Genomic DNA, 70,029 nt, shown 5'->3' on the forward strand with positions numbered 1-70,029 from the left:
CATGTAAATGCATCATTTAGTTGATGTCCACATATTGATCCAGTTTAAATAATTTTTTGCTATATAGTGATGTAACATTATAATATGTTTATTTGACTCTTTTATGTAGATAGCACAATTAGAGTGACACCTATATAAATCATAGCAGGTAATGAAATGAAAATATTACTGTAATTGTAACATTTAAATTATTTTTCTAGTTAAAAAACAAGTATGGATAAATTTTAAAATTCAAAATGAAGACATGTTACAGATGCAGAATTGCATAGAGGTGTAGAAGCTAGTACTATGATAGGAACTGAAAAAAAAGAGAGAAAGAGAGGACACTGGAAAAAGGACATTGCAAATTTCACAATGAATAGCATTGCAATTTGCTAATGTGCAAAATGAGAAAGCTGCTGTATAAAATTTATTTAAGTATAATAAAGTACAAAAATATTGAGATGTTTTTGGCAACTATATAGTAAATTTGATAAATTTTCTCTCAACATTCAAAAAGAACCAATGGAATTTATTACCTGAAATTAGAATTAAATATCCAAGAAAAAATTAAGACATTTTACAGATCCCAGCTTGTCACTTTGGCCAAATATATTTTTGCTCTGGTTCTTATATATACATATACGCACACACACACTGTTTTAGATGGAAGAATAATAAAAGAAACTATTTCAGTTATACAATTTTTTAAGAAAATTATGAGATACAGACAAAAAAAGATATTTCACAAAAGTAAGAAATTCAACTAAGCCACCAAAAAATTGCTTATAAAATACAAGATCTCTTTAACTACGACAGAGATCAGCTGATTCAAAATCTAAAAAACTGCAACTTTTGTGGTTGTTGTTTTTAGCTTTTGATAAATCATGAGATACAAAATACACTGCCCAATTAGTGCTTTGGGTATATTTTGCCCCTAACAACTTATTAAATTACTAATAATTGTTGTCTATTCGTGGCCTAAAATATCAAACTCATGGCATGAGTATTTTTCAATATTTTACATCTGTTGAAGAATTTCAGCTAGTTATTAAAAAATTAGCTTCTAACACAACAAACAGTTTTCCATCTATGTTATGCTAAAAATCAGACTTACTGGAAGTTTTTTTTAAAAGGGACTGATGTTTTCTTTATTTCTTTGTTTCACTGTATGATACATCTTAAAAATATTTCTGCTCATTTTCTGAAGCAAACTCCATGAAATGTGTCCTGGATACATTGTTAAAATCATTCAGCGCATACATGCAAGTGCAATGAATCATCACAAGTTTATAGAACTGTTGAAAGAAATAGAAGACAAAGAGTTCAATGACCTCATGCCTTCTTTGACAGTGCTCTTTGGTTGAGTCGTGAAAGAATTTTACGAAGATTTACTGTACTGTTCATTCCAATTCAATATTTTTTGAAAATAAAGAAAAATTGCCAAATATTCAAAAATCAAAGACAAAAGATGGCAATGTGATTTAAGTTTTCACATTGATATCACACTGCATATAAATGAGCTAAACTTGAAACCCCAAGGAAAGGTAATGCTTATCTGTGGCCTCTCTGGACAGACACAAGATTTTAAAATGAAATAAAAACTTTTCATAATTTAATCAATAATAACGATCTTTATCATTTTCTTATATGAGTCAATATGCAGAAGACTGTAATTGTAATGGATAGCATTACTTAAATTGGCTACCAAAACTGCAAGAAAAAGTGTGAAGAACTCATTGTGGATACTTACAGAGTTGCTTTTCAATCTATCAATATCATTTTGAAGTCAATATTAATAATGCCGAGTTCGCACAATTAGGCCGGGCGCGATGGCTCAAGCCTGTAATCCTAGCACTTTGGGAGGCCGAGACGGGCAGATCACGAGGTCAGGAGATCGAGACCATCCTGGCTAACACGGTGAATCCCCGTCTCTACTAAAAAAAAAAAATACAAAAAACTAGCCGGGCGAGGTGGCGGGCGCCTGTAGTCCCAGCTACTCAGGAGGCTGAGGCAGGAGAATGGCGTGAACCCGGGAGGCGGAGCTTGCAGTGAGCTGAGATCTGGCCACTGCACTCCAACCTGGGTGACGGAGTGAGACTCCGTCTCAAAAAAAAAAAAAAAAAAAGAGTTAATAAATTAACTTTGATAGTTTTGAAACTGATAGCTTTTGCTTTAAATTGAGTTTAAAGTAATTATGGTTAAAAGAAAAAAAGCTGGACCAGTTTTGTACATACGGACGCAAATATTAAAGGAGAATGATTTTTCAGTTAACGGAAAACATTTTAAGTATATTTGGAACACCTTATGTATGCGAATATAGTTTTCCAACTGTAAATTTTATAAAATCATACACTTCAACTCAATTATTTCCCGTAAAAATTGAGCATCTGCATTTGGTGAGCTGTGTCAAGTACATTTAGTAAGGAGAAATAAATCTAAAATATCTCAACATTTTTTAGATTGATTACACATTGAAATACAATATTTTGAGTGTATTAAGTTATATAAAGTTATATTATTAAAACTAATTTGTCTTTTTTTAACTTTTTTTTTTTTTTTTTTTTTTTTAGAGAGGGTTTAACTCTGAGACTCTGAGACAGAGTCACCCAGGCTGGAGTGCAGTGGCAGTGATTTCGGCTCACTGCAACTTCCACCTCCCAGGTTCAAGTGATTCTTTCACCTCAGACTTCTGTATCTCAGTAGCTGGGATTACAGGTGCACGCCACCAGCCAGGAGAATTTTTGTATTTTTAGTAGAGATAGGGTTTTGCTGTGTTAGCCAGGCTGGTCTCAAACTCCTGACCTCAAGTGATCCACCTGCCTCGGCTTCCCAAAGTTCAGGGATTACAGGCGTGAGCCACCTCGCCCAGTCTCCACCATCCCTCCTCCCACCCTTTTTTGATAACTTTTTTTTTTTTTTTTTTTTTTTGAGAGGGAGTCTCACTCTGTCCCCAGGCTGGAGTGCAGTGGCCGGATCTCAGCTCACTGCAAGCTCCGCCTCCCGGGTTTACGCCATTCTCCTGCCTCAGCCTCCTGAGTAGCTGGGACTACAGGCGCCCGCCACCTCGCCCGGCTAGTTTTTTGTATTTTTTTAGTAGAGACGGGGTTTCACCATATTCGCCAGGATGGTCTCGATCTCCTGACCTCGTGATCCGTCCGTCTCGGCCTCCCAAAGTGCTGGGATTCCAGGCTTGAGCCACCGCACCGGGACTTTGATAACTTTTTAAAATGTGGCTACTATTAAGTTTTAAATGACAAATGTGACATGGTATATTTCTAGGGAGCACTGGTCTGGGGAATATATATATATATATACAAATTGCCTCCTCAATAAATACTGCACTTAAGGGCTGTGAAAGACAAGGAGGGGTGGGGCACGGTGGCTCACGCCTGTAATCCCAACACTTTGGGAGGCCGAGGCGGGCTGGATCCGCTTGAGCTCAGGAGTTCCAGATCTGCCTGTGCAACATGGCAAAACGCGACCTCTACTAAAAATACAAAAATTAGCCGGGCATGGTGGCACACGTCTGTAATCCCAGCTACTTGGGCGGCTGAGGCACAAGAATCTCTTGAACCCGGGAGGCGGAGGTTGCAGTGAGCTGAGATCGCTCCACTGCACTCCAGCCTAGGTGACTGTCTCAAGGGCAAGGAGGGGAAGAAGCCAGTCTGACCCTGACTACTGCAAGAAATCTTTGCCCTGACTGTGTATGTAAGTGCTTGTCAGTGCTTGCCATTGTCTTCCTGCTCTTTCCCTTTTTTTTTTTTTTTTTCTTTTTGAGACGGAATCTCACTCTGTCACCCAGGTTGGAGTGCAGTGGCACGATCTCGGCTCACTGCAAGCTCCGCCTCCCAGGTTCAAGCGATTCTCCTGCCTCAGCCTCCTGAGTAGCTGGGACTACAGGCGCCCACCAGCACGCCCGGCTAATTTTTTATATTTTTAGTAGAGACGGGGTTTCACTGTGTTAGCCAGGATGGTCTCGAGCTCCTGACCTCGTGATCCGTCCGCCTCGGCCTCCCAAAGTGCTGGGATTACAAGCAGGAGCCACCGTGCCCGGCCTCCTCTTCTAACTATGAAAGAAAAAGAAAGAGGAAGGTCACTTCTGAGAGCTTAAAGCCAGATTTCCTCTGAAAGTCTAGCCGGCCAGTTAAAATGCGTCAGAGTCTATTCATGGCAGCAAAGAGTAAAGCAAAATGCCCTTTCTCTAGTAAGTGTACGTAAATAACTACCGGCTTCTGACCCGAGAACTATCAGAAGTCCTGAAGCAGAGAAAGAAAGAGACTCTAGTTTCTGCAACTCTGAAAACCTAGGACTTCGTGGCACTGGACACTTAAAAGATTGTTTTTACAAAATAAGAAAAACAGAGTTAGGTAAAGAAATGGTTAGAACTAAAGTTGAAGTTTAATGGGAGGTAGATACAGGAAGTTTGCACTTCCCTGTTTTTATTTCTTTATATTTCGCTCTAAAATATATAAGCATTATAAACAATGAAAAGTAACTAATGGCGACCTAAAAATTGATATTCTTATTTTAATGACCACGTTTTGGGAGAATATCAACTAAATGACCAGATTCCTATTTTGTCTTGCTGGTTATGGTTGGGGAAAGCTTTTGTTTGGAGAGGGGAGTGCTGTGGAGAAATAACCCAGTTACCTAGTGGCAGATACAAGGCATCCAGACATGGAAACTGGGAGGAAACAAACACTTTCCGGAGCGAGCTTACAAGCTCAGCCTTGGTGCTCCGTCTGCGTCATAAGTGGCTCCCTGCCTCCAGTGCCTGGAGCCGTGCCTGGCACCACGTGGGCGGCCAGCATCATTTGTTGGACTGAATTGTAAAATGAGGTCATTTCCACAAAGGGATTTGTTGTCTGATCAGAAGCAGAATGCAAACCATAAGAAAATAAATATAATAATTTGTCTTCCTTTTTGTGTTTTTGTATTTTGTTGGTATACATTTTGTTAATTAAAATTTTTTTCACCTAGTATGTTTTAGACAAGACAGTAGATGCACAGAACACAATATAGATAACCCTCACTGCCTGAATTCTCACTTTACAAATATTCCCTGTAATGGCTTGCGTCCATTTTTATCCCACATGCAGTACCCTAATTGAAAACCTATAAAATATCTGCATGCTGGGGCCAGTGAAAACTTATAATTTGAACACAAGTTTGGGCAGGAGGGCATAGGGTGCCCTCCAGTTGGATCTAGCTGCTTTGCCTGCAAGATGGCTTCTATCTTGCTTGCATTGCTTGTTGTGCTGTTTAAACCTGTGTGTTATCATCGTCATCTTCTCCACATTGTTAAGTGAAAACACTTTTTAAAAAAGTGGAAAAGTCTGTGAAGAAAGTATAGGAACCAAAAAACCTACTCACTAAAAAGAAGATGGAGAGTGAAAAAGCGTTTTGAGAAAGGATAATAAATGTTAAAAAAGTATAAGCAGGTAAAAGGACAACCTAATTTGTAATGGATATTAAAAAATGGTATTTTTGAACGTAGTATTTGTCTATACTCACTAATTAGAACTAATGAGAATTAAATGTAATTGACATTTTAAATACTTTATACCTTTCAGAAGTCTTTATGGATTAATACACAGATTTATGACGGTGTTTTAGTGAAATTTGGGGAAATTTCTTGGGGTTTTAAAAAATGCATTTTTATTTTTTATTTACAGTAATTATGGCTTCTTTGATTTTCTTATGTTAAAATTAAAAAGAGTACTAAAATTTAAAAACATAATGAAATATAGGCTCTAGTTATCTAAAATTTCAAAATCTAAAACATTTTCCAGAATAAATTGGATTTGGATGTCTCAGGATGCCTGAGGTCACAGACTGAAAGCAGAATGAAATGGTGTTATGAGCAAATGTTCTTTTTCACATCTAGAAAGGCCTTTTAACTACAAAGAATTTAATTTTTCTGTTGTTGCTACTTAGAAATATTTGGCAAGCAAATGACTCTAGATAATGTTTCTAAGAGAACTTCAAAGAGTCCTCTGATATTGAAGTAAAGTTTGAATCCTAAATCAAATTTTAAAAAAACAACGCACACATTTGAAATAGCTGAGACCTTTACAAATTACCTTTCTCCAAAAAGAAAAAAAAAAAAAAAAAATGAGTGTGAAAGCCACAGTTGGTCCATGGACTATTACCGTTGTTCCTAGCTGGTTTCTCTATCTCTGGTCGTCCCTGTCCCTCCTTGTCTCCATGGTCAATATATAAAGCTCTCAGAATTCTCTGGTGAAACACTATTTGATCGTAACAGCTTCAGGTTCAGGAAATACTAACTCTCCATTTTGTGTGTGTGTCAAATTAAAATGTCTCCTTCCAATGATCCAATTCCTGCCGTGTTTCCAAGCCTCCTTTGTCTATAACCTGTAGGCGTGCCCTTCCTTATATGTTACTTCGTGGTTCTCTCCAAAATCTTGCGTTGGCAGACCCTCTTGTGCTCAATTAGGGACACTGCTCAAATCTGCTTTATTCTGTTCAATTATCTAGTCCTCTTCGACACATGTACAATAGGGACATATCCCTCTATACCTTCAAGCACAGGGTATACATAGGGTTAAATACTGCTTGTAAAATGAATGGATAAGTATAACATTATCTGCCTAAGTAACCATTGCCAGTCCTGAGAGACATCCATCCTTTTAAATACAAAGTTGAGCTCTCAAAATGTAAAAGAAATCCCTAAAGGAATAAGAAATCAGATTTATAAATCAGTGCTCCATGCCAAGCTGTCCAGAGGAATTTTTTCAGTTGGTCAAATAGAAGTTTTGATTTAAACCATAAAAAAGAGGAAAAGAAATAAGGCCTTTTTTCTGTGAGACCTGAACCAAGACCTCTGGAGAGCACTGTTGGTGGAACCATAGGGCCACACTTATTGAAGAACCGTGCTTACTCACTGAAGGAGAATCAGAAAAAATGCATGCTACTTCTGGATGCATACAAGGATTATTTTATCATTTACTGTTATCCCTTTCTGAAACCCCACTAAAATGGGAGCAAAGAAAATTTTTAATTCACAGGAATAAAGAGGTGCAGGAGAGAATCAGTAATGGTAAAACATTGGAAGCTTAAAAACATATCAAAGAGCAGCAACTGACTTAGAAGAACTCTAGAAGGCTGAATCCTAATCCTATACTGGGGAAATTAAAAAAAAAAAAAAAAAAACAGACTTTTAATTTTAAAATCTCCCAAAAGCTTAGAACTGGCAGGAGAAACCTCTAGGAAATGAAGGTAAAGTTAAAAATGAGATAATTGATTGCAGGTCATTTTAAGAAGCAGTTAATCTCCACATTTCCACCTCCCTCCTACTTGTTCCTCCTCCCATACCATAGGTAACGGTCCCTTCCCAAATGCAGAAAAGTGACCAGATATTTAGTCACTGAAGGACGTAAGACAATCACTAGACTGCCAAACATCAGGCCCTGCTTAGGACAGGTGCATAATTCTGAAAACAGAGCATCAATTGAATGCTGACATCCTTAGCCTGTTCTCTCACTAGTTCCCAGGACATATGCAGCTAGCACTAAACATCCCAGACAGGAGAATGGAAAACTTCCTGGAGCCTCTGACAAACACAAGAGGAAGATCCAAAGCTACTGATGCCAAGGAGTTCCCCAAAGATATGTCTCAGCCGCAACCCAAACTCTCACTCTCAGAGCTTCCAATCAGGTCACTGGTGCTCCCATAGCCTGTAAATATGAACAGACACCCAAGGGCCATTAGCTATCAAAGAAAGTCTCTATCATGATGCATATAAACCAGATCAAACAAACAAAAACCATGTAAACAGTGTGGTAAAGCAACTTAGAAAAAATGGAGACTATGCAGGAAGAAAAAAACATTTTTTAAAAGAACTATCATTAATATTCTCACAGAGATGTGGAAAGATACTAATATATTTTCTTTTCTCAAAGGGATGAGAGAAGAAAAGATATTACCAAAAACAACGCAGAATGCCAAAAACAAAATACAAAAAAGAAAAGAAACAACATTCAGAAAACAAAATGTAATAAAAGAGTTGAAAATCACCCAGGATAGAGTAAAACACAAGATGGAAAATATTATTGAAAAGAAAAGAAAGCCAGAGGGCTAGTTCAGAAAGTTTCAATACCAGACAACAAAATAGTTCAAGATATTTTCCCCTATTAAATTCCATTAAATTTGGCCTAAGCTGCCTCTGTATTCTGAATTCTTACATAGCAAACTGCAACCTCAGCATGTACACAAATGGCAACCCACCTTAAGAATATTCTTGCAACAATTAATAGTCACAGGCTGCCAGCTAATCAGACCATGTTCAAATAAGGCAAATGCAGTGCTGTATCCAAGCAAACTATCTCTGTGTGTCACTTCCTCCTGCCTATAAAGAGCTCCACTTTCAGAGAGCTCCACTTTGCTCTCTGTGCTACCTCTATTGATTCTAGTTACTGCCTGACTCATGAATCACTCTTGCTTAAATAAACTCTGCTGGCCAGGTGCAGTGGCTCATGCCTGTAATCCCAACACACTGGGAGACAGAAGCGGGTGGATCACGAGGTCAGGAGTTCGAGACCAGCCTGACCAACACGGTGAGACCACCCCCCCGTCTCTACTAAAAATACAAAAAAAAAAAAAAAAAAATTGCCAGGTGTTGTGGCACACGCCTGTAATCCCAGCTACTCAGGAGGCTGAGGCAGGAGAATAACTTGAACCCCGGAGGTGGAGGTTGCAGTGAGCCGAGATCACGTCACTACACTCTAGCCTGGGTGACAGAGTGAGACTCCGTCTCATATTAAATAAATAAATAAATAAATAAATAAATAAATAAATAAATAAATAAATTCTGCTAAATTGAATTTGTCTGAAGTTTTTCTTTTAACACCCCTGAATGGCCAGATATGTGTTTCCAGAGATAAAAGACTTATCAAGCACTCAGCTATATAGATGAACAAAACCCACACCAAGTAAAAACTCAAGACTATGTTTATTAGCAGGGAAAATAAAAAGTAGTTCAGAAAAGGCAGAAAATATTTAAGTTACTTTATTCACCTATAAATAGAGTTTGTATAATTTAAAATAGTAAATGCAAAATAAAGATTGTCCACATCAGTATTAGGATATAACTGTGCAAAATGAACCACCTATTGTCATTTCTGGAATTAACTTTGTGGGGCAGGAGAGTGAATGGTATAATGGAGGAGGTAAAGCAAAACAGCTAAACCTGGTCTGCCAACCTCGGGAATTTACTTGTAATGACTGAAATAAAAAATCAGGAAGTGGTAATGTAAGCATGTTTTTAAAACAAATATGGAGGTAAATGCCAAAAGAGTTTGTAAAAAGAGAGGAATGTGGCTGATGCAGACAGGGGTAATTAGAAGGTATGCTTTTTTTTCTTTTTCTGCTTTTTTCCCTTTTATTTTTGATAATCAACTCTGTGAAAAATAGGAGTCTTTAAACTACATAGGGATATATTTTGATGAAATCTGTGTCTGTTTATATGCACGCATGGATATGCACACATATACATATATGTATATATATTTTACAAATGTGTGTGTATGTGCAATTTAATTATTTCCACTTTTATTTCTGTCAGCTTATATAAAGATAAATCACAAGGAAATTTTTCTTTTTGCATCTGGACTTCGGGGGTGTAATGGAGTAGGGACAAAAAAAAGTACCCCTAGAACGCTTAACTGTAGGCTGACCTCATAAGGGTGGGCGTTAAGAATTCTTATTTTGGAAGATTTTGTTTACTGATGTATTGTGTGCTACTATGACAGTGTTGGCATATAGTAAGCACTCAATAAATATTTGCTGATGAAAAATGAATGAAAATAGATCTCAATTAACAGAATACAATATCATGTAAGACAAAAGGGAAAATCCTTGAATGTTTGAAAAAAAATGGAGGTATTAATTTTGGACTTTGTTAAGATTAATATACTGCTAAAAGTTTAAGTCTAACGTCTCAAATAATTGAACTAGAACACTGAACTTCCAAATTACTGTAAGAGGAAAAAAATTGAATTAAGAAAAATGACCTATCTAAAAAAATGAAAATAAAGAAAGAAGAGTGTTCAAAAGTAGGACAAATAGGAAACATGAAATACAATGGTAGAAATAAATCTAAATGAATAAATAATTATAATAATTGCAAGTAGACTAAAAACTTACCAATTGAAGGACAGAGATGATTAAAACAAAAAGTCAGCTTTATACTGTTCACAAAAGACACATCTTAAATGTAAAGACACAAGATGCAGAAATGTCAAAAGTAAGAGGCAAGTTAGTAATTCAGGCAAATATTAATAGAAAAAAACTCATGTATTTATATTAATATCAAACAAGATAGACTTTAATGCAAAAAGCTTACTGAAGATTAAGATAATTAAATATTGTTTTAATTCTATCCTATTCTATACCTAATAATATAGTTTCAAACATATAAAGCAAAAATCGACAGAACTATGAAAAGAAAACATCAAAAATCTCCATACTTAGTGAAATATTTTAATGCAATCATCACAACAATATTAAATTAATAGATTAAGCAGTCAATCAGCTACCAGTAGATTTAAATGATATTATCAACATTTATTCCAGTAGTCATATATATACTCTGAATCTACCAATTGGCAAATGTACACCTGCTCAAGTAAAGCAACACTTATGAACATGTATTATTAGGTCATTAAACAAGTCTCTGTAAGTAGGAAAGTTGTCATATCATAGACACCATCTATTCTGACCAAAATGGAACTAAGTGGTTTTTTTAAAAAAGATAACAAACCCAAGATTTTTGAAAATTTAAAAATGCTTCTAAAAAATCCATGTACTGAAGAATAAATCAAGGTGGAAATTGGAAAAAACATAAGCTTAAATGATAGTAAAATACTACATATCCAATTATGTGTAACACAGAAAAGGTGATATCAGTGGTGATTTTGCAGACTTAAATATTTATATTAGAAAACACAAAAGAATGGAAATGAATATGTTAAATGTCTTAAAAAATTGCAAAAAGAGCAACAGAATGCACACAGAGAACAAAGCCAAAAGTTGATGTTTTGAGATTTTAAAGACTGACACTTTGTAACTAGATTGATTTTGTAGCAGGACGAGCCTTGGACAAAACCCCTCAGACACTGGGTTGAAGAAGGAAGTGACTTTATTCGGCCGGGACCTTTGGCAGACTTGCATCCCAAAAACCAAGCTCCCCGAGAGAGAAATACCTGCCCCTTACAGCTCTAAGGCGGTCCATGTGAAAGGGTCGTGATCTATTGAGCAAGCATGGGGTACGTGGCTGCGGCTGCATGCATCAGTAATCAAGATAGAACAGAACAGAAAGTTTCACAATGCTTTCTCATGCTTTCACAATGCTTTCACAATGCCTGGAATCTATAGATAATACAAGCAGTTACGTCAGGGGTTGATTTTTTAACTACTAGACCAGGCCTGGGTTGCAGCACCGGGCTGTCTGACTATTGATCTCATTTTTGCCTTTCTTTAACTTTTACTTCCTCTTTCTTTTTCTGAGGTATGAGGCAATAAGAGAGGTGGTCTCCTTCCTTTAATTTTTTTAAAAAAGAAAGAAGGAAAATAATGAATATTGGAATTTTAACATCACTCATAATTATAGACATAGAAGATAGTTTTAAATATCGAGATTATTGAACAATTACATATGTTAAAGTTTGAAAACTTTGGTCAAAGAGAAAATATTGCACATCAAACTGACTAAAAAATAAATACAAAATCTGCATATTGCTATAATTGTTAAATAAGTTGAATAAGGATAAAAATTTACCCACACAGATACATTCTCACCCAAGACTCAGACATTTTAGTGGTAAGTTCTGTAAAGCAGTCAAGAAACAAGTAATTCCAATATATATAAATACTTACAGATAATAGACAAAGAAGAAATACTAACCACTTATTTTACCAGGCTGATAGAACTTTGAAGCAAAAGCATACTAGGACAGTAAGAAAGAAAAATCACATATCAACCCATTAATAAGCAGAGATACAGAATTCAAGACAACATACTAGAAAATCGGCCAGGCGTGGTGGCTCACGTCTGTAATCCCAGCACTCTGGAAGGCCAAAGTGGGTCGATCACCTGAGGCCTTGTTTCTACTAAAAATGCAAAAATTAGCCAGGCATGGTGGTGCACACCTGTAGTCCCAGCTTCTCAGGAGGCTGAGGCAGGAGAATACCTTGAACCCAGGAGGTGGAGATTGCAGTGAGCTGAGATGGTGCCACTGCACTCCAGCTTGGGTGACAGAGCGAGATTCTGTCTCAAAAAAAAAAAAAAGCCTAGAAAATCAAAGCCAGCAATGTATTAAATCTGTCTCCCTCCTCCCTCTCTCATACATACACAAAATTGAAAAAATGTACTACCATCATTTTCTATACTAACCAATTAAAGAAAAAACTATGATTACCACTATAGATTCTGGAAAAAATTTAACAAAGGTTAACACTGGTTTATGTTAAAAAGAGTATTGTATTAATTAGGATTACAATAATCTGTACATAACAGAAATTTCCTTCAAATATCAAGAGAAAAAAATCATTTCTTTCTCATGCATGTGGCATTCAAAGACTAACAACAGTGATGGTATAGTGATTCTATGGTATCATCAGGGACCTAGGCTTCTCTCTAGTTGGCCATCACAATGCTTGGCTTCAATTTCATGGTCCAAGACAGCCATCATACATCTGCTTTCCATCCCTCCTGTGGCAGTTCCTGTTTTCCAAATATGGCCACAGCAATATCTCTCATCCCAAATGTTCTTCTGCAATGTGACCTTTCCATTCTCCCACCAAAGAATGGAGTTATTTCTCTACTCCCATGAATATTGAAAGATTTTCTGCCTTGACCAATAAAGTGTACAGAAATGACACTGTGCCAATTCCAGGCATATCCCTTAACTGGACTCATGGCTCCTGCTTCCTTCCTCCTAGCAGCCAGGCTCAAGGTGACTATTCTGAGACCACCATGCTGTGGGAAAAGCCCAACCTCCATAGAAAGGCCCTGGAGGAAGAGAAGTCATGTGAAAAGAGATCAAGGAGCACAGAGGTGCCAGACATAAGAGTGAAGAAGTCATCCTGGAAGTGGATGCCCCAGCCCTCGCTATCTCAGTTGACACCATGTGGATCAGAGATAAACCACCCAGCCAGACCCTTTCTGAATTCCTGATCTGTGAAACTGTGAGCAAAGTTAAATGTTTGTTTTGAGCCTCTGAGGTTATGCAGTTTCCTTCATAGCAATGTATAACCTGAACATCTCTCTTTTAAGGAGTCTTCCCAGACATCTCACACAAAACTTGGCTTTAATTTTCTTGGCCCAAACTTAGTTACATGGCCACACTTAACAATAAGTAAGTCTGGGAGTTGCAGTCTTTTCCCTGGGCTGCAATGTTCTCAACCAAAACTCAGGGTTCTATTACCAAGGCGGAAGGGAAGAATAGGTAAGAGAATTGAAAACAGCAGTCAGTTTCCAACAAAATTGATGTCTAATCCAGTGAGTCTCAAAACGTGGTCCCTGGGCCAGCAGTATCAGTAGCACCTGGAAATTTGTTAGAAATGAAAATTCTCTGATCCCACCTGAGACCTACTGAATCAGGAATCATGGGGCTGGGATCTAGCAATCTGTGATTGTTGTGATTCACTGGTCAAGGAAATTCTGATACACACAGAAGTTTGAGAACCATTGGTCTAAACTTAAAGGAAATGATTCTTCCTGGTAAAATGTCGGAAATATTTCCTTTAAGATCAAGAACAGACCAAAGATGTCCAGATTCATTGCTTCTATTTAACATCATGCTTTCTGTTCTGGCCAGTGCAGCAAGAAAACAAAAAGAAATAAATAAATGTAAAAGAAAAGACAAAACTGTCATATTCACTGTTGATTTGATTGTGTATATTTAAAATAAATTCAAGTTCCAAGTTACTGATTGTATGAATGTACAAAAATTGGTTTCTTCCTATACGATACAACAAATTTTTTAGATACCACTGGTAATGGCAAGCAGTAGTTACCCAGGAATGAATCTAACAGCAAAACTGCATTCATTTGGGGTAGAAAATGATAAAATGTTTTGAGACATTAAAAAAGACTTAAACAGGCCAAGCGCGGTGGTTCATGCCTGTAATCCCAGCACTTTGGGAGGCCAAGGCAGGTGGGTCACCTGAGGTCAGGAGTTTGAGACCAGCCTGGCCAACATGATGAAACCTCATGTCTACTAAAAATACAAAAATTAGCTGGGCATGGTGGCCCACACCTGTTGTCCCAGCTACTGGGAAGGCTGAGGCAGGAGAAAAGCTTGAACTGGGGAGATGGAGGTTGCAGTGAGCCAAGATGGCACCACTGCACTCCAGCCAGGGCAACAGAGCAAGACTTCATTTCAATAAAAAAAAGAAAAAAAAAGACTTAAACAATTAGCTTTATGATGTTCATATACAGATAGACTTAATATCATAAACTCTCCTGTATCTCCAATTTAATCTTTTTATTTGCCATAATTATAATTTTTTAAAGCCAGCATGGTTTTTCCGGGTAAGCTCATTCTAAAATTTATATGTAAAAGTGAAAGTTCAATGATAGTCCAGATATTTTTGAAGAAAAAGGATGAAGTGGAGGGGATTGCCCCTGCCATCTATATATCAAGATTTATTTTGAAGCTATGGCAATTGAGATAGTGAGGTATTGACACAGGATGGAAATATAAATGAATGGAATAGACTAGAGCATCCATAAATAGACATACATGGAACATTTATCTAAGATTGGAATGACATTTATGATTGATAAAGAAAAGACTGACTCTGACAGGCACCCCTCACTTTATTGTGTCTCTCCATATTGATACTGAGTTTTTTACAATTTGGTTTGTGGCAACCCTGCATCCAGCAATTTCATTGGCACCATTGTTGAGCAGTATGCGCTCACTCTTTGCTTCTGTGTCACATTTTGAAAATTCTTGCAATATTTCAACCTTTTTCATTATTATTATATCTGTTGTAGTGATCTGTGATAAGTCATATTTGACATTACTAATGTCATTTTTGGAGCATGTCATGAACTGTGCCCGTAAAAGACAGAGAACTTAATGGATACATCTTGTGTGTTCTCTGACTGCTCCACAGACTGGCCATTCTCCCTTCTCTCTCCCTCTCCCCAAGCCTCTCTATTTCCTGAGATATGACAATATTGAAATTAGGCCAATTAATTACCCTATAATGGCCTCTACATGTTTAAGTACAAAGGAAGAGTCACACATGTCTCACATTAAATCAAATCTAGAAATAATTAAGCTTAGAGAGGAAGGGATGTTGAAAGCTGAGAAAGGCCAAAAGCTAGGCCTTTTGCATGAAACAGCCAAGTTGTAAATGCAAAGGAAAAGTTCTTGAAGGAAATAAAATTGTTATGCCAATGAACACACAGATCATAAAAAAGCAAAACAGCCTTATTGCTGATACAAAGTTTTAGTGGTTTGAATAGAAGATCAAACCAGCCACAACATTCCCTGAAGCCAAACCCTTGTCCAGAACAAGGCTATAACTTTCTTCAATCCTGTGAAGGCTGAGAAAGGTGAGGAAGCGGTAGAAGAAAAGCTGGAAGCCAGCAGAGGCTGGTTAGTGAGGTTTAAGGAAAGAAGCCATCTCCATAACATATATACAAGGTGAAGCGACAAGTACTGATGTGGAAGCTGAAGCAAGTTATCCAGAAGATCTAGGTGAGATCACTGATGAAGGTGGCCACACCCAACAACATATTTTCAATGTAGATGAAACAGCCATGCATTGAAAGAAAATGCCATCTAGGGTTTTTATAGCTAAGTAGAAGTCAGTGCCTGACATCAGAGTTTCAAAGGATAGGCTGACTCTTGTTAGGGGCTAATGCAGCTGATGATTTTAAGCTGAAGTCAATGCTTCTTTACCATTTTTGAAAATCCTAGGGCCCTTAAGAATTATGGTAAATCTGTTCTGCCTGTACTCTATAAATGGGAAAACAAAGCCCAGATATGACAGCAGATCTATTTACATGATGCTTTACTGAATATTTTAAGCCCACTGTTGAGACCTACCATTCTGGAAAAAAAGATTACTTTTGAAATATTACTGCTTATTGACAATGTACCTAGTCACCCAAGACCTCTGATGGAGATGTACAAGGAGATGAATGTTTTCATGCCTATTAAAAACACCTATTCTGCCGCCTGTGAATTGAGCAGTAATTTTGACTTTCAAGTCATTATTTAAGAAATACAGTTTGTAACCCTATAGCTGCCATAAATAGTGAGTCCCCCGATGGATCTTGTCAAAGTGAATCGAAAACCTTCTGGAAAGGATTCACCATTCTAGATGCCATTAAGGACATTCATGATTCATGGGAGGAGGTCAAAATATCAACATTACCAGGAGTTTGGAAGAAGTTGATTCTAATCCTCATGGATAACTTTGAAGGGTTCAAGACTTTAGTGGAGGAAGTAACTGCACATGTGATGGAAATAACAAGAGAACTAGGATTAAAAGTGAAGACTAAAGATGGGATTGAATTTCTGTGATCTCATGATCAAACTTTAACAGACGAGGAGTTGAGTTGCTTCTTGTGGATGAGCAACAAGAGTGATTCCTTGAGATGGAATCTACTCCTTGTGAACATGCTCTGAACACTGTTGAAATACAGCAAAGGATTTAGAATATTATATAAACTTAGCTGACAGAGCAGCGGCAGGGTTTGAGTATTAACCCCAATTTTGAAAGAAGTTCTACTGTGGGTAAAATGTTGTCAAACAGCATCTTATGCTCCAGAGAAATCTTTCGTGAAAGCAAGATTAAATCAATGCAGTGAACTTCATTGTTGTCTTATTTTAAGAAATTGCCAGAGCCACCCCAACCTTCAGCAACCACTGCCCTGATAAGTCAGCAGCCATCAACATCAAGGGAAGACCTTCCACCAGCAAAAAGATTACTACTCACTGAAGGCTCAGATGATCATTAGCATTTTTTAGCAATAAAGTATTTTTAAATAAGGTAGGTACATTGTTTTTATAGACGTTATGCTATTTCATATTTAATAGACTATAGTATATGGTAAACATAACTTTTATATGCACTGGGAAACCAAAAAAATAAATGTGTGACTTGATTTATTGAGCTATGTGCTTCACTGCAGTGGTCTGGAACTAAATCTGAAATATCTCTGAGGTATGCCTATCACTAATTAATGCTGGACCAATGAGCCTCATGTAAAGTAGTAATACTGGATACCAACATCATTACAAAATCAATATTAATTCCAATAGAATTAAAGACAAAAATGTAAAAAACTTAAGACTTCTGGATAAAATTCTAAGATCATATTTTTAAGATTACAATGTAGGAAAAAACTTATACGAGATACCAAAGGCACAAATCATAAAGGAAAAGTCTGATGAATTAGACTACATTAAAGTTGAAAACTTCTATGGAGCAAAAGAAATCGTGTTTAAAAAAGACATATGACAGACTGGGAGAAGATATTACAATATATATCTGATAAATAATCTGTACCCTAAAAATATAAACATCTCTTGAAGCAATCCAATTTTGGAATCCTGTACCTGTGTGATGTATTTTGTAACATAAAAATCAAAGATTAGAATTAAAATATACGATTTAAAATAAAGTACAACTGAAGAAATAATTAGTTGAATGAGTAAATGATAAAACAGATAATATACTTGCTCTTAACCAAAAGGCGAAGAAGTGATAAAACATTAAAACAAAAATGAAGGCCAGGCGCAGTGGCTCATGCCTGTAATCCCAGCACTTTGGGAGGCTGAGGTGGGTGGATCACATGAGGGCAGGAGTTTGAGACCAGCCTGGCCAATGTGACAAAACCTGTCTCTACTAAAAATACAAAAATTAGCCGGGCATGGTGGTGCAAGTAAACCCAGCTACTTGGGAGGCTGAGGCATGAGAATCACTTGAACCCGGTAGGCAGACATTGCAGTGAGCCGGACTGTGCCACTGTACTCCAGCCGGGGACAGAATAAGACTCTGAATCAAAAACAAAAAATTGAAATGAAAAAATTGCTAAAATGCAGCTCAGATATTCAAAGAGGTAGAAAATATGAAAGAGAAGTTAAGAGATATAGAGGATATATTGAGAAGTTCTGATCAGTATTCAATTAGAACTCCAGAAAGAAAGGATGGAGGATATGGGGCAAAGGAAATATTTGCAGAGATAATTGCTGAGACTTTTCCAGACCTGATCAATAGGAACAACCACACCAAAGAACAATTTGTGAATTTAGCTTTACTGAAACTGAGCATATTCACTTGTCAACAACTCAGCAATCTTACCTCTAGGTATGTATATACCATAAATAATTTCTTGCATATATGTATGTGGTAACATGTACAAGAATGTTCATTATGTCAGTGTTTGTAATTGAAAAATACTGCAAATATCAATAGGTGAGAAATAAATAAATTATGTTGTATCCACATAATGGAATGCCACACATCAGTAAAAATTAATAAACTAGAGTTACATGTGTCAGCAAAAATCAATTTCACAAAAACATTGAGGAATAAAACCAAGTTGCAGAATATACAGTATGATGTCATTTATTTAAAATATACAAAAGTGTAAGACAATGTATATATCCCTTAGAGATAAGTGCAAATATACGTTTTGTATAAAGAAATGCTCAGGAATAATAAACAGCAAACTCTGGATGAGGATTCCCTTTGAAGATATTGGGGAGAGGAGAAGTCATGATCAGAAATGAGAGCCAAAGGATTCTTCACTTCTTTTGGTAATGTTGCATTTCTTAAGGTGAATGGAGGATTCATAAGTACTTTACATTGCTCTTTATAGCCTTTTTTATGCCCAAATATTTCAAAATACATTTTTTAAGCAGCTAAAAGACCTCTGAGACATAACTGAGAATGTCCAAGCATTGAGGCAATTTTAACTGAAATGTTATTATTATAATAGTTTCTGGAGACATTCAAAGATACATAAAATTCAGTTTATCCACCTGGTTGTTCTTGACTCTTAATCTTCCTCTCTCTCCTGGAATACACTGAATTTCCTCTAGACTAGCAATATAATACATCTTCAATGACACGTATTTTCTTTTTCCTCTCAACTTTCACCTTCTCAGCTTAGAAACATACTTAAGTCTCCGCTAGCCTTAACAAATAAATAAGCAACACCTGTTGCTTATACACTTGTGAATTTTTTGCTTCTCTTCTCACCCAGGTTCTTGGAGGAATAGCCCAGGCTTTCTATGTCTAACCCATCACTTCTACTCACTCTGCAGAACACTGTAATCTGACTCCTATCCACTTGACTGGAAGGGCCCATTTTAAGGTGTTAACATCGCATTGCAAGTGAAATTCAAAGTAATTTTTCAGCTTCATAGACACCTACTGTATTTGACACTGTTGATCTCTCCTTTCTTCTTGAAGTTCCTTCATCCCTTGGGTTCTGTGATACTCTTTTCTTCTTCTCTGCACACCTGTCTATTGCTCTTCTGTATTGTCATCATCTCTGAGTTGTCACCTTTGACATAAATCATGTGACCAAACACAGATAAGTGTGTTTCTGACTCTGTTCTGTTCCATTCATCAGTTTGTCTATCCTCATTCCAAAACCACATTACCTTAGTTACTACCTCTATGATAGATCTTGATTTATAAAAATATAAGACCTCCAGCTTTGTTCTCTTCAAGATTGGCTTGGCTATTATTGGCTCTTTGAATTTACATAAAATTTTAGAAAACTTCTTTCTTTTTATTTTTCTAAGAGACAGAGAGAATGTCTCACTATATTGCCCAGGCTGGTCTAGAGCTCCTGGCCTCAAGCATTTCTACTGCCTTGGCCTCCCAGTGCTGGGATTACAGGTGTGAGCCACTGCAACCATCCTAGAAAATTGATTTTTTAAAAGTATTTTTTCCTAGATTTGTCCCCAACATTTTTTTGGAAATTTAAAAAATTCCAAAGTCTGAGAATATCTAACCTAGTTATTCTTACTCATTTTGAGACTCAATTAGGGGCGGCTTCCTCAGAAACCTCTCTGTCTGCCTCACAACAGGTTGTTTAGGTTCCCATCTTACAATTACCACTTATTGCCCTTGTAACTACCTTGTAATTACCACTGCACATTTTCCTTGAGAGATCTTTCTGGAAATAATAACAACAATAATTATTATTACTTATGTGCTATAATTACTTCTATTCAATATCTTCCACAGCCCCTATGCAGTAGATATTAATAAACTAATAGATTAGAATACTGAGATATAGAAAGATAAACCACTTGAGATCACACAACTGAGTAAGTTTTAAAGTTAGAATTCAAACCCAGTTCTGTCTGATTCCAAAGACTGATTTTTTTCCCACTATGTACTCTCCCTCTGCTAATGATGTAATACTTAATCGCGGAATTTAAATTTAATTTGTTAGAGATTTGATGCTTACTTTTTCTTTTTGAGATAGTGTCTTGCTCTGTCACTCAGGCTGAAGTGCAGTGGCCTGATCATAGCTCAACGTAACCTCAAAATCTCAGCTAATTTTATTTTTGTAGAGACAGGGTCTCACTATGTTGCCCAGGCTATGTTGCCCAGGCTGGTCTTGAACTCCTGGCCTCAAGCAATCCTCCTGCCTTGGCCTCCCAAGTTGCTGAAATTACAGACAGGAGCCACTAGGCCCAGCTGTTGATACTTACTTTTAAAAACCTAATGGACTAATAACTGTATAACAGATAAATAATATTTAATAATATGCATAATATTTAATATATGTAATAAGATATATTTATCAAGATAAATGTTAACATTAATTTTTATTTTTTAAAATTTATTTATTTTTTGGGATGGATTTTCACTCTTCTCGCCCAGGCTGGAGTGCAGTGGTGCCATCTCAGCTCCCTGCAACCCCCACCTTCCAGGTTCAAGCAATTCTCCTGCCTCAGCTTCCTAGTAGCTGTGATTATAGGCATGTGCCACTATGCTCAGCTAATTTCATATAAACTTTAATTTTTAAATACGACATTTAAAAATTTTTTTCCATACGTATTCTGCTTAAGTACCATATTTATTTTTTAAACTAAATAAAAAAATAATGTTTATGTTTGAATTATTTGTTGCTGAGGAACAAATTGCTTGCTCTATGCCAGAACTTACTGGCATACAGCAACAAGCATTTTATTCTCTTCATGAAGTGTGTGGGTCAGAGCACAGCAGGAAGGGCTTGTCCCTGCTCCACCATGCCTGGGGCCTCAGCTGGGAAAGCTGGAATGGCTGGGGGTAACTTGAACAACTGGGAGGTGGAAGCATCTGGAAGCTCCGTCGTTTACATGCCCGGTGCCTGCGCTGGGATTACTGAAAGGCTGGGCTCAGCTGAGGCTGTCAACCAGAGCGCCTAGGCAGGGCCTCTCCTGTGGCATGCTGCAGCTGGGATCCAAGACAGGGAGTGTGTCAGGAGAGCAAGCATTCCAAAGGAAACAGGAGGAAGCTGCAGGGCACTTTCTGCTCTGGTCTCAGAAGTCACACAGCAGCATTGCTGTGTTACTCAGTTGAAGCAGTCACACACTAGCTCAGATTTAAGGGGTGGGGGCCCTAGAGCCTGCCTCTCAATACTAAGGGCATCAACAAATTTGGGGCCATATCTTAAAACCACCAAAGCTTACAAAAATATGTGGCCTTTAGTCATGTTTTGGATATCTGCACTTTACCATTAGTATTTGCTGTTCAGATTGTGTCTGAGAGTGTTGCTTTCACAGGATCCACATTCGGCAGGAGAGATGTCACAGTTCAACAAGAGTTCCCACCACTCCTCACATCAGGAGGACTTGGGGGCCATAAAATTACCACGGAACTATATGCTATGAGAAATACATTCTGAATCTTCCATTCCTCTCTTCTTCCTAATGTCATGGACGATGAAAAGAACTGGCCTCATATGGTACCCTAGAGATGTGGCAGGGAGTGCTTCCCTGACTTAAGACATTTTCTTTTAACTTATGATAATGTGGGGAGATATTTGAATGAAGATAAATGACCATTTTTCACATTACAGTTCAGTAGTAATAGGGTACATTTATTGAGCACTAAACTTATTTGCTAGATGTGTGCTCAGCACTTAGTTGATCTTTCAACATCCTGCGACCTTGCTGCTCAAAGTGTGGTCCTCAGATCAGAAGCAGCAGCACCACCTGGGAGCTTGTGAAAAATGCAGAACCCCAGGCCCTAGGCCAGACCTGCTGAATCAGAATCTGCATTTCCGCAAGATTCCCAGGTGATTTGTTCATAAGTTAAAATGTAGAAGTACTGCTTTATGAAGTGGGTGCTATTACTATCTACCTTTTACAGAGTAGGCAACTCTGAAGGGTTAAGAAACTTGCTGATCACATTCAGAGAGAAAAGAAAAAAGAAACTTGATGAAGAGTACACAATTTGTCAGTTAGAAGAGCTAAAATTCAAATTCAGGTCTGACTGACTCCAAAACCTATATTCCTCACAATATTCTATCGTGCCTCTCAGTAAATTTCACTGCATTAGCAAATGTGTTCCTTTACAGACAGTTATCATCTGTTTAAAGGGCGGTTGTGAAAGTCTCCAATGATCTGAAAAAGAGGCTCTGGAACAGGTATTGCCACCAAAACAGCATTGTTCCATCACTTCACAAATCATTTAGCCCTCTGCCTCCACTTGCTCAACTGTGAGTTCCTTAAAAGACAGGACTGTTGTCCTGTTTGTTGTTAAATCTGCAGAAATTAACCCAGAATCTGACACATAACAGAGTATCTGCCCCTTACAAACTCCTTAATTAATATACATTAGGCCTGTTTTTTCAAGTGAGTTGTATAGATTGTGGACAGTTAACTAGGTACTAAGATTATTCTGCTATAAAAGAGGATGCAGGGGTCCTCCCTGGGGTTTCCTGCAGACCAGGACTTCGGCGGCAGAAAACCACCAAGGCTGCTGCTCCCGACCCATCAGCACAGCTTATCTCTCCGTCCAGGCAGCCCCCAGCCCAGCCCAGCAATGGGACTTCCTGAGAAAGGTTCTCCTTTCTTTCCTAGCCCTGGAGCACAGCTCCTCTGCGGCTATAATTAACTTCCTTCCACATGATTTATGCAGAAGGGACAGGACATGTGAAATGCAGGGAAGCTTGGTTATAATCCCTGTATTTCTGTGGTGCCACAATTTCTAAAGCGCTTTTTTAATTGATTGCATCTCATGTGTTCTTATTGAGAAATCTATGGAGAGAGGAACACAGACACTCAGCAATGTATAGTGGTTAGAGCAAGAAGTCCTGGCTTTCCCTGGACAATCCCCACCTGTGCACACCATCCTGGTGTGATTGTTAACAAAAGGCCTTTGTTCATGGTCAAATGTGCCCCTGTTTGGGTGATAAATTATATAGTCACCTTAGTCACTGGGGCTAAGTAGTGGTCCTGATGTCACCTCAGGAGTCAGAACGGGGCCAGTCCCTGATGCAGAGATTTGCTTTCTGGACCAGTGAACCATCTGTCATTAGGGCGTTTCTCCTAATGTAGTCTTCAGGCTGCCTGCTTCAGAACCAGCTGTGAACTGGGTGTCCACGCAGGTGCCCAGACCCACCTTGGTCCTACTCAGAACCAGAAGCTCCTTTTCACTCTGAGCCTCAGTCTGATGCTGCCTCCTCTGACCTCAGCTTACCTTGAAGTCCCTGATGACTTTCTCTTCCCTAGGCACTCTTCCTCTTAGCACTGCGAACCGTTTGATTTCAGTTTGAAGGCCTCCATCTTGCTAACCCTTAGAGGGTGGCCTGAATACCACCCTGCCCTGTATCCCACAGCACTATTATTAGATGGGAACGTCAGAGGCTAGAGCTGAAATCCCTGGCAGCCCTTTGTCCCCAGAGCGGAGGAGAGAATCGCCGGAAGGGACAGCCTAGCCTGAGGTTAGGCAGTCCAGTTCTCTTTCCTCTGGGCTCCGGAGGACTGCAGGCCAGCAGGAAAGAGCTGAGCTATTCTTAGCCGAGGTGTGGGAGCCTGGCAGGAGCTGCAGGCGCTGCCCCGAGGGTCAGAGACAGGAACTGGCCACCCACTCTGGCTGCTTCCCCTCTCTCCTTTGGCTGCCCCTCACACAAAGAAATGACCACCCTACTCCCTGCAACCAGCAGCAGTGCATGGCTCAGACATGGGTCACCCGTAGTCCCCTCAGTAGAAAGCACAGCTCTGCCTCCCTTTTATATTACAGTTTGTGTGTATATTTAGAGCTGAGCGGGGCCTCAGCCACCACCTCACTTTCTTCTTAGAAACCTAGCATCCTGATAGGTCAGGACTGAGCCCCATAGAGGGAAAATGATTTGTCCAGGGCCACACAGACATTCAGAGTCATGAAGAACTCTACTAAGAACTCTACCAGGGCCAGGTGGGGTCATAGTGTGTACAAGCTGTAAGTTTGGGCTAAGGTTTCCAAATGTCAATCAGCAGACAGGCACTATTTGTGCCAACATCTTTGCAGGTCCTCATAAAACGAAGACCACTTGTGTCATATTACCAACTGTGCTTTCATGGAAAGGATTTTACTTTTTCTGCATTTTTGCTCCTCTTATCTTGAGGTTGCAAAAAAGACCTTGCTTTATGAAATGACTCTAATAGTATATGACAATCCTAGATCAGTCCCTAACATTAAAACTTTTTTTTGCTGATGTGTGAAGTAAAATACGTATTTAGGAAGCAATAGAGTGGAGAATACTCAAAAGAAAATAAAGATACACTTTATTCATTCATTTAATAAATGTTGAAAGTCTATTTTTGGTGTACACTGCACCAGAGCACAAAATACACCTGATTTCTACCTTCATGTTGCCTACAATCAAATGGGGAAGACAAGCAATAAACAAGTGAATGTCACTGTAAAATGTGATAAGGACGATGATGAGTTTCTAAAAGAAAATACTATGAGAGGGAATAAAGGGAATGGTGAAGTGCTTATTTTCAATTGGGTGGTTAGGGAAGACCAGAAGAGGAAGGGGAGCCACTTTGCAGAAAGTGAGCAGGGGAGAGAAGCAATTTGGCAAAGGAACAGCTTGAGTAAATAAAGTCTTGAGGTTGGAAAAGAGCTTGGGGAGTTTTAGGAGCTGGAGCAAGGGGGAGGGTCTACCAGATGAGGTGGGAGAAGCAGGTTGGAGTCCAGCCCCCTTAGGTCTTATGGAGGCTGAGAAGAGAAAAGTTTTCAATTTTATTTTCAAAGAAAAGGAAGTTACTGAAGGGCTTTCAGCAGGTGAATGAGATGGTCCAGTTTTCATTTTAAATACAAGGGATTGGCTCCAAGATTCCCTCCCCCAACTGTGGGTAACAAAATCTGCAAAGGCTCAAGTCCCTGATATAAAATGGCATAGTGTTTGTATATAACCTATGCATCTCCTCCTGGATACTTTAAATCATTGGGCCGGGCGCGGTGGCTCAAGCCTGTAATCCCAGCACTTTGGGAGGCCAAGACGGGCAGATCACGAGGTCAGGAGATCGAGACCATCCTGGCTAACACAGTGAAACCCCGTCTCTACTAAAAAAAAATACAAAAAACTAGCTGGGCGAGGTGGCGGGCGCCTGTAGTCCCAGCTACTCGGAGGCTGAGGCAGGAGAATGGCATAAACCCGGGAGGCGGAGCTTGCAGTGAGCTGAGATCCGGCCACTGCACTCCAGCCCGGGCGACAGAGCGAGACTCCGTATCAAAAAATAAATAAATAAATAAATAAAAATAAATCATCTCTAGATTACTTATAATACCTAATGCAATACAAATGCTATGTAAATAGATATGATATATTTTTTTGGGAATAATAACAAGAAAAAAGTATGCACATCTTCAATACAGATGCAATATTGGGGGGAATATTTTTGAATCCACAAATGCAGAACCCAGAGAAACGGAGGGCCAACTGTACTTTTCTCTACCTGCTGTGTGAAGAATGGACAGGAGCAACTCAAGAATGGTGCTAGGGAGACCAGAGTAGATACCAGTGACATTCCAGGTGAGAAGTGGTAGGTTCAAGACCTTCCTAGAGAAGATAATTTTCTATTTGTTGAGAAAATACACACACACACGCTAAATGAGTCAGGTCATCTGGCAAATGTAGTAAAGTCATATGTTTGGACACAGAGTTTTGGAAAGGAGAGCTGAGAACATTCCAGGACCTTCCCAATCCCTCTCTAGCCCCAATCCTTTACCCTGGGGTCTTCAGCTGGTTGCGGGGCCTGTTCTCCATAGGTTAATACATCCTCAGAGGAACCTCGGAGGCCCTGTCCCAAATGTCCCCAACCAATCCTCCCAAAGCTCTCCAGTTTGGATATGACCATTTCTACAGAATGCACACATCTGGGAAGCAGCTGCCTGGCCACTCTCACAAAATCATCTCCCTGTAATCCAGTTAAAGCTGGAGTAGAGAGGAGGCATGGGGGACTAAGGAAAAATGTGAAGTCTGCCCAAGATGGGATCTGGGTAGATGTCAGGGGTACCACCCCTGATCTTTGTAGACAGGCCTCCAGGGTAACCACTGGGATTTCAACTGGCCTCTGTGTCTTCCTCTGATCCCCTCAAGACCAGATGTGTCCCACAGCTGTACACCATCTGCTACCCTCTACCCTAGAGGAAGCTACAGTTTAGAGCTTAAAGAAGTGATGGGGAAGACAGTGAGCTCTCCCTTGTCTATAGGGAGTTAATTGTGGGAATACAGAGTCTAGACTTCCCATGAAGTGGGCAAATGGTTTGGCATTCATCTGCACAGTGGCTCCCCAAAAATGTCCTGGCATGGGAAAAAATTTCAAAGAAAACTTAATGTCCCAGGGTTTCTAACTCCCTTCCTACTCAATGTTTCACAGACTCTAGCTTACAAACTTCATCTTTCCTATTTGCTCTGCTCTATGCTCCTCTTCTTTCCTCCCTACCCCAAACACTGGCACCCCGAATTCCCAATCTGGGTCATCAAAAGCCTAACAGCATCTATTCAAGCTGACATCTAATCCTCCCCAGAGGAAGGGAACTGCACTCCCATCCAGCAGATGATGTTATTGGCCCCCTCCCTGAGCTCAGAGGCTTGGTGCAGCCCAGACATATGGATCTTTTTAGAGACTTATGCAATTTGGCAACCCTGTTTCTCACCCTCCAAGCCCTGCTGCTCAGACACTGCTCTGCAGAGAGCACCCGGAGAGGGAGGGAGTGGATCCCTGCATGCTCTTTTACTCTTATTCTTTCGTTGTCATTTCTCCTGGCAACTCTCTACTCAATTTGGAAAACAAAAAGTAAAGTGTTCTTCTCCTGGCCCAATCTTTGACTGAAAACAGGAAAGAGAAAAAAAATCAAATAAAAAGAAAAAGAGGAAGAGAAAATGAGAAAAAGAACACAGAACTACACCATGAATATTCTGATCAATTCTCCAAGACAAAGACTGAGAACCCCTGAGCCAACAACACACTGTCTTGCTTCTCCTCTTTTCCATCTCCTGTGTATGTGAATAGACATAGATTCCGTTCCATATGGAGCTCCTGGATTTGTGCAGTGCACAACTTGAGCACCATCTGCTGCAACTCTACCTCCTTCAACACTTAATTCATCCTGAGGCTCTGATGGGTGAACTTGACCTTGCTCTGTGTGCCCAGGAATGATGTATAATGCTTCTACTGAGGCAAAACATCTCTGACACTTGGCAGGCTCACCCTTGCCCCTTTGTCCCCTCAGCCAGACACACAGGAGACTGGCGTGTCTTTGAAAAATAAGGAACTTTCTTGCTGCCCATGGAAGAAAGAATGGCTTCTCTGCTTAAGGACCAACAGACAGAACCGCTAAGGAAATTTTGTAGACTCCCCAGTCAGGACTCACCAAAGGTCTGGTGCTAGGAGTGTAAGACCTTCTAAGGTCCCAAGACCTTATTTCCAAATTGAGACCTTAGCACTAAGACCTTAGAAGGTCTTACTCTCCTAGTACTAGACCTCTGGTGACTCCTGGCTGGGGATTCTGCAAAATCTGAACCTTAAAGGGTGGGGCCATTTTGGTTGAAGATGTTAAACTAGGAGGGGTCCACAAAATTCACAGGAATTAGGTTGTCCTTGAGCCATCCCCCCATGCACTGCCTCTGAGGTGGTCTCTTCCAGGCCATAGGCCCAACTTAAAAGGCAAGAAGCAGGAGAAATGTGAAGTAAGGAAGCTTTCCCTTTTCTTTCAGAGCCAGGCCAGGACCAAACACCTTATTTTATTTTTGATGGTTTCATGATAGATGGGACCTCTATATAAAGCTCAAGAGAATAGTTTGGGACAGATGTTTCCTTTCCAGTCACATTTTCCTGCCTCAAGTTAAAAATAGCCATCCTCTTTGCTTTGGCTTCCATAAGATGTATGCCATTAAAGCTCTCTATTTGGGTTTACAGAGACAAAGGCTGTTAAGTCCCCGGCTTTCACAGCCTGTTGGGCCATGAACTGATGCAATATTGGGTTCAGGAAGAACCAGCCCCTTGAGGCAGATTTCTGGACACTTTAGTGAGAAAAATTGTTTTCCTATACCTACCTTTAGGTAGCACCAGAAAGAGAATTTCCAAGTGGGGAAGGACATTTTGCAAAGTAGTTCTATTTTTGTTTTCCTGAATAAATCCTTCATTACGGAGTTTTCTTGAATCAATGACACCCTCACCCCCAGGGTAACCTGAACCCCCTTTGATATCTGGCTTTAATGGAAGCATAAATGCTGTCGGTCATATTCATGAGCAATGTTGAGTTAGGCTTCACCATCAGGAAGATTGATTGAAAGCCTAGACACTGCAGAGGGAAATGAGCAGAGACAATACCAGAATTATAGACACAAATCCACAAACAATGGGTTTCTGACCTGTTCTCAGAGAGCTGCTTCCCAGGGTGTAAGGAATCTTTACTCAAGTCGCCCTTATCACTGACATATTAGCCCTTTGGCCAAGCTGTTTCCACTGTCACCTGACAGCTCCTGTGGACAACCCAGGACCTGACAAATCCAAAGAAATGAACTACAGTCATGCATAATTGCCACATCTTTTCCTTTTCACAGTACAATAGCTTTATGTATTTTTGTTTATAAAAGTAGCACGTTTATTGTGAAAAATAAAAGTGTTGCATACTGGAATGAGAACGAAAGTGAAAATTGCCCACAATTCCAACACTGAGACAAATCATTATGTGTGTATATGAGACATGTATTGCCACCGACACTGAATTTTTACCTCTGCTACAACAAAATAGCATCATACTGTGACATGGTTTTTCTCCCCACTTATATGTCAGATCACCAGGTTTTTTTTTTTTGTTTGTTTGTTTGTTTGTTTGTTTTTGAGACAGTCTCACTTTGTCACCCAGGCTGGAGTGGAGAGGCGTGACCTCAGCTCACTGCAACCTCCACCTCCTGGGTTCAAGCGATTCTCCTGCCTCAGCCTCCCAAGTAGCTGGAACTACAGGCACGTACCACCACACCCAGCTAAGTTTTGTAATTTTTACCAGAGACGAGGTTTTGCCATGTTGGCCAGGCTGGTTTTGAATTCCTGACCTCGGGTAATCCAGCCATCTTGGCCTCCCAGCGTGCTGGGATTATAGGTGTGAGCCACTGCTCTCGGCTTCAGGTCACTAGGTCTCCATAGCTGTAGCAATGACAGAAAAGCTGTGAATTCTGTAGTAGTCGTAGTCTAGCTGACACAACACATCTTTCTCACTCACTCACAAGCTTGTCCCTTAGGGGGCAAAACTGGGCCGGCAGCCCTCGAATGATGCTTGGAGGGGAGGGGGACACAAGGCATTGCATTTTACAGCTCTGTTCTAAACATCGTTCCATTTCTGCTTTTGCTGACATGCCAAGGGGCCTATGAAACACACCAATGTATTATCTTGGGTGCCGTGCACTGGTTGATCAGTCCAAGTTCACTCCCTTCTAAGAAACAGCCCCACCTGCTCAAGGGCAAGAGAAGAGCACCTGCTCACAATGTAAGAATCACCTCCGACCCATTGGAAGTAACATAGAAGTATATTTAACATATGTATACATACGTGTAAGTAATTTGAAAACTTTTGTAATTTAAATATCTGTAACAAATTAAGACAAATTATTCACAAACAAGTAACAGTACAAATTAAAAAGGAAACACACTCTAGGTAAAGTACAGATTAACAAGCAAATAGGAATTTTATCAACAACAATTTGAAAGGTTTGATAAATACTCAGTTTCCTAGGAAAATAACAAAACTTAAGAAGAAATTTTTTAAAATCTGAGAATTCAACAATTACAAAAATACAAGCAGTATTGTTAAATAATCCCACATTAAATACCAGGCCCAAATGATTTTACAGGCAAGTTCCCACAAATTTTAAAAGGAAGTGATCACCCTAATCTTATAAAAAACTTTTCCTGAGAATAGAAAAACAGGGAAATACTCTCCAACTCATTTTATATAGATTCCGTAACCCCAATACCAAAACCAAACAATGATGAAAAGAAAAGGAAAAATTATAGGGCTGTTTCATTTATGACTATATAAGCAAAAATCATAAATAGAAGATTGTATTAGCAAATTAAATTCTACAGTGTATAAAAAAGATAATAAACTGACAAAGTTGGGTGTAACTCAAGTATGCAAAGTTGATTTAATGTTAGAAAATCTTTAAATGTAATTTATCATACTACCATATTAAAAGAGAAAAACCATATGTAATTTTAATAGGTATAGATAAGGCATTTGAAAAAAATCATTAGTTCATTACTAAAGAAAAAATCTTTTAGTAAATTAGGAATAGAAGAGAATAAACTTAACATGACAAAAGGCACATATAGGCCGATTGCAGCAACTCATTCCTGTAATACCAGCACTTTGGGAAGCCAAGGTGGGAGGATCACATGAGGCCAGGAGTTCGAGACCAACCCGGATAATATAGCGAGACCCGGTCTCTAAGATAAAATAATAATTTTAAAATGATAGGTAAATAAATAAAAAGTACATTTAAAAATTAAGCAAATGTGGAAATATTAGAAGTTTATGTTTCAAAATCTGGAATGAGGCGAGAATGTGCATGATCACCACTCCTTTTTAGCCTTAGATGTTCTTGCCAGTATATTAACTTAAGTAAAACAAATCGATCGCAGAAGCATTGGGAAGGAAACATAAAATCATCACTATTTGTTTATGATATGATCATTTACATATAAAACCCAAAAGAATCTATAAATACTTCAATATAATAAGAGAATTTAATAAGGTAGCTCAATAAAAGATTAATATAAACAATAAATTATAATTTCATACACCAGAAACAAAAATAATTAAAAAGAAGATAGTATTTGCCATAGTCTTAGAGGACATAAATTACCTAGGAATAAATCTAACAATGAATTAAATGAATTTATCATTTAACAACAATAAATGAATTAAAACCATCACAAGGAAAATTATAAACTTTAATGAAGACTCAAACAATGGAGATATACACCAAGTTCTCTGAAGGAAAGACTCTGTTCTCCACAGGTTAATCTATGGAGCAATTTTGATCAAAATCTGTATTGCTGCTTTGGAAGAAATCTGATAAGCATTTATAAAATTATATATTATTATTATTTGGAAGAACAAAGAGCCAAGAATAGTCAGGGCATTTCTGAAGACAATTTGGGAGAGGAAAACTTGCATTACAGATATCTGAACTTATTCAATGCTACAGTAAATAAGGCAATGGAGAAGGCACTGGGGTGTCCATAGTGACCAATGCTAGAAAGCCTAGAGCCAGACCCACACATGTATGAAATGTGGACACATGACAGAAATAGCATGTCAGATCAGCAGGGAAGGAAGAGACTACTCAGTAAATGCAACTAGGAAAATGGTTATCTGTATGAAAACTACATAAAACTGGATTTCTGCTAGTTATTTATTTTGTCTCCCTCAACCCCAACCTCACTCCTCTGTACTTTTCTCTATGATACTGGCTATAATGTGTGTTTACTCTATTATGTGAGAATATTCAGTTTCATACAGAGGACAAGAAAAGCAGGTGGGTGAAACTCATCAGATGCTTTAACTACAGATACAAAGTAAGCAAGTCATTTGTGAGACATAGGCAGAATTCAGAAGATGTGCTAAAAATACAGGATGAGTATTCCTTATCTGGGATGCTTTTTGGATTTTGGAATACTTGCGTTACATTTATATGTTGAACCCCATTCCAGAAATCTGGAATCCAAAATGCCTCAATGAGCATTTCCTTTGAGTGTCATGTCAGTGCTGAAAAAGTTTCAGAATTTGGAGTATTTCAAATCTCAGACTTGGGATTCTCAATCTATAGTAAGTTAGCAACCTGCAAGACATGTAAAACAGAATAAATGGGATAGACTACAAAAGGATGGAACAAACAAGAGTGCTACTTACAGGCAGAAAAGGATAGAAAAAAACAAATCATAAGCCATGAGGCATAGATTATGCCACCTTGGGGTTTGTGTCCATATCATCCCTAAATTGACTACCTACTGGTGGCACCTTCTGGCCCCCCATAAGCTCTACCCAAGAAATGCTGGCAAAAAGGATAGATTCCCAGAACACTGACAAAGACCTGTGGCCAAGCCTACTTGCCCTTAAACATCTCTCAATAGAATGGGTATACCTTGGTTCCAAGCATCTTCCTCACGCTGATCCCCTTACTCGATCTCATTCTGGTCCTCATAACTATACCACTGCAGAGCGAAACACATGATTGAGGCTGTGAGACTGCGCAGGACTTTTGCCCTGCTTGCATTCCCAAGTGTATCAACCTCCCGTAAATCTGTCCCCTTGGTTCTGGCTCAATGCTTCAAATATATTCCATAACCCTTGTGGTTTGATCATCATAATTTGGTCTGAGCTTTCCTGATCTGTGGCCTCTGGAATAGGCTGCCTATCATGGAGGCAAACATTGCATCATAGTGACTTACCACAGGACAATGGTTCCCAGACTCCCTTGTCGGCTGATTTCTGGTTAGGTTCTGCCAAGAGAAGGCGCTGGAGGGAGACTAGAAGGTGGAAAGAGGGAAAAAGGGACTCGCAGGTTGTCACTGCATCAGTCCAACATCTGAACATTTCTACAGCCAAGGATCTCTCCCTGCCAAACTGGGAAAAAAAAAAAGTTTGCAATGTGGGAAAAAAGTTTTGGTTCCAAAATATAAAATTGGAAAATCAAAGTTCACAAATTTTTCATTAAATGCCTACAAAACGTCAACTCAGCCAACTTGTAAGCTGCAATTCAACTCTTTAATAGTTTCATGTAAATGTAATAAAGTTTGAATTATAAGAACAAAATGAATATATTTTAAAATTCAGAATTATAACAACCATTTTCCTTACTTTTTTAACATCAAAGACATTATATTTGACATAGGATGAGGGCCTCTTTTAGGTTGATTGACATGATACATGTGTATTTTGGAGAGGGGTGAGGTAGGGGATGTTTAATAGTAAAAGTGGTCATGACCTCCAAGGGTCTATAAAGGGCCTGAGACAGTCTCTCACTCAGTGTATTTCTGTTGTATCCTCCACTTTGTGCAGTGTAGCTAACATCTTTTAGCAACAGCTTATGAAGCAGGAGAGCAGAGAATTGAGGAGCAGCCCAGAAAGGCTAGAACTTTGAAGGGACTACACAGCTCAACTCTATCTGGCCTGTGAGGAAATGTAAGGCTGGGGTCCCTTGGTGCCCTTGTGTCCAGTGGCCAGAACCTGTGTTTGGGGGTGGCTGGGGCAAGGGTGTGTGTGCTTGGGGTGATGAGTCTCAGTGACCCTGGAAAATATGAAGAGTGGCCAATCATTGCCCAGCTTTGTGGTTCTGGGGCTATCCATAGCCTTGCAAGCCAGAGAAGAAACAGCCCTGGTCTCTCAGAGGAAGGGATTTACCAGCCTCCCATATCCCCTACTTCTAATTTTCCTCCCTGAAGCCTGACATCCACTTCACCCTTGCTCCTTGTACCCAGCCTGGGTTCTTTCTATACCAGGGCTTCTTGAACCTCAGTGTGCATGAGTCATGGAGAATACTTATTCAAAGTACAGATTCTGACCCTCACCCTTGATTCTGTGTAGACCATGCTTTGAGAAAACTCTGCTCCATAGAATTGTTCTCTCTCTCTTTGCTCCCAAAGCTAGTTAAGAAGGTCAGATACTAAAGAAAGACACGTTACTTCCCCTGTTTCCCGTGGTCCAGCTATGGGAGACAAATGGTATTTAAAGTAACCAGAAAAAAAAATCTGGAAATGGAAGTTAAAGTGGACCAAATTAGCTTTCATATCTAGCAGGGATTACAACTCCGCATTTGTTCACAACCACACACTGGGTGCCTGAAGTAGACCCAGCGGCCCCTGGAGCTGAGGAAGTTGAGGGGAGTGGGGGGCCTGGCAGTGTTGGAGCTAACTCCTTTTCCCTGTTAATTGGGAGTCCCAAGGACCGATACCTGATTTTAAAATGCGTGTATGCCACTCTTTCTGTCCCCGGGCCCTTGACATCACTATGTGATCAGTTCTGAATCACCATTTGCACTTTGAAACAGATTCATACCATTCTGTTATATTCAATCAAATTAGCATATCAGGCCTTTGCTCTGATTGTGTGATGAAAGACTTTGTTCCCTGTTTAAAGGAATGCTAGGCAACAAGGCCAGAATAAGGAGATTTTGGTTTTGTTTTTAGACCTGGATCCTTCTCCGGTGCAACCCAAGTGCATAGTAGGTTTGAGATGGACAATAAAGGTAAACCTACTTTTATAATGCTAGAGTGTCTGCAGAGAAATCACAAATGATCACAGAGTGCTGGTCTGGCTTCTCTTTTTTCCCTTTAGACTATGTGGCACAGACTTCATGGAAGAGGCTGAACTGAGTATAATTTCATGATTCCACTCTGGATATCAGAGCAGCCTCTCCCAGGTTATGCCTTATCTGATCCCCCACCTGGTGCCATCATCTGCCCAGGCTGGCTTCTCTCTTCTCTGATCTCTACGTCCCTAATTCAAGACTAGGCTGCCTACCCCGCTCAGTTTCTTCTATTCAGTTCACCAACACCCAGAAGAACTGGTGAGGAACAGGAAGCTCAAGGTCTATCAAGTGGTGGAGGATGGAGTCACAGAAAGTCCTTTTTCTGATGGGACAGCAAGGTGAAATCCCTAGTGGCTTAGGCCCGGGGCTGGAGAGGGGATAACTGGGGAGAAGGCAACCAGGGAAGTCCTTTTTCTTTAGGATGATGGTGGTGGGGAACTATGGAAGGTCACAGGAAAAGTTAACACAAGTTAACAAAAAGTTAACACAAAAAGGTTTGCAGGAAAAGAAAGAAAGAAAGAAAGAAAGAAAGAAAGAAAGAAAGAAAGAAAGAAAGAAAGAAAGAAAGAAAGAAAGAAAGAAAGAAAGAAAGAAAGAAAGAAAGAAAGAAAGAAAGAAAGGAAGGAAGGAAGGAAGGAAGGAAGGAAGGAAGGAAGGAAGGAAGGAAGGAAGGAAGGAAGGAAGGAAGGAAGGAAGGAAGGAGGGAAGAAAGGATCTCCAAGAATGGTTTGGACAGCTAAAATGAATACTTATAGTCACGTATACCCGCTCACTCCTGATGCTTCACTCACAACACAGCACAGGATCTTGTGAGGCTATCACTAAATGTATCACATTGTGGTTAAGTTTTACCCGATTAACGAAATGCTCACACTTCTAAACTGAGGTCCTTACAGTAGATTCCTTTTGCAAGATTGTTACTAGCTTACAACTTAAAAATAAAGGAAAGAAAAGGGGGGAAAAAATCGGAGGAAACTTGCCCCTGCCCTGGCCACCACCAAGACTGCCACAAAGGGGTTAAAAGTTAAGTGGAAGCGGAGCTTGAAGAAGTGGGATGGGGCCTCTCCAGAAAGCTAAACGAGGCGTCTGGAGCCCGAACAAACCTCCACCTTTTTTGGCCTCGAAGGCGGCAACCCAGCCTCCCTCCTAACGCCCTCCGCCTTTGGGACCAACCAGGGGAGCTCAAGTTAGTAGCAGCCAAGGAGAGGCGCTGCCTTGCCAAGACTAAAGAGGGAGGGGAGAAGAGAGGGAAAAAGCAAGAATCCCCCACCCCTCTCCCGGGCGGAGGGGGCGGGAAGAGCGCGTCCTGGCCAAGCCGAGTAGTGTCTTCCACTCCGTGCGTCTCTCTAGGAGCGGCGCGGGAAGGATGCTGGTCCGCAGGGGAGCGCGTGCGGGGCCCGGGATGCCGCGGGGCTGGACCGCGCTTTGCTTGCTGAGTTTGCTGCGTGAGTACCGCCCGCGCGCCGCGGCCGCTTGGCTTCGCCGCGGGGAGGGTTGAGTCTCTCTGGGAAGCTGAACCACAGAGCAGAGTCTCACCAAGAAAAGGGACCCCTGCCCAATCCCTGCACTGCCGCCCACTGCGGCTTCCCCTGGGGCCAGCGCCTCAACTGGGAGCCGACGGGGGTGGGAGGGGAAGGGAAGGCCACCACCCCGCGGGTGTGCGTTAGCCGAGGTGCGAATCGGACTGAGATAAAGTGCTTTGGAGATGCCAGGGTCTCTTCTGGTTGCCAGAGGTGCGGAGTGCGAAGTTGCAGCCAGAACTGGGAGACTGGGGAGGAGAGAAGCAGGAAAAGTTTTGTGGCTCTTGGTTGATTAGGAAAGTATAGATTCGGAACTGATAGATGGGAAGGGGCCGGGGTGCCCACCTTGCACCGGGACTGGGAGAGCCAGAAGTGGACATTAAGGAATTCGAGGGAAGCGAATCAGGGATGAGGCTCCAGGTCCCAAGCCAGGAGAGTTCGGAATGAACAGTCCGTGAAAAGGAAAAACAAAACCAACCAACCAAACCAAAACCTTGCATTTAAGATTAGGAAGCTGAGTTTCAATTCCCACTTCAGCAACCCCACCGCGGAGGTAGAGATAGACAGAATTTGCTCTGCACCCAGCCTCGCTCGCCTTACCAAAAACCGTCACCCTTGCACAAACCCAAAACTTGTTACCTTTTGGAGTTTTCTTCCTCTGCCCCTGCTCCATGTTCTAAAGCTAGTAGATGGGTTAGAGCACTCCCCCCACTCACCTACACATACCCTTACTCTTAAGGTCTTGCTCTCACTTTGGGGGGGGGGGGAAGGCTTTGAGTATAAATATTTATACTCGATTAATTTCCTTGGGGAATGACATTCTCCACCTCATCTCTTTGCACTTGGAAGGTTTGAACTTGAAGCTTTGTACATTGCTCTCCCTTTTGCTTACAGCACTCTAGGGCTCCCAATTCTGCACTCTCACTACATCCTAAAGGCCACCCACTATGGCCCTGCAGAGTGACCTGGACTAGACCTCATTGCTTCCAGTCTCCTCTGTTGTCCCCCTTTGGGTCCGCCCAGCTGGGGAGAGCTGCCCCTGGGCTGGAGGAAGCTCTGAGTGAAGTTTTGGGTTGCCCTGTTTGGCAGTCCTGGACATGTGCTTCGGAGCAAGGAAAAGCTATCACTGAGGTTTCAAAACCCTAGAGTGGGTGCTAGACTAGGCCCTCATAACAGGGGTGAGTTGGCTGGGCACAGTGGCTCATACCTGTAATCCCAACACTTGGGGATGCCGAGGCGGGTGGATCATGAGGTCAAGAGATTGAGACCATCCTGGCCAACATGGTGAAACCCCATCTCTACTAAAAATACAAAAATTAGCTGGGCATGGTGGCGCACACCTATAGTCCCAGCTACTCAGGAGGCTGAGGCAGGAGAATCCCTTGAACCCAGGAGGTGGAGTTTGCAGCCAGCCAAGATCCTGGCACTGCACTCCAGCCTGGGAGACAGAGCGAGACTCCATCTCAAAACAAAAACAAAAAAATAGGGGTGAGTTGGCCAGTGGTGCAGATTCCAATCAGATGCTCCATCCTCCTTTGGCTACACAGCTCATGATGACCTGGTCCTCAGCCGAATGAGGTCCACCCTTTTCTTATTTCCTCAGCTGGGTGTCAGCCTCGCCTTGGCCTGCCGAGCTTGGGGTTCGGGGAGCAACACAACCCCTGCAACACTTTGGACTGATATGCTGAGAATTCTATATCCCAGCTTTGGGTGGGGAGGGATGGGGCACAAGGCCCCATTCCCAGCCTTGCCAGACTATTTGAGCCAATTGTAGTTTTATGCCCTTCCCAAGAGTTTTCTAGGGTTTTTGCTTGGATTTGTTTTGTTTTGTTAATACTAGGAGTCATTTTCTGTCCTGGGATACATTGTGGGATAAATGAGATAACTGAGTGTACCTTGAAGTGCTACCATAGGGCTGTTGCAGAAATGCTATTATTATTGTAAAATTTAGGGTGGAGGGGATTTCTGTGGTTTGTTTTCTTATCATTTACCCCAACAAATAGCTTGTTGTGGAAAGTTCTTTTTTCTGTCCCTTTGAGAAGGTGGCATGACACAGGCACTGCAACTAACCAGAAGTGGGCTGTCTTTGTTGGAAGTGGGGTAGATCACAGAGCAGAATCAGGGTGGGGGACTCAGGGGCCACCAGGCAGCACTGACAGAGTACTGGCTGGAACAGGAAGCCTTTCAGGTAATTAGGGAACCCCTTTGTCAGGCTCAGGGTATCTATTTCCTCCAAGCTTTCCAAGGCCTGTCTCTATCCTCACTCTGACAACACCCCCAGCCCCTCCCCATCGCATTCCTCTTCTTCCTTTGGGTCCTTCGTGCCTGCTGACCCCCACACCCATATCCTGTCTAGGGCTGCATGTAAGAGGGGAAAAATAAAAGGGAAAAGAATTTTATCAGCTATTTTCCAGAGGGGAGAGGACTCCACCCTTTGAATCTCTGCCATATGGCGACCGAGGAGGAGCAGCCTTGGGGACCTCTGACTAATTCAGTGGTCCCCAGTGCTCCCCACTTGTAGACCCAACCCAAGCTGGCACCACCTTTGCAGATGCATGTCTTCAGCAGCATTCCTGTTTGGCTGATAAAACATGCAGGGGCCTGGGGCCTCTTTTTCTTATCCCTTTGGCTCCACCTCCTGGACCTCCTCATTCCCTTGTCCTCGTCTCCTTCCTTTGCAATCTTTGTCTCAAAAAGCTCAGGGCAAGAAGGGCCAAACTGCAGCAGATAAACTCAGCTGCAGAGTCCTACAAAAACAAATAAAAATGAGGAACAAATTCCACTTCTTACGGTTGGTCTCATTGCCTGATTTCCTTTAGACCCTGAACTGGAGGGCCTGGGTTTACTTTCTGGGCTGGATGGTTACCCAACTCCACCCTCAGGGTACTTGGGCCTCCCTCTCTCATTGACTTTGGTTGATCTAACTAAATGGCTTGCAGTGTGGAGAACTAAAAATGAGAAGGTATGGAAAAAGAACACAACACCACCCTCCAAAAGAAAATTCTCACAGTCGCCAGGGCTGCGAGAATTCCATATTTTTCTGGGCTTTGACTTCTCTAATGAGAACATTCACTTCCCTCCTTAGCTAATAAATGAAAACATATTATTTATGAATTTTAGTCCCAGAGCCGGACTTTGTGCTAAGGAGAAAGATGCATGCATGTTGGAAAGAAGGAGAGACAAACAAATAGGGATGCATACAAAGATGTACTTCCTAGTACCTGTGCTCTTGGAGCCCATCAGGGAATGAGTCACTTCCTTCAGATGCAATGGAAAAGGCTTTTGGGCTTAATTGGGAAGTAGGCTTCTTCCTGATTTGGAAAAATGAAATCAAAACTGATACTTCTTAGACAGGAGTAGCATCTCTCGGCAGCTGATTTAAGAAAATGTCTTCAGGGGTCTTTGGGTGACAAAGCCTAGAACCCCAGATAATCCTGGATGAGCAAAGGCAGGCAGGAGGCTGAACTGCTTAGCATGATAAAATAAAGTGAAGCCTTGTGTTTGGGTGGGCCCAAGAGACACAAAACTGAAAGGACTCCAGAGCCCAGGAAGAGCATATAAAGGGCGGAGAGGAGCAGGATATTGATGGTTGGAGGATGGAAAAGACCTGGGAGGAAAAAAATTTTTTTTTAATATATGGCTTCATTAGCACAGTAATGTCTAATGTTTCAAGGTTATGCCATTGTCTCCCCTGGGCTGCCCTGTAATCTCGTTCCATGCCCTCAACCATTCAGTAAATATTGGCTACACACACTAGCCTTGAGTTAGTGACTCTCTGGGGAGAGTAAAGTAGAGTGCTTGGCTAGCTTATGATGAAGTGGTATACTAGTCCAGACAGGGAGCCATTGAGCCATGGAGCCACAACCCAGGAGTCTGTGGTGCTGGTAAAATGGAGGAAGAGGTGACAGGGAGAAATGTAGGTGCCCAGAGAATCTTCAAAATAATCAGGGTTCCACAGTAAGTGGATGGGGTCCAAGACATGCTATTTAATTTATTTATTTGAGACGGAGTTTCTCTTTTGTTGCTCAGACTGGAGTACAATGGTGTGATCTCGGATCACCACAGCCTCTGCCTCCCAGGTTCAAGCCATTCTCCTTCCTTAGCCTCCTGAGTAGCTGGGATTACAGGCAGCACCACCATGCCCAGCTAATTTTGTATTTTTAGTAGAGATGGGCTTTTTCCATGTTGGTCAGGCTGGTCTCGAACTCCCGACTTCAAGTGATCCATCCACCTCGGCCTCCCAAAATGTTGGGATTACAGGCATGAGGCACGGCACCCGGCCAAGACATGCTATTTGAATATAAAACAGAAATCTCGGTACACTGGGAACCCTCAGGCCACAGACCCTTGGTTTATATATACTCACACCTCAGCTTAGCCTTTGAAGCTTAAGAAGGCATCTGCTCAGTCCTTTGTTCTAGTCTAGGATGACTCAAATTCATGGTAGGCCTCAGAGTTGGACAGTCCCCTAACATGGATGCCTCCTGAGTGTTTGCAAGAAGCATGAATGGATCACTTATCTCCCAATGTGGCTTATTTCATTCTTATAAATAGCTACATCATTTTAAGCTTTTTCCTTGGATTGCAGTGAAATTGGCCTTCCCATAACTTCTAATCATTACTTCTAATTCTATTCTTTGGGCTGGCAAAGATTTAATCTGGTCCTTCATGACAATACCTGAAGACGTTTCTAGTGGGCCCCACTAGATTATAAACTCCTTGAGGGATTGTTTTAAATGATAATGACACTAACACCTAATGGAGGAAAGAGATCCAGCTCTCATTTTGTACTCTCCACAGCACTGAACAAGATCCTTTGCCCATCACTGGCACTGCAGAAAAAGGAGAATGAATATACAGAATGAATATATCCCTTCTCCAAAATGCTTACAACCAGAAGTGTTTCAAATTTCAGATTTTTTCAGATTTTGGAATATCTGTGTAAACATAATGAGATGTCTTAGGAATGTGACCCAAGTCTAAACATGAAATTTGTGTTTCCTATATACCTTATATACATAGCCTGAAGATAATTTTAGACAATATTTTTAATACACTTGTGCATGAAACGAAGTTTTGACTGTGTTTTGACTGTGACCTGTCACATGAGGTCAGGTGTGGAATTTTCCACTTGTGGCATCATGTTGGCACTCAAAAAGTTTCGTATTTTGGAATATTTTAGAATTTCTGATTTTCACATTAGGGGTGCTCAACCAGTATAAATAACATGAATCTTAAAGAAAGTTATTTATTCTTCCTCTCCAAATTCTTCTTTTCCATATCAGGGGTCAGTAAACTTTTTCTATAAAGGGCCAGAGAGTAAATATTGTAGGCTTTAGTGGCCATATGTGGTTTCCGATGGATGTCCTACTTTGTCTTATCTTATGACACTTTTAGAAATGTAAAAGCCGGCCATGCATGGTGGCTCACACCTGTAATCCCAGCACTTTGGGAGGCCGAGGCAGGCAGATCACCTGAGGTCAGGAGTTTGAGACCAGCCTGGCCAACATGGCTAAACCCCGTCTCTACTAAAAATACAAAAATTAGCTGGGCATGGTGGTGCACCCCTGTAATCCCAGCTACTTGGGAGGCTGAGGCAGGAGAATGTCTTGAACCTGGGAGGCAGTGGTTGCAGCCAGCCAAGATCACGCCACTGCACTCCAGCCTGGGTGACAGAGTGAGACTGTCTCAAGAAAAAAAGAACGAAAGAAAGAAATGTAAAAGCCATTCTTTACTGACTGACCATACAAACACAGCCCGTGGGTCAGGTTAGGTTCACTGGCTATAGTTTGCCAACCCCTCATCTAGAGGAAATAACACTAGACCCTCAACAACATGATTTGGTTTCTAGACCTCTCCTAATCCTGGTTATCTTCACATGAACAGTCCCCAATTTAATTAATTCCTCCTTAAAATATAACATGAGAACAAGACTGCTATGGCTAGAGGTAGCTGGTAGGAACACACCTGCCACAGTTGTCCTTCAATCCTATTGCTTTTCCTAAACTCCAAGGATTGTGCTAAGCACCAAGAGTAAAACACGTAAGAATAAGAATGGTTCCGGCACTTTAGAAATTTATATTCTGACTGAGGTGACAGTTAGACCTATTCTGAGGAAGCAACATATATGATTTTGTGGCAGATGAGTCACAGAAATAAGTATCTCATGCCCTGTGAGAAGCAGAAGGAAGAGGCCTGAAACAAAAGATATCCACTATTTCTTAAGCTTTTACCGGACAGGATAACTGCTTCCACTTCTTAGCTCCTTTGTTCCTCTAACAGCTAAGACAGAGGAACTACTTTTATCTCTGTTTTACAGGTGAGGTTTACAGAGTTGAAGCAACTTCCCGAACCACAGTTAAAACATGGTAAAGAAGCCTTTCAATGTGACCTGTCTGGCTGCAGAGCCTGAGCTCTTTGTCTCTGGGCTATACTGCCTTCCTGGCAATACAGTCTGTGGCTCCCAATGGCCTACTTCCCGGCAGAGGCTGGCATGTCCCTTCATCCTGGTTCTGTAACTCTATGGATTAAGATTCTCAGGAACTCCTTCAAGATACTCCTCTTGATCCAGGTGCTAGAATATGAAAGCCTGGGCAAAATAAGACTGGCAGGCTAGGAGATCAGGAAACAGCACCAGGAAAAAACTAAGGAGGACTGTGAAAAGCAAGACCAAGTATAGGAAAATTCAGTCTCTTAAAGTATGGGGATTTAGTTATTTAGGTAGCAGAGCTTTCTGGATCGCTGAGGATTTGCAAACTCACTTTAAACAGCAAAAGAATCTTCCATTTACAAGTGGCAGGTAGAAATATTTTCAAAATGTATTGCACATGTCTTTGCTTTCTTAGAATACCCCCCGAAAAGGACTATATGACTCAGATGTATCATGAAAATGTCATGGCTATGTTGCAACTCAGTGACATCATCAATGCTTATTAAGGTATAGATATCTAACCTATTCACTCCTACCATAAATGACTCTGGAAAACTGGTGTGAGTTTTCATACTTATGTCTGCTTTTCACTTATTTCTGTTTCTTAGTTTTTAGCTGTTGCTTCTAATAGGCTCTTCCTACGTTCCAACTTTAGCTAGGATATCAGATAACCAGGGTTATTAGAATTATGTGTAAAACAAGAGTAATTGCCTCTGAAGAAGTACCTGAAAGTTCAGTGCATGACTTTTACTACATGAATTTTGTGACATCTATTTGGCTTCTTAGAATCCTCATTTTACTAATTTCTTGAGACCTTGTCTCCTCCCTTGCTCCAAGTTCACCAGTTGAGATCAAATAGGGTAACTAAGGGTCAAATGGAGTCCCTAGGGAGGCACAGTTAATCAGGATGGACTGAGAAGTAAACAACAGAAGAGAGCTTTTTATTCAACTTTAAATTGTACTATAATTCTTATAAGCTTGTGGACAGGGGCTGTTCCTCCCATCTAGAATGAAAAGGCGTGGAGGTTTCATCAATTGTCTCTTAGGATCTGACAAGCTCTCACTGACTGGTAGACTCCTGCTACTCCCCTACAGAGTTGAAAGTCAGAAGGTCAGATAAAGAAAGGTCAGTATTTGATGGTTTAATGCCATGGATGTGTGTGGGAAGACAGGATAAAAAGAGATCTGTGGTCAGTCTTGACTCTCATAAATGTCGTTCCTCCAGGGCTCTAGAGACTGTAAACCTAAAGGATGTACTCACCCTACTGTGCTGCAGTGTTTATGCCAGGATTGGCTCCAGGCCCCTGGCTAAGGCATCCCCTTGCTCCGCACCAGCTCAGGCATTTCCAATCACTCCGTTTTGACTTTCTGCTCTCCCACTTGTCCTGTCCCCCTGGTGTCTCAGAGGGTGCTCTGCTCACCCTGGGCTCAGAGCCCTGACTCTGAAGTTGGGGTCCCTTTCTCATTTGCAGGTGGATCCCGCTACTCATTCCATAGTGCTCGGCCTGATGGTGGGTGGAGGGGCTGCTGCAGCTGGGAGCCCAGCCTCAGTGGATCAGTAGCTGGCTTGGGTCCAGAGTTGCTTTGCTCTTCTGGAACAGGCACCTCTGTCCTCAGAACTAGCAGCAGGTCTTGCTCCACATCTGGAAAAGTTCAAAAGTGTTTGTCTGGGTGAATGAGGCCCTTCGGGGGAGGGGGTTCAAGAGCATGACATCATCTCAGTCAGGTCCAGCTTCCTCTGGAGACAGAAAAGGTCTGGGCCAGGGAGGACCAGATGGGGTTCCCAGGAATCAGTATGCTGGGGGAGAAGAGGTAGAAAGCAGGCAAGAAGAGGAGTCTTGGAATGGTGCCTTGAGAGGGTGATCCTTTAATTCAGTGTCTGAATATTGCCCCCTTGGATGAATTCAGATGAATCTGACCTTAAAGTCAGAGTGGTGAGAGGGTCCCATCTAAACAGGAAAGAAACATGGATTGGCTTCTGAATCAATTTTATTTTGATCAACCCACCTCCTGTTTAAGCCAGATGGGAGCTCATCCTTTTCTCTCCAGAGATGTGGGGGACGAATTCCAATTTTTTGACAGTTTAGACCCAGCCTAACCTCCTTGCTGCATCTACTCAAGAGTTAGCCAAACCTCAGTGTTCCATTGCTGCTTCCCTTCATGAACTATGGCCTTCCCTTTGGGAGACACCTTGGTCATTCAGGCTCTTCATCTCTAAGACAGAGATAGTGATACTCCTTCTTCCCACTGCTTACCTGACACATAATAGTAAGACATGATTGCCGCACTCACCATTAATAGCAATCTACTTGCAGCAGGTTGCAGAAGGAAGCAGATATGAAAGAGTGAAACCCTTGTCATCACTTTTAGGAAACGCATTCTTGGCCCCAGGTTGATGGCTGTGAAACCAAAAGTCTAACTTCTTTCTTGATCCTAAGGGAAACAAGAGATGTCATTCTACCTTGCTGTTTACCTGGAAATTGCTGAAAAGTACAGATCTAGATCCCAATCAGGAAAATTTAGAGACAAGCTTTAGGGTGGCCTGGGACCCTCCGGGGCTTTTCGTTGAAGATGGAACTGCCTTTGTGAACTCCGGTTAACAAGTTCACCCTTAACATTTACAAGGCCCAAGGCAAGAGTATAACAGAGGCCTACATACTGTATTTCTAAACATTTCAAGGTTGTAAGTCAGGCCAACTAAGTGATAAAATATCTTCTCTCCTCTTCCCTTGACAAACATATCTTCATGACCACTTGGAAGGCCAGGTTTGAATTTGGGATGCTCAGATTCTTGGAATTCAGTGCCACAGTGCAGCTGAGCAGGAAAAGATGGCTCCTGACTCCAGCCCACTTCCCTTCTCTACTTTCTACCCATGACTCTGGCTCACATTGCAGGGCAATTGCATGTGTGCCTGGGACACTCCACCCACAGGCTTAAGCACTAAGCACTAACTCTTCTCCCTGCAAGCAGTCATCATTTGGCCACCACTGGGCCTTGGAGGTACACACCCTTGTGCTGCAGTTCCCCTTAGCAGGATGGACTGGGAGAAGAGGACCATCGTGGATGTCAGCAAAGTGCCATTTGAGCAAGAAACGCTAGGACTTCTGGTTCCCACAGTATGATCTAGAAGAGAGGGGACATCCTGATTGGTCCTCACAGGAAGCAGGACAGAGTGTGGGCTCTTTGAGGCATAGGGTTCAGGCAAGAAACTTCTCCTTCCTGTGTCTAATGATACTGACTGGGAATGGTGAGTCACATCTGTAATCCCAGAGCTTTGGGAGGCCAAGGCAGGAGGATCACTTGGGCCCAGGAGCTTAATGTTACAGTGAACTGTGATCTCACCACTGCATTCCAGCCTGGGTGCAGTGGTGACAGAGCAAGACCCTGTCTTTTTTTTTTTTTTTTTTTTTTTAAAGGATGTATCCCAAGATATATGGAAGAGATGTGCAAGAACACTCATGAAGATCTTCAGAGAAAAATGAGATCCAAAACATTATACTATAATACTATAATAACTTAGCATTTGGTATCTCATTGATTCTCCCAACAATCCATGTAAGGTAGCCAGAAAAGACCCTTATTTAAGAGGTAAGAGAGCTGAGATACCTGCATGCACTAAATTACATGGTTAGTTATTGGCAGAGCCAGAACGAAGCTTGTCTACCTTCCCACTACATTGATGAGAAACCAGACCTTGTGTTCTCTGGTTCATTAGCTGAATTCCTAGGTCAGAGCATCCTAAAAGCTGAATTCCTCAAGAAAAAGAAAGGCAAATGGGTTTGAATACCATGAGCAAAAGGATGAGGGGAGTTTGGGAATGGGGAAGCCTGAGAAGGATAGATTTTTAAGGGGATCGCATAGAGACAGTGTAAGTCTAGTGATTATTCCAAGAGTTAGTATACCGGATGGAGAGTGACCAAAAAAGAGGATACAGTGAAAAGGAAAAAGAAGCATGACCTCTTGCACACTTTAGATCTTCGCAATATTTACGCAGGTGTAATTTTATACTTTAGTATATAACTAAACATACTATGAACACCACCTCATATTTCCACGTTGCTACAGTTTTTATAATTTTTTCTTTCTAATGATTGTTTATATGATTATGTAATGATTGTGGTACATTAAGTGCATGTATCACTTATCCTATTGTAATTCATTTAGTTGCTCACGTTTCCCTCCTATAAATAATACTGTATGAGGCATTTTTATGCATATAAATCTTTCCTTCCCTATGTCCTCAGGGCAAATCCAGTAGTGGGGAATTAGTCCACTGTCCAGGAGTATGTTCTTGTTGCTGCCCCATTGTCAGGGACAGCAGGGAATGTTCTAGACACATTCTGCCTGAAGTCAGGAAATTGCGTCAGGTGATATCACAAGGCTGATATCTTTAGGTTCTGATTCTTCTTCCTTGTTTCCCTATAGCCTCTGGGTTCATGAGTGCCAACACCACCAGTACTGTTACCCCAAAGTCACCTACCCAGGGAACATTTTCAACTGTTTCTACAAATGTATTGTACCAAGAAACTGCAATACCTAGTACCCTCGGAAGTACCAGCCCACACCCTGTGTCTCAACATGGCAATGAGGCCACAAGAAACATCACAGGTAAAAAGAGCATTTGTGTCAGATCCCTGAGAGGTGCTGGTGATGCTTGGGTAAAGCATTTAGGATGTTTTCAGAATGCTCCCTTCACCACAGAGGAAATTATACAAGTTCCTAGTATTAACGGCTTGAGTATCATGCGTAGGGCACCCTGAAGTAAATTCTAGATAATTCTTCCTTCAGTGACAGTTTTCTCAGGCCCATGTCTTGGGAGCTGATCCTGATCAGTAATGCCTCCATACCCCTTCTCTCATGCTGAGTTCAGCTTAGTGATAAAATAAGGATCAGATGACTCCATAGAGATCTCCGATCTCTTCTAAAGGAAAGAAGGTGGGTACAGGTCCCAACTGGGGGTCTTTGGCTTCTCTAAGGTAGACCAGCATCTATTTCAGTTTCAGGGCACCTCTAATACATTCTGGATTCTAGCTCTGGTTCCAACAGCTTGAAATGAGTTTGGTCAGGGATGGGACACGAAGTAACTGTTAACTCTCCAAACTCCCTTTTCTGTGTTGAAATGCATGCCCATATCATGAACTAAGATTGTGTGTATGTATGAGCACGTGCACACATACACACCCATGTTTTGTTCTCTTCCAGAAACTACAGTCAAATTCACATCTACCTCTGTGATCACCTCAGTTTATGGAACCACAAACTCTTCTGTCCAGTCACAGACCTCCGTAATCACCACAGTGTTCACCACCCCAGCCAACATTTCAACTCCAGAAACAACCTTAAAGTCTAGCCTGTCACCTGGAAATGTTTCAGACCTTTCAACCACAAGCACTAGCCTTGCAACATCTCCCACTGAACTGTATACATCGTCTTTTCCTATCCCAAGTATCATCAAGGTGGGTGAATAGGGCCAAAAATGGCAGATTGCCCCTCACTTCATATGTATGCAGGCAAGCTCTCTCTTTCCCTTCACACCTCTCCTCATCCCTGCCAGTGGGATTTGGGTCATGTCAGAATCAGCATGGAAATACACAGTTTAAATATTGTTGAGAGAAGTAGAAAGAGGAGGAAAGGGGTAGAGTTAGGTAATAAGACCCATCCAGGCTTAGGTATTGCATTTTAGGAAGTAGAGAGTAAACGGAATTCTCAGAGATCCAACCAATCCTCTGATTCTTTCTAGTACCTATCGGTGGTGCTTTGACCAGGGCACCATTTCCTTTGGGAATATTTGGAAACTATTGCTCATTTGCTGGGGCTGCTTCTCCCAAAATGGTTAGGATAAATAACATTTCCTCTACATGAGAGGATTTGGTGGCTGTGCCAGGCACAGAGAGGCAGTAAAGGGGGTCATTGGCAATGGCAGGAACTGGGCAGACCAGGGATGGTGAGCTCAGCCTAGCTTTCTCAGCCTTAGGGCCTATGGCTGTCAACAGCTTTCAGCATACAGGACAGAAAATATGAGGACCTCAGTCAGGAGATATGCCTGAGGGATCTGTCTGCTTTCTGTTTTTAAAGGAGCCAGGGCCAGGCATGGTGGCTCATGCCTGTAATCCCAACACTTTGGGAGGCTGAGGTGGGCAGATCACTTGAGGTCAGCAGTTCAAGACCAGCCTGAGCAACATGGTGAAACCCCGTCTCTACCAAAAAATACAAAAATTAGCTGGGTGTGGTCGTGCATCTGTAGTCCCAGCTACTCAGGAGGCTGAGGCAGGAGAATTGCTTGAACCAGAGAGGTGGAGGTTGCAGTGAGTCAAGATCACGCCACTGAACTCTAGCCTGGGCGAGACTCCATTTCAAAAAAAAAAAAAAAGAGCCAAAATGGGAATCTGGAGAGTCCTGGAGGCCAGAGAAAAACCAGGTATCCCCAGCGTCTGCTGGTCCACCCCATTATCCCTGTTTGCCTGTATGGCCTTCCTGCAAGTGTGTGATTGACTAGAGAGAAAACAGCCCAAATGGGAAAATATCCTCCCCTCTCCCATTCCTGCACCATCCAAGCCAATGTTTACCAAGATTCCAAATAGCAACTTGCCAGTAAGCCCAGGCTAATAACAAAAGTTTTGTCATCTGATGAGGATAATGAGGATAGAGGTGAAATAGAAGAGAGTGTGACTACTAGAAATCTCTAGTCCCCTGACAAATTTTAAATTTCCTTTTCCTTAAAACTTCCTAAGAGAGCACTTGGGAAAGAAATGAGGAGCAAAGATGCTGGCTTATTTACTTTGTTTTTTTTATTGTTTTTTGTTTTAATACAGACAGAAATCAAATGTTCAGGCATCAAAGAAGTGAAATTGACTCAGGGCATCTGCCTGGAGCAAAATGAGACCTCCAGCTGTGTAAGTCAACTCCCCACCCAACCTCTTCCTCCCGCCCCCTGTCTCCTTCCTCAATCCCTTCTGAACACCCTTAAACCTTCTTGGATTGCACTGGATTTGAGTAGGGGTCTGGGGAGTTTAGCTTGGTCAACCTGCTTTTAATACCCAGCTTTCTGTTTAGGAAGTAAGAGGCCCCATCTGGTGGGCAAAAAAGGCAAAAACACTTTTAATTATTAATAAATTTTGTTATTTTCCCCTCCTCTATAGTACTTTTTAAATTTTCCCCTTCTCTATAGTACTTTTAAATCTGAGAGAGTCAGATTTAAGTTGCTTTTTGGTTAAGAAAGTCCCTCTCACTCACCAGATATAAACTAGTAACCTAAAATGTCAGTTCATTTATTATTATTAAATATTTACATGTAACTCTTTAATCCATATAGAATTTATTTTGCCGTCATGTTACATTTTCCATGTAACCATTTTTCCTAACATTATTTGTTGAATGACTCCCTCTTCTGTTGCATGGGATGTATCTTTTAGCTTATATTAAGTTTTTATATGTCTTAGGGCATACTCTTCAGACATATTTTATTTGTTCAGTTTGTCTATACTTTTGCCTATTTTAAATTTTCAAAATTATTGTATGTTTTTGCTATAGTATTTTTAATATCCAGTCAGGCAGATCTTTTTTTATTACACTGTAAAAAGTGTGAAGTTTTTTTTCTTTTAGAAAAAAATGCAAAAAAAAATGCTTTAAAATTTGAATTGTAACTGCTCTGAAATTTCTTCATTTTTTCTGGTTTTCTTTTGCCTCTCTCAGCATCTTGTTTCTTTAGCTTTATTTTTTCTCTAGATTTGATGGATTTCATAGGCCTATTTGTCACATAGATCTCCCATTATATATTCAAATTGATTGTCGCTGATAGGTTAGAAAGTTAATAGAGTTTTGAATAATTATTTTTGGGTTGGCCAGTTTTTTGAATTTGCCTATTGATTCTAGGAATTTTTTAGTTCATTCCTTTCAATTTTAAGGTGAGCTATCTTGTTATCTACCACAATATATTGTTTTTCTCCTCCTGTTTAGTAGTTATGCCTCTTGTTTCAGTTTCATGTCTTACTGCATTGGAAAGAATGTAGAGGGCATTGTGTTAATTTAAATGATTCTGGCAGACTTTCCTTTGTTTCAGTAAATCTAATTTCCTAACAGTAACATGGCTCTGGAGGAAGGACGAGGTGAAGGAAAGAGTGGTATTTACTTACAGAAGAAAACATTTTCTTACAAGTTGGGGATCCATTTAAGGGAATCACATATGTGATGTGTTGGCATGCATAGATTGGAGAGATCGCAGTCTGTAGAGGACATAAATTACTTATTTTTTCCATTCGAACTTGGTAGTTTTACTACAATCATCAATTGGGTCTCTCTGACTTACAAATTTGTAAAAATTATACCTGAAAGAATTTAACTTAGGACATCTAAAAGCAACCGAAATAGTGATGACATAAGTTTGCATACTGGAATAACTAAATGCAGTCTGCAAAATAGTTAACTTAAACGTGAACATACAATGTACAAGTAACATGCAGTGTGCTTCTGATGCTGATTTTCAACTCAACTCATTAGAAAAAAAATTGTCAAGTTCTTTGCTGATCGTAGCCAAGGAAAATGACGATCTTTCCCCTGCAACTCCATCGACTTGGTGGAGCATACGTTTTGCTGTGTATCACACAGGTACGTGCCAGAATGCTAATTCTTTGTGCCTGGAATTTAGAGTTAACTGCAGAGCGTTTGCCTTTCTGTTGCTCTTCAAAGTTCACATGTAACTTGGGTCACTGTATGAGAAAAGTGCCAGAAACTTACTGCTCTTTTAGAAGTAATTCCTCTTAACTCTGCTGTGGTCTTTGCTGTCTGGCCTACTTCGTGCCACGGCTGAGAAGGTCTCTGCATGTTCCTCTAAGATTCAGGTAGGATCTGTGAGTGGTGATGTGAAAAGAGAGCAGCTCCCCTCCAGTTCCTATGCTAAAGAAGACTTCCATCCACACTGCCCCTTCATGAAGCAACTCAGTGGCAGCTCATATGAGTGCTTTTGTTTCCCTGGTCTTTCCACCAGTGTTGATCCCCTTTCTTCCTGAGGGCTTCTCATCCTCAGCCCCTATGTGGCAATGCCTTCTCCTGCTCTCCAAGGTAATTTATCCTCAGCCAACTATCCTGTTCCAAAATGTTTAGCCACAGCTGCCGATTGTGTCCGAGACGCCCTTTCCTTCAGCCCTACTCCCTGTTTGTCTGATAAACAGTCTGTTTCAAAAGCTGCGAGTGCTGCAGGGCCTCCTAATTTTCCTTAGGTTGGATTTGTACTTTCGGTGTCAGAGGGCCTTAAGGTATTGATTCTAACGTTGGGAGCCTCAGGCCCTACGTAATATTCTCGTGAAGAGCAGGAAGGATTTGGTTTCCCCGAATATCACATCCTTGATGTATGTTGGTACTCTCCTGCATCTGATATATGCCCATAACAGGAATATGTGTGCATGAGTCTAGCTATCCAGACACTCGTTCTGCACTGATACATAGTGAGTGCTAATATGTTAGCTCACCCTATGTGAATTCTGTAGGTGTGTCTTCTGTATGTGCATTCTGTAGACATGTCTATCCCAATCACTCTTTTTTTGCCCCCAGCCATCACCTCTAGGCAGACAGGGGAAGGGAAGGTGATACCACTCTCATTTCAAACACCTGTTACCATATTTCAGCACCCTCATTAGCAGTGTGTGTCTTCCTAAGTCTAACTTTCATTCTTCTGGCAGCAGTGTCAGCTTAATTTAGTTTTTGTGGTTGTGGTTCCCCAAATAGTTTCCAAAATGTAAGATTATTTGATACTTTTATGCTACACCCATTTGTCCAGAGGAATCCACCAAAATATTTTTAATTGTGGTAAAATATACATAACCTAAGTCATCACCTTAACCACTTTTAAGGGTACCATTGAGTAGTAGTAAGCACGTTCACATTATTGTACAACCAATCTCTAGAACTCTCTGCCTGTTCCAAAACTGAAACTGTATACCCATGAAACAACTCCCTGCTCTCCCGAGAGAGCAGGAACTTTCTGTTCCTATGAATTTGGCTACTCTAGGTACCTCATATGAGTAGAATCATAGTGTTCGTCTTGTTGTGTGACTGGCCGATTTCACTCAGCATAATGTCTTTAAGGTCCAACCATGTTGTAGCACCTGTCAGAATTTCCTTCCTTTTTTAGGCTGAATAATATTCCATTGTATGCATAAACCTCGTTTTGTTTCTCCATTCATCCGTTGATGGACACTTGGGCTTTTTCCCTAATGTGAATAATACTGCTTTTAACGTAAGTGTACAAATATCTCCTTGACACCCTGATTTGAGTCCTTTTGGGGATATATCCAAAAGTGAAATGGCTGGACCACATGGGAATTCTATTTTTGAATTTTTGAGGAATCACCAGACCATTTTACATTCCCACCAGTAGTGTACAAGGGTTCCAATTTCTTCTCATCCTCATCAACACATCTTATTTTCTGGGTTTTAAAATAGCAGTCGTGCTAATGGGTATGAGGTGGAATCTCATGGCGGTTTTCATTTACACTTCCCTGATGATTAGTGATGTCGAGCCACTTTCATGTGTTTATTGGTCATTTGTATATCTTCTTTGGGGAAAGGTCTAGCCAAGTCCTTTGTTCACCAATTTGTTCTTTAGAAATACCTATCTTTAGTACCATATCTGTTTATTTGCAGAGTTTGTAATTACTCAGCTAGCTCACTTTACTCCTATTCACATTGACTTCATCTGAGGCAGGCTGCCTCCAGCCTCCACTAAAGGTCAGTTTCCATGTGGAAAACATAAGTTACAGATGAAGATGGTGTGTCTACTGGAAAAAGCCTGCGATCTGGAAACAATCTCACTTCTCATCCTTGGTTAACTGCCTCCACTAGTTAGGTGACTTGAAACAGGTCCCTTCATTATTCCAGTTCCTATATGAAAATAGAGTTTTCACCTGCATTGTCTAACTCACACCAAAATAGATAAAATGATTTTAAAAGGGGTTGGGGGAGATGATTCATCCTAGAATCTCAGCATTGGAAAATATCTTAAAGGTCATTAAAAAAATACCTATCCTTCCCCCACCCCCATCCCCATCCCAATGCTTGACGTTAAGAGTCTTTGCAAAGTTTGAGAATGCTACTCTAGAGAGGTTAGATGGGTTTATTATGTTTGCAAAGAAACATGTGTGAGCTGATGTAGTTAGGAGCTTGTAAATCTGATTCTCATGAACAAAATGGTGAGGCTGTGTCTTCCTCCTGCCCACTCTCCCGTGATGTTTGCCCACAGCCTCTCTTGGGGGAGGATGTTTATTCCAAGCGTCCGGAGAAGCATTGTGCTTTGTTCAGGATCCACCTGCTCCTCTTGGGGCTCAAACACAATTCACTGATGCGGTTGGATTCCAGAGTGGGAGGCTGGCCGCTATTATTCCTTTGAATCTAGTCCAAGAAACTGTGCAAGGGGTGGAGGGACCCTGTGTCGAAGCCAACTGGTTGGGATGTTAAGTTGAACAACAATTCCCTGAGTTCTTTTGTTTGCTGCTATGGTTTGTGCAGTCTGGGTTGTAAATGCTATAATGTACACTCCCCCCAACACACACACTTAGGAGTCTTACAGTCTAGTCAGAGAAAAATGATGTTAACAATGCACAGAATGTGATCAATATGTAGACTCTAGATGATATGGTATATAAGGTATAACCATTATTAATAATGATAGTAGCAGCTGCCATTTATCTAGTGCCCACTAGATTCTCAACACCACATTGGACACTGTTTTTTTTTTAGACAGAGTCTTGCTCTGTTGCCCAGGCTGGAGTGCAGAGTGTAGTATTGTGATCTCAGTTCACTGCAACCTCTGTCTCCTGGATTTAAGCAATTCTTGTGCTTAAGCCTCCCAAGTAGCTGGGATTACAGATGCCCACCACCATGCCCAGCTAATTTTTGCATTTTTTAGAAGAGACAAAGTTTCACCATGTTGGCCAGGGTGGTCTCAAACCCCTGGCCTCATCTGATTTGTCTATCTCGGCCTCCCAAAGTGCTGGGTTTACAGGCATGAGCCACCGCACCTGACTGGACACTTTCATACAATATCTCTTTAGTCACCACAACAACCCAGTGTATAGCTGAGGAACATGACAGTCAGACTAGTTGCATGACTTGCAAAGAATCCAGTAAAGAGCAGAGCAAGGATTGATGCCCAGTCTGGTTGAAGATAGGACCAGCTTCATTGAGGAAGTAGAAACTGAGTTGAGTCTTGAAGGATAGTGAATACCAGGGAAAAGGAAGTGTTCTTCATTCTCCTTGAAATGAAGGTTGTGGAACAATGCATGCTCTCCCCATCTTGGGCTTCCTGGAGATGGTGCCTCAATTCCAAATGCTCTTCCCCACTGGCTTCCTCTGCTCACCCTCCAGCCATTCTTCAAGGCCTATAGTGAGATGTGTCTGCTAACCTTCACCAGACGTGTCCTCATCCTCCTTTGTATGTCCATAGCACTTTGGTTGTACCTTTCTTATGGTGCTTACCATGGTAGTAGCTTTAACCTCTAAAGTCCCTTCGCATCTCCATTTCTTCACTTACAAAATTAGTAGAATAGCTCTACCAATCTTGTAGGTCGTGTGAGGCCTAAATGAGTTAATATATGGAAAGCACTCAGAACTGCGCCTAGATATCGTAGGCACCTGTTATTTTATTTTTCATTTCTTTATTTTTGAGCCTGGGTTTCTGTCACCCAGGCTGGAGTACAGTGGACTCAACCTCTCAGGGTGGAGAGACCCTCCCACCTCAGCCCCCCAAGTAGCTGGTATTATAAGTGCATGCCACCACCCCGGTTTAATTTCTAAATTTTTTATAGAGATAGTGTTTCCCTGTGTTGCCCAGGCTGGTCTCGAATTCCTGGGCTGAAGTGATCCTCCCACCTCAGCCTCCCAAAGTGCTAGGATGGCAGGCATGAATCACCGCGCCTGGTTGGCATCCATTATTTTAATTGCCATACATGCAAACTGAAAGCTTTCACCGGGTGGAATTCATAGATACCTCCCAATCCCCACCCCCCCTACACATGACACACGAATACAATACACACATACATGACACATGCACAGAGGTTTTCACGTGGTGTCCTATATTCAGGGCTTGATAAATTGTCAAAGTGTGGCTTCTTGCACTCAGCAGGTGTAGGAAGGTGCCATTTGGTTTGGGTAGTTTATGACCTGCAGGAGCCCTGTCCCTCTGTCTCTCTTGGGAAGCAGATCTATTTCAACTGGAGATACTTCAGAAGGCTAGAGTCATCCAGGCAAGAACCCCCCTCCTCCTCATCCAGACTCTTGGTGCTGGGGAGCGGGTGTGCTCAAGGGGAAGCCATGTAAGGCTCCCCTGAGAGAACTGGGTTTAGAGAGGTGGAGACTGTTGATTGGTTCAGTGTGGCATTCAGACTACTTAGTTCAAATGCTGTTCAGAAAAACAGATTTTTCCAGAGGCAGAGTGTCTATCAAGGACTTACTGGGAGACCTGCAGAATTGCTTCTTTTCCTGAAGAATGAAGCAGCAGTGGCCTGAGAACTCATTTCTCTGTAGTCTTGTTTCCTGGGGGTTTTTTGAGGCTCCAGTTTGGGCTCGTGTCTCTGTGACCTGGGGTTTGGCTAACCACACTCTCCTGACTTTATCCAAGCCCAGTTATTTTCCCTCAGCTGCTTCAAATTCCAGCTGGGTCCTGAGGCCAATCTTGACCTTGCTTTGTGTAGGAGCAAAGGAGCCTGGGTTTTCCTGCCTTGGGTCACAGCAGTGGGAAAATACCCAGGCTCCACTCCAACTGGGAGGACCCTGTGGCCTTGTTGCAAGCAGCGGCCCTGCCCGCAAACAGGAAGCTTTCTTCTCCACAGAGACCCAGTTCTGATGATGGTCACACACCCCAGCAGTTTTCCCCTAACAGGAAAGTTGTCAGGACTGTTCAGGCATTTCCTTCTCTGCCATCTGCCATCCGGACTGAAGAGAAAGTCTTAGTTTCGATTCCTTTCCTATTCAGGGGAGGAGGTGACTCTGATTGGAGGCTGCTGGAATAAATTCTGACTCACTGTTGAAGAATTATCAGAGTTTTTCTTCTGAGTCCGAGTTCCTGGGTCTGATGGCCCAGTCAGCAACCTGGAGAAAAATCTATGAACGTCATTAAAACTGGGTTCCATGCTTTCAGTGGAAAAGCAGGGATGGAAGACCAGACAAAAATGCCATTTCAGTTTGAGTAAGGCTCTTCATGAGACTCCTTTGGGTAGTAAGAGGGAGGAGGCCACTGAGGTTTCCACTGAGTGTATATTACAGATTCATTGTCTACTCCTCCTTTCCTTGACTTTTCTTCCATCGTTGGGGACTGCTGTAATCTTGAAACAGAATATTTTCTCTTAGTTATTATTGCATTATTAATATTTTCTGTTGGTCATTTCCTTTGAGTTTAATTTGCATATGTGTACATGGGTGATGCTTCAATGAGACAATTTTTTTAAGTTTGTTCTCTGACATCTTAGATACTAGAAGATATGGATTTTCATCCTTGAAGATTACGTAGGTTTTTTTCTTATTGTGTTGTTGCACATATACAGTTAGCAGTATTTTTTTTTCTGTTGGAATTTTAGAAAGAAGGATGCTTCTTGTGAATGGGGTAAGAGTGTGACTGTAATCAGAATTATTGCCTGAGACTCTGGGTGCAGTTTAGGGTAGAGCAGTAATTTCATCTCTTGTTCTCCATGTTTCTCTGTCTTCCCAGGCGGAGTTTAGGAAGGACAGGGGAGACGACCTGGCCCGAGTGCTGTGTGAGGAGGAGCAGGCTGATACTGATGCTGGGGCCCAGATATGCTCCCTGCTCCTTGCCCAGTCTGAGGTGAGGCCTCAGTGCTTACTGCTGGTCTTGGCCAACAGAACAGGTAAGGTGCACCTCTGTCTGGGGGAACTGGGAGGGAGTAGGGCTGAGATTAGAGAATCCTGGGTGGAGATGGGGCATCCCAGATCCAGAGAGACCACAGGTGCTGGGGAGAAGGGCTTGGGTGATTTGGGAGAGATCCCCCTGAGATGGACTACCCTGACCATCAGAGCATCTTGTAGAACAGCATGGGAGGATGGAGCAGGATAAGCTGGTTTCTCTTCTAGATTTAGAAACCCCTATTTCTAATTCTAGAAATTTCCAGCAAACTCCAACTTATGAAAAAGCACCAGTCTTATCTGAGAAAGGTAAGTTCTCTGAGATATGGGTCTCAGAGGGAATGCCGGGACAGGGGAGCTCCCTGGAGTAAGAGGGGAAGTCATTACCTTCCCCAGTTCTACCGACCATCCTTCTCTGAGTCTTCTCCTTTCTAGTCTCGAACCAAAAATGATGGGGTGTGACTGAATTAAGAGATGTCAGTCTCAAATCCCATTTCAAAAATTCTTGAGGTCAATGCCCTCAAGTATCTGTTCACTGTTGAGTCACACACAGGGGGCTGGAGTGGGCTGGGCTCCACTTTTGGTAAGTGACAGGCTGTGTCTTATGTGTCTTCTTTTCAAGCTGGGGATCCTAGGTTTCACTGAGCAAGATGTTGCAAGCCACCAGAGCCATTCCCGAAAGACCCTGATTGCGCTGGTCACCTCGGGAACCCTGCTGGCTGTCTTGGGCATCACTGGCTATTTCCTGATGAATCGCCGCAGCTGGAGCCCCACAGGAGAAAGGCTGGTCAGTTCCGGGGGCCAGAGCAAAGGAAATGAGAAAGATAGTGGGTTTCCAGGGAGTTCAGTGGATGTCATGGAGCAGGAGGAGAAGTACCAGAAAAAGTCCTCCTGTGAGCTTACATGAAGACATGCATGTGTGCACACACAGTAATCGGTGGAAGACTCAAAATATTATGTAGCAAACTGGGCAGGGGACAGTAATGGTGCCAGCCCACATACTCAGTGTGGTAGCAGATGATTCATGTCATCTATTCATTATGTTTTCTGGGATAGCTCAGCTTGGTGCCACCAGAACAGGCTGTTAAATCAGCCACACTGTATTTGTAACCATGTTAAATGCCCAGTGGGTGCCCCTTTGCTCAAAAGGAGGCATATGGAAGGAGAATCTCCTTTTGCCATTCTGGATGAGGGAGGACAAGGCTGAGGTCTGAATCTTGACCTCTGGCCTGTCCCCTACCCTGGGGAGGTCATCCCACCCTTCTTGGGAGTGCCCATTTTCCTGCGGGAGCTGGCTGCCTAGCTGCGGTGGCATGGTGTGGTGCCTCTCCTATGTCCTTTCTCCTCTAGGAGCTGGAACCCTGACCACTCTTCAGGAAGAAAGGAGTCTGCACATGCAGCTGCACCCTCCCTCCCATTCTCCCTCTCACCTCCCCCCACCTGCCGTCCCTGCCCCCACTTCCTGTTTGGGCCCCTCCCCCATCTAGTGTCTCACAATCTTGCTTACCAGATAATGCTACTTTATTTATACACTGTCTAGGGCGAAGACCCTTATTACACGGAGAACGGTGGAGGCCAGGGCTATAGCTCAGGACCTGGGACCTCCCCTGAGGCTCAGGGAAAGGCCAGTGTGAACCGAGGGGCTCAGGAAAACGGGACCGGCCAGGCCACCTCCAGAAACGGCCATTCAGCAAGACAACACGTGGTGGCTGATACCGAATTGTGACTCGGCTAGGTGGGGCAAGGCTGGGCAGTGTCCAAGAGAGCACCCCTCTCTGCATCTGACCACATGCTGCCTCCATGCTGGAGGTGACATCTCTTGCCCCAACCCTTCCCCACTGCACACACCTCAGAGGCTGCTCTTGGGGCCCTATACCTTGAAGAGGGGCAGGTAAACTCCTGTCCTTTACACATTCGGCTCCCGGGAGCCAGACTCTGGTCTTCTTTGGGTAGACGTGTGATGGGGGAAAGCCAAGGTCTGGAGAAGCTCCCAGGAATGATTGATGGCCTTGCAGCACTCACACACGACCCCCTTCCCCTTCCCCCCTCCTCTCTGCCTCATTACAGGAACCCCTAGGGGAAAGATGGGCTTTTCTAGGCTACAATTTTCTCCCAGGAAGCTTTGATTTTTACTGTTTCTTCCCTATATTTTCTTTCTCTACTTTGAGGAAACCAAAGTAACCCTTTGCACCTGCTCTCTTGTAATGATATAGCCAGGAAAACGTCTTGAACCACTTCCCTTACCTCTTCTCCAAGACACTGTGGACTTGGTCACCAGCTCCTCTCTTGTTCTCTAAGTTCCACTGAGCTCCATGCGCCCCCTCCACCATTTGCAGAGGCCTGCACAGTTTTCTGGCTGGAGCCTAGAACGGACCTCCCAAGTTTTAGGACAAACAGCTCAGTTCTAGTCTCTCTGGGGCCACACAGAAACTCTTTTTGGGCTCCTTTTCCTCCCTCTGGATCAAAGTGGACAGGATCATGGGACCAGGTTGTGGAGCTGAGCCTCTCACTTGTACTATTCTGAACAATCCTCTTTCTCTGAGGCTGGGTCCTGGCCTTATCCTCTGATCTCCATGGCTTCCTCCTCCCTCCTGCCGACTCCTGGGTTGAGATGAGGCCTCAGTCCCCCAGAAGATGCTTTTCTGTCTCAATCTCAGTCTGCCCAATCACCCGGAATTCGGAAGTCCTGAATCCATAGTTTTCCCTTCCATCATATCATTCTACTCTTCTGCCTCCCTCGCCCTGAGCCCCTTCATTGCTCTGCACCTCCATGTGGTCAGAGCCCTATATCAGCTCCTAACCCTTATCACCAGCTGCCTCTTCTGTGGGTGACCCAGGTCCTTGTTTGCTGTTGATTTCTTTCCAGAGGGGTTGAGCAGGGATCCTGATTTCAATGACGGTTGGAAATAGGACTTTCCAGAGAAGAGAGGATTGGGTAGATATTTTTTCTGAATACAAAGTGATGTGTTTAAATACTGCAATTAAAGTGATTCTGAAACACATCTGTTATGTGACTCTGTCTTAGCTGGGTGTGTCTGAATGCAAGAGCAGCACCCTCCACTAGACCTAGCTAGACTGTGCAGTGATGTGGTGGGGAGGACTAGCCAGGGAAGAGGGTGGAGCACCTCAGCAGACACAGGCACCAACCAGGATACTAAGGACCTTTAGCCAAATCTGCCAACTATTCTCCTCCATGGGAAGAGGAAACACCCATTTCCAGTGGTAGAAAGGCAGACCCAAATGTACCAGGGAGCTTCCAAATGGAGGGTGGTATGCTAGGGTCTTAGGAGCTGTACCCTTCATGAACACCCTTCTGAGAAGAGGAACATGCTGATCACTGCTGAAAAATATGCAAAACAAAGGGAAGGGGCAATGTCCCGTGCATCCTCTATTATCAGGCCACCCCGGTTCCCCAGCTTCCCAGGTCATAGCAGACACAGTGAAGGTCTATGTGGGGATTGCTGTTCTAGAGACCCGACAGTCAAGTCAGGGAGGGGGCTGGTTTCCACCCTCAATGTTAAGATAGCAGCCTTAAAAAAAAAAAAAAAAAAAAAATCTGTAAGCATGTACCTCCCCCCAGCTTCCAGAACAACTCCCGCCCAATCCCTACCAGGGGGAAGTTGGGGAAGGAGTGCTGAGGAGCTCCAGGAAGCACTCCCAAGTGTGTCAACACTGGCAGAGGCAGCTGGGGCCAAACAAAGGTTGATTCTTCCATTCTTATCTCCACAAAGCCAGACCTTTCCCTTCAGCACTCCTCCACCCCCATCTCCTTCTTGCTTTTCTCCAACTTCTCTAACCATAGGTTCCTCCCCAGGACTCAGGGGAGGTGAAATGATGAGGTTTAGAGTCTTCCCTCGAAGGCGATGGCTACCCTGAGGATTGGAGCAAAGGACAATGGTAATCAGTAGGGAAGTCCAGCTGGCCTGCATCTAGTTGCACATCTTGCCTTGAGAGTGATCCAGTGAGGGTCTGTCCCAGCTAGGTCATCAGGTAGGAGGGGTGCGTTCAGGGTTCAGATTCCTAGGAAACATGGGAGGAGAGGAAAAGGCAACTTGCAACCACCTCCAGCCTCAGGCCTAGCAACTTGCAATGCATTTCACCCTGTTTGTTGGAACGTGAATGTAGGCTTTGGGAGGAAGGGGTGTGTGTATATTGCGGGGTGGGGTGCGGCAACTGGTTCCTTCTGACGGCCGGACAGCTTGCGCTGAAGAATTTGCCTGCTTTCTGGAAAAATACAACTTTCCCACCTTGGGCCTGAGCATACCGATACAGCAATGGCGCCACCTGCTGGCCTTATTGAGGTCCTACTGCTCAGCCTCAGCTCAATCGCCTCCATGTTGAGCTTCTCTCCCTGGCTGCCCCATCCTCTAGTCCAATTTCTCTTGTACACAAAGCTCATATAACTATAGAAGGTCACTGTTGAAGAGGACTTTAAAGATACATTTAATTAAACTCCCTTATGGTATAAAGACAAAGTAAGGCTCAGAGAAGGGAGGTGGCTTGCCCAATCACTCAGAATTCAGAAGTCCTGAATCTGTAGTTTTCCCTTCCATTATATCCTACTCTTCTGCCGAGTCCTCCGGGTTCCTGCAGTTGGATGTCATGAAGCCAGTGTGGCAGTGTGAAGATAGGTTTGGGACTTCACTTCTGGAGCTTTTCATCAACATAAGCTATCGTAGGCCTGGCCGGCCAAGCAGGTCCTGGAGGAGCCCCGGAACAAAGAGATCACAGGAGACCGTGAGATTCGGCTTCCTCAGTGCCCACAGTGAGCCAAAATTAGCTGTAGTGAGGAGAATTAGCTGTAGGGTATTACACTGTTCACTATGGAGATAATTCACGTGGAATTATCTTCAGCCAGATTTTCATCTGAATGGATAAATGGGAATACCATCTAAGTCCAGATAAATAGATCACTTCCATCTCATCCCCTCTAGGTAGATTAATCCCACACTTCCTCTTCACACAAAACCAGTAACAGGTCATCGATTTTGTGCAACAGAATGCTGCTTCTCTTCCTAAAGCCCCCATCGAAGAGGCTCCCAGCCACCATTCAATCATTCATCAAGTCTTATGATGTGCCAGACACAGTGCCACATGTGCCAGAACATCTATTATGTGCCAGACACTGTTCTTGAGACTGGGGATAGAGCAAACACTCATGAAGCTTATAATTCTAGCAGAAGAGGACAGTAAACAATGTCATCTCAGTAAGTATATACAAGTGTTTTCAGGTCATATTGAGAGCTATGAAAAATATAAAATATATTGAGAATAATGGTTGGTATTTTACTTATGGTGGTTACTTTCAGAAAAATAACAGTGGAGAGCCCAGGTTCGCTTGAATGAAGTGGAGAAGCAGGTTGTATGCCAAGCTGGGAGAAATTATCCCACACTGGGGAAAGGACAAGTGCAAAGCCCTATGATGAAAAGCCGCCAAGTGCAGAAAGCCTCATATGACAGAGGGCAAGATGGCCATGAGGTTGTGTCAGTGAGTGGGGGGGTGGGGAGACACAGGAGATCAGACTATATGGGGCCTTTTAGTTGTAGATTGGGAAGCCACTGGAGGGTTTTGAGCAGAAGAGTCATATGATCTGCTTTATGTTTTAAAAGGATCATGCTGGCTGCTGAGTAGAGAATAGAGGTTGAGGGATAAGAAAGTAAAAGAGCCCATAACAAGAAGAATGATCATGGCTGGAAGCAGGTAATCATATTGGCAGTGATGAGATCAAGCAGAATTCAAAGAGTGTTTTGAAGGTAGAGGTAACAGGACTTGCTCAGTCCATTTATTTCTGCAAATAATAATCACACTAACAATGATAGTAGTTAACATTTTTGAGTCCTTACTGTATGAAAATTGAGACACGGTGCCAATATTTAAATAGCATATTTTACTTAATATTCACAGAAACCCTGTGAAGTAGGTTCTATTATCTCAGAAAAAGAAACTGAAACTCAGAGAATAACAAGGAACTGTGCTGGGTGCACAGTGGCAGAGGCAAAGATGAATAGGATGTGAGTTTATTTGAACCCCAAATGTTTAAATCTTGGGGATAATACAACACACATCTAAACAAACAAGCAAGAAAAAAATGCACAGCAGAAAGTGAGAAATAACTTGAGGAAAGACTAGATGAGGTGCTGTTATCTAGATGTGGACAGGATTCTTTCCAGCTGGGAAGATCTCATGAACAGGTGGTTTCTGAGTGGGTCCTGTAAAAATGAATATGATTTTGATGGCAGTAATGAGTAAGGACATTTGAGACTGATAGAAGAGTACATACAATATGTAGTGATGGGGAAAGATAAGGTACTGCCAAAGGACAACGTGTTTTCTGGTATGTCAGAGAAGTAGAATGTGTTAAGGGAAGCTGAGTACCAGAAAGATCCGGGTGTCACAGTTTGTGTAGGATGTTTAAAGCTAAACCACAGAGTTTAATTTTATCCAATAGAAGAGAACCCACAGAAGAGTTTCCATTTATTCATCAATTTATTCATTTATTCAAAAAATATTTCTTGAGTGCTTATTATAAGCCAGGTACTGTGCCAGGCACCTGGGATAAGACACAGTCCCTTCTGTCAAGTCTTTACATTGGGTGGATGTGGGAGGGACAGATGACAGAACAATATGCATTGAGTGTAAGGATAATGTAAGTAATGCTTTTCTTAATGAAAATGAATTATATTTTCCAAAACAAAAACAATTAGGAAAAAGAGTGTCATTGTTTTAGACTTTGGTAAATCTCTCTAATATCTGGCTGACGGGAAGAATGCTGATTCTTTTGTTTGCTTCATATTCAATCTGTTGTGATATTATACAACGGGTAGCCTCTGAACTATTCCACTGTATACTTGTGAGAGAATGAATGTGAAAAAGGAAAATAGATTTTTAGTATTATTATGAAAATAATTTTGACCAGCAGAGACTACTTGGAAATGTTTTAGGGAACCCCCAGAGGACCCTTGATCACACTTTGAGAACCGTGGCTCTAGACATGTTACTATTTCAGCAGTACCTTGGTACATGTGGCTGCAGAGCACTTGAAATGTGGCTGGTGCAAATGAGAGACAGGATTTCCAGCTATATGTAATTCAATAAACTAAAATTTAAAAACTGGAACAGCTTTTAAAATGTTTTGTTGTTGTTGTTGTTGTTAAACATGACCTTATAGTTTCGGTAGGAATACATTTCACTTTAACCCTTCAAAATTTAGCATCTGAATTGAGATATGCTGTACATGTTAAATACATGATAGATTTTGAGGACTTAGAAAAAAATAATGTAAGATGTTTCATTAATAGTTTTTATACTGAGTATGCTTTGCTATGATAATATTTTTGATATATTGGGTTAAATGTATTTTAAAATTAATTTAAGCTATATTTGTTAACATCTTTAGAATGTGGATCCTAGAACATTTAAAATGACATATGTGGTTCACATTTTGTTTCTCCTGGACTGTGCTGCTCTAGATGAATTTAGATGATGAAGGCTTTATGTGTCATGTAAAGCTTATTCTTTATTTTGAAGGTAATGTAGAGCCATTGAAAAGTCTGAAGCAGAGAAGTGACATATCAGATTTGCATTTTAGAAAGCTTACTTTGGCTTCAGTGTGGAGCATGGACTGAAGAAGGAATCAGTTAGGGTTAGGAGGTGACTGCATTATTGAAGGGTAGGAAGACTGTGGCCTGAAGAAAAGTGGCTAAACTGCAGACATACGGCTGGGCGCAGTGGCACACGTCTGTAATCCCAGCACTCTGGGAGGCTGAGGCAGGCTGATCACTTGAGGTCAGGAGTTCGAGATCAGCCTGGCCAAAATGGTGAAACCCTGTCTCTACTAAAAATACAAAAGTAGGTGACATGTGCCTGTAATCCCAGCTAATCAGGAGGCTGAGGCACAAGAATCACTTGAACCCAGGAGGTGAAGATTGCAGTGAGCCAAGATCACACCATTGCACTCCAGTCCGGGCAACAGAGTGAGACTCTGTCTCAAAAAAAATAAATAAATAAACAAACAAACAAATAAAGAAAGAAATGAATTGGAGACCATAGTGGAAAGATGAAATCAACTGGACTTGGTTCTTAGGTGTAATAATGGCATTTTGGTTATGTAAGAGCATGTTCTTATTTCTGAGCGATGCACACAGGAATCTTTAGGGATGAAGGGCCATAATGTGTGTAATTTACTTTCAAATGGTCCATCATATTCACACACACATACACAGTACATCTGTGAGATAACCAGAATGAAAAGGTAAATAGCATCTTAGTAGTATTATGAAAAAATATATATGGAGAGAGGGGAAGGAGAGAGAAAGCAAATATGAGACAAAATATTAGCAATTTTGAATCTACATGAAAGCAATCTAGTAAATGGTGAATCATTTTACTCTTCTTCCAACCCTTTCTGTAGGTTTGACAATTTTCAAAATAAAAAGGTGGGGAAAAAATGAAAAAAAAACTTCAAAAAGTCTTGGAAATCACTGATTAGATATGACAGAAACGGGGTGACTTTCTGGTTTCTTGCCTGGCAACAGAGTAGACAGCATTGTCATTCCCAAGACAGAAGTGCAAGAGGAGCAATGGAATTGGAGGGATGATGAGTTCAGTATGGAATGCGTGGACTTTGAGAGGCTCTGGCTCCAGCAGGCAATGTGCAAGCCTGAGGTTTTTGATAGGGAAATGTGGTAGAGATGCAGACATGGGTGTCTTTAGAATCTAGATGATAATGGAAGGTACTGGGGGACACTGGAGTATCAAGGGCATGTGTGGAGAATGAGAAGAGATGAGGTGTGAGGATGAAATCCTGGTGAACACTGACATTTCAGGGTCAGCAAAGAAGAATATTGGAGTAGACGACTTCCAAGATGGCCCACAACACTACCTCTTCATAGGAAGGCTCTTGTGTAGTCAGCTCTTCTCACACTGTATCAGGGTTGGTCTGTGAGACAAGAGGGGTGGAAGTGATGGCATGTCACTCCTGAGATTACGTCATAAAAGACATGGTGGCTTTCATCTTGGCTTGGTACATGCTCATTCTTGTTGATCCCTTGTTCTAGGGGAAACTGTCTATCATGTCATGGTAGGCTACAGGGAGTTCCATGTGGGGAAGAACTGAAACCTCCTGCCAACAGCCATGTGAGGAAGCTTGGAAAACCTTGGAAGAGTATCCTTAAAAAAAAGTTTTAAATTAAACATAAATAAATACATAAACAGCGCAATTGCAATCTCATGAGACAACCCAAGCCAGACAACTCAGGTAAACCATTCCACCCAGCTAAATTGCTCCAGATTGCTGACCCTAAGAAACTGCGTGAGTCCGGGTATGGTGGCTCACGCCATAAACCCAACCCTTTAGGAGGCTGAGGTGGAAGGATTGCTTGAGGCCAGGAGTTTGAGACCAGCCTAGGCAAATAATGAGAACCCCATCTCTACAACAAATTAAAAAATTAGCCAGGCATGATGGCACGTGCCTGTAGTGCCAGCTAAACAGGAAGTGAGGCAGGAGGATTGCTTGAGCCCAGAAGGTTGAGGCTGCAGTGGGCTGTGTTTGTGCCACTGCATTCCAGCCTGGGCAATGGGGCAAGATTCTGTCAGAAAAAAAAAAAAAATCAAGAAACTGTGAGCGATTCCATGTTGTTTTAAGCTTCTGAATTTTGGGGTGATTTGTTATGCAGCAACAGATAACGAGACAGGAGAATCCTGAGCCTGGGATCATGAGAATATTTCATGGACGACAGCCTAGAATATGGTGGCTAATACTACTGAATGGTGGAGGTTTGGAATTTTCAACAAAGAGGTGATTTATCACCTTGGTGAAAGCAGTCAGGAGAGTAGGGGAGGGCAGAGACCAGATTATAATAGGTCAAAAAACAAATAAGAAAAGCTGTAATTTTGTCATTATCACATTTATTGAGGGGAAAAGTACAGTAAGTATCATAATCCCAATTTTAGGTATGAGAAACCCAAAGTCACATTGCAATTATGTGGCAAAATCCTCCTGACCATTCCACTAGTGATATATTAAAGAATTTTCTCTGGTAGCATGGTGGCTCATGCCTATAATCCCAGCACTTTGGGAAGCTGAGGTAGGAGGATTGCTTGAGGCCAGGAGTTCAAGACCAGCCTACTCAACATAGCAAGATCTGTCTCTATGCAAATAAAAAATAATAAAAATAAATTAGCCAGGTGTGACAGTGCATACCTGTAGTCCCAGCTACTCGGAGGCTGAGGTGGGAGGATCAGTTGGGCCCAGGAAAGAGGCCAAGGCTGCAGTGAACCATGATTGCACCAGAACACTCCAGCCTAGGCAACACAGTGAGACCCTGTCTTTAAAAAAGATAATTATTGGCCAGGAGCGGTGGCTCACACCCGTAATCCCAGCACTTTGGGAGGCCGAGGCGGGCAGATCACGAGGTCAGGAGATTGAGACCATTCTGGCTAGGGTGAAACCCTGCCTCTATTAAAAATACAAAAAATTAGCCAGGCGCGGCGGCGGGTGCCTGTAGTCCCAGCTACTCGGGAGGCTGAGGCAGGAGAATGGCGTGAACCTGGGAGATGGAGGTTGCAGTGAGCCAAGATCGCACCACTGTACTCCAGCCTGGGTGACAGAGTGAGACTGTCTCAAAAAAAAAGAAAAAAGAAAAGGAAAGAAAATTATCTCCACCTACATTCATTACTGTTTCTGGGAAGAGTTCAGTTTTTGCAACCTCGTTCCATTTCCAGTGACATTCTTAAATCCCTTATGATTGTGGTGACCCAGCCAGCTTTCCAGCTGGGATGCTCCTTCATCTGGTTCTGCCTAACTCACCCCTGAACCCCCACTGCCTTGGGTAATTCCTTAGAAAGAGAACTGACAAATTAAAGTGAGAGATTCTTTCATTCATCCCATAGCAATTTATTGAGCTTCTTATAAGAGCTTCAGCTACCTGGCTAGCATTCTTAGACAGGGCAACCAACTTGTCGTTGGCAGTTTTACATATGAAGTCAGCACTCCACAAGCAAAAGAAAATCTGCCTTAGCTTCCTAGAGAGGGGGGCCCTACTCAAGGTTAAACAGAGCACAGTAAAATTCAGCAACTGCAGCATCAACAAATGAAGCAATCAGGGTAATCATTCAGCAGTGATTAATAGCAACATCTCTTCTTGGGTCTCAGACGTGAAGCTATAGATAGGTAGCTATTCCTAGCTCTAACTCTATTTTAATGTATTTGGCCTTCAGTCAATCAATTCACCTTCCTCTGACCCATACAGTCTTCCCCGCGAAAGGTTTCCCGAGTAAGGTTTGCCCTGGGGGTGCAACCCACTTCAGACCTGCTTGAGCTGCACCGAGTGGCCACATGGTGTCATAGTCACTCTCTCTGGCTTTGGAGTCAGACATGCCTGTATTTGGAGTCCAGCTCTGACATGTTAGCTATGTCACTTTGAGCAGATTACTTTTTTAACCTTTTCCATCCTCGGTTTCCTCATCTGAAAAAAGAAAGGGGGGGCAAGGGATAATATCTACCCTCATAGTATTACCATAAGTATAACAGGAAGAAAAAGATGTAATGTAAAAAATGACTGCCATATTTCTTCATTCTAGGGGGAGCAGGATTCATCACAGAGGTGCTTCACTCATTTGTGGAGGAATAAACACTTTGTTCAACTTTTTTGGTTAAGAAAAGCAGCTGAGGATCTAATTCTCAGCTCCTCCTCTGATCTCAGAGTGAGAATAGCCCAGAATGGAGATGTTTGTTCAAAAGAGTTAAATTTCCTTTGTGTAATAAAGTAACAGTAATCAGATATTTTCAGGGAGAGGTGGAGGGCAGTAGAGAGATGGAGGGGAAGAATTGGGGAAAGAGAGAAATGACTGCAGGCAGGGCTCTGGGAGGCAGAGCAGCCAGGAAAAAGGATGCTGGGCATGCTAGCGTGATGATTTTCAGCACTTCCTGGTCTGAGTGGTGCTGTCACAATCCTATGTTGCCCTGACCTTTAGTAAAAGTCTTCCATGCAAAATGACCTTATGTCCTGGGGCTCTTTGGGGAAAGAAGGAAAGAAGGGGACCGCTTACCATGAATGAGAGTGATGTGATAAGAGGACAACATTGTCAGCGGGCAGGTGAAAGTGCCCGAATTCAGTTGGAGCAGGAATTCATAAGGAAAAGTGATCACAAAAAATGTCAATCCATCCCCCAAGAGTCTCTGGAAATCTTGGCTGGGTGTGGTGGCTCATACTTGTAATCCTAGCACTTTGAGAGGTCAAGGCAGGAGGATCACTTGAAGCTGGGAGTTCGAGAGCAGCCTGAGCAATAAAGCAAGACTTCATCTCTACAAAAAATACAAAAAAAAAAAAAAAAAATTCAGCTAGGCATGGTGGCTGTCACCTCTCACCCCAGACACTCAGGTGGCTGAGGCTGGAGGATGACTTGGGCCCAGGATTTCAAGTCTGCAGTGAGCTATGA

At 42.0% G+C, this 70,029-nt stretch overlaps 1 protein-coding gene across 2 annotated transcripts; it reads left to right on the plus strand.

Annotated features, from left to right (window-relative positions):
• The first annotated feature begins 35,838 nt into the window (after positions 1-35,838).
• CD34 (CD34 molecule) lies at positions 35,839-60,592 on the plus strand. Of its 2 annotated transcripts, none has more exons than XM_010365624.2 (8): positions 35,839-36,234; positions 47,166-47,348; positions 47,943-48,196; positions 49,553-49,633; positions 57,439-57,595; positions 57,847-57,899; positions 58,213-58,377; positions 59,131-60,592. In XM_010365624.2, the coding sequence occupies exons 1-8, from the start codon at positions 36,156-36,158 to the stop codon at positions 59,314-59,316; spliced, it is 1,158 nt and encodes a 385-aa protein (XP_010363926.1). In that variant the 5' UTR covers positions 35,839-36,155; the 3' UTR covers positions 59,317-60,592. The 2 variants fall into 2 exon arrangements, with proteins under 2 accessions (XP_010363926.1, XP_010363927.1); XM_010365625.2 differs by having other exon boundaries at positions 58,941-59,159.
• The last annotated feature ends 9,437 nt before the right edge of the window (positions 60,593-70,029 follow it).

The sequence above is a fragment of the Rhinopithecus roxellana genome, chromosome 8, assembly GCF_007565055.1.
Source record: "Rhinopithecus roxellana isolate Shanxi Qingling chromosome 8, ASM756505v1, whole genome shotgun sequence".
Classification (NCBI taxonomy): domain Eukaryota; kingdom Metazoa; phylum Chordata; class Mammalia; order Primates; family Cercopithecidae; genus Rhinopithecus; species Rhinopithecus roxellana.

Coding starts and splice junctions, on each gene's coding strand:
- CD34 (XM_010365624.2), top strand. CDS start 36,156: ATGCTGGTCCGCAGGGGAGCGCGTGCGGGGCCCGGGATGCCGCGGGGC. Junction 47,349..47,942: donor GGCCACAAGAAACATCACAG/GTAAAAAGAGCA, acceptor GTTCTCTTCCAG/AAACTACAGTCAAATTCACA. Junction 57,596..57,846: donor GGTCTTGGCCAACAGAACAG/GTAAGGTGCACC, acceptor TTCTAATTCTAG/AAATTTCCAGCAAACTCCAA.